The following is a 72,089-nucleotide window of genomic DNA, read 5'->3' as shown; positions in this document are numbered from 1 at the left end:
GAGTAATATTTCTCTCCATGCATACAGCATGAAATAGTCAAATCTAACATGTCTTTTAACTTCCCTCCTCACATTCCCTAGTTCCGTAGTAACTAGTGACACTTTGAAAATTACAGAGAAAGATTTTTAAAAAGTGTACTCTTAAATCACGTTTGTGTCAGAGTACTAACTTTCTGAGAATTGAGTTTACTGAAAAGGGAACTGCACAATGGTCTCAGCTAACCTCAGAAAGATCAGCAGTGGAAGGAATTCTTGCAGCTTCAGTTCCCAAAGCCTTGTGGAGTTTGGCAGATCCCTAGAGAGCTCCTCCCATTCAACAGAGGACCCATGGAAATGTCTGAGCTCTCAGTTCACTGCCATGTGCACTTGCTTTTATGGAAAGGTAGGTTTGAGTTGCCCTCCAAATTTTCTTGAGAAAAGCTGAAAAATGGAAACTTCTTAAGTAATTGATTTAGCTTCCCTGAAGGTCCCGGCTCTTGGCAAGACTGAGTGAGATCAGAAACTGCAATAAGATTCCTTTTTTTTCTGTTGTGTTTTCAACATTTGGTTCTTAATCCATATAAAAGTGCAGTTGCTATGAGGAAATGTTGTTGGGGTCACTCAGAACACAGGAAAAGGAATAGAATTATAACATACAACCACACCCTGTAAAAGGAGAACGGGTCTTAACTGGCTTCTATTTTTCTTCCTAGGAATGCCTTAAAACCGAAGGGAACAGAGCAGGAGCTGTGAGCAGACTTGAGAAGCTGGCAGTGTCCTGGGCTGGGCTAGGTAGGAGTTGAGGATACCCATTTTTCTTTTCCCTTCTGTATGCCTTAGTGGGCTCCCACAGGACTGTGTTGGGATCTCCTGCTGATGCTCCCACTGTGCCTAGCTTTCCCTTATTCTCTTTACCTCACTGAGCCTGAGAGACATCAACTCCCCAAAACAGCATTGGGCTAAAAGCCCACAGGGGGTTGCTATCTGTCAAGGCTTATTCTGTGTTTGAAATTATATGTGAGGAACCAATGATGCACTGAATAGACCAGTGGTTATGTTTTACTCACTATGTGCCTTTCTCTGGTCAATGCAGTTTTCAGAGGGAAAATAGGTTCCACTAATAGTGAGGGATTGCCTTTTCATGTGACTGTCTCTTAAGCCCAGTCTGTACTCCCTTTAAGCTGGGCCTATGTGTAAAAGGAGAAAACATTAATCAAAGGAGGCCAAATCTCTGTCTCCCAGACCCACTTCATAGTTTCCATATGAGCAAACATTTCTTTTTTTTTTTTTTTCCCTTCTGTTTATTATTAGGAATGTGACTCCTTTGTGAGAATAAGATCAAGGTAGGGAAAGAGGAAAGTACACAGTAGTGGTGTGTGTATGTGTGTGTGGGCATGTACATGTGCTGTGAGTGTGTACATACACATGAGTCAGTGTACGCATGTGTTTGGAGTTGAGATGAGAGAATGAGGGGGTTTGGGTGTGTAGGATCAATTTATATCACAAAGATTTCTTGGAAGGTGAGCTCAGAGTGGTGGCTTCAAGAATTCATGTGAGAGGAGGAGGATTTGGGAGGAGTCTCGGGGAAGATGAATCCCTTTCCTGCTTTCCACTGTTGCCTCAGATAAGCCTACCAGGCCTCAAGAATATGAAGAAAGTTGGCCTGTAATCCTCGAGGCAATCTCTACATGTATTTGCCCAGCGTGCTTGCTTTCCCTGCCCCCTCATTTTATTAGCTTTGACGTTATGTCTGGACTCTAAACACCCTTGAACCCTCCACCATTTTCTTCCAATATGACAATATTGTTTTATTTATTTATTTATTTATTTATTTATTTATTTATTTATTTACTTATTTATTATATGTAAGTACACTGTAGCTGTCCTCAGTCACTCCAGAAGAGGAGTTACAGATCTCGTTACAGATGGCTGTGAACCACCATGTGGTTGCTGGGATTTGAACTCAGGACCTTTGGAAGAACAGTCGGTGCTCTTACCCGCTGAGCCATCTCATCAGCCCCGACAATATAGTTTTAGCTCATATTTCTTGTTAACTATATGTATTTTTCAGGAAAGAAGAAATGTTCCATTATTCCCTCTCACTCTCATATTTTGGATTAGAAGAGGTATTTCACTTGGAATTCTGTGTTTTTGTTCTGCAAACTCTTCACTTTCTGCCACTAAGTTGAAGTGAACAGGGAACTACCTTCCCTGACCAGACAGGATCCTCTATGTGTTCAGTATCTCCAACCTATTGATGTGCTGTCTTTCATCTGCTGCTCTTAGCTTCCTGATTTTGAGTATGTAGATATGGAATAAGTTCCCGCCTAGAGCATCTCATTTAACAAAGCATTTGACTGGGACTTGGAATTGCTGAAAAAGTAGGAAGAGGAGACCACATTGGGCTGACTTGAGAGTCAGTTGACCTTACTTATAAAGGAGTGAGTAACATCGTCAGGTGCCTATTAACTACCATTTCCTTAAACTAGAGGAATGTTCTGGTTTCTTTTGGGCTGCTTATAGGCAATTCCAAGTTTAAAGTACTTAATTTACTTTTGGGGCTTGAATAACTTTCACTAATTATATTCTTTAAAATGAAAAAGTCTTTAAGTAGTTATACTAACATCCAAAGATAACATGTGAAAAATCTCATGCTTCCTAATTGTACTTACCACAAAGCTAAGAAAATAGTATGGTACTCAATTAAGGACAGATATGAGGACCAGAATAGGTATGTATTCCACATATGTTATGTGGAATAGAAAATACAGAAATAAACTCTTACATATATGAGTATATGATTTTTAGCAAGGACACAAAGGTCATTTATTGAGGAAAGATTCTGGGAAAACTACATTATCCACATATTAAAAACAGAAAATGAACCATTAACATGTATAATATATAGAATGTAAGTCAAAATATATCAAAGACCTCAGCATAAGAGCTAAATCTGTAAAACTCTTAGAAGAAAACATTGGAGGTGTCTTAGGGATTTATTGCCATGGAGAGACATCATGTCTACTGGAACTCTTATAAAGGAAAACATTTATTTGGGGATGGCTTACAGTTTCAGAGGCTTACTCTATTATCATCATGGCAGAAAACATAGTGGCATGTAGGCAGACATGGTGCTAGAGAAGATGCTGAGAGTTCTACATCTTAATATGCAGGCCAGAGGAGACTGCCATATTAGACTTAGCTTGAGCACATAAAACTCCGAGGCCCACCTCCAGAGTGACACACTTTCTCCAAAAAGGCAACAGCTCCAAATAGTGTCACTCCCTACGGGCCAAGCGTTTAAACACATGATTCCATGGGAGCCATTCTCATTTAAACCACTATTGGAGGAAAGCTGATTGGCATTGGACTCAGCAATGATTTCTTAGTTATAGTATCAAAATCTCAGAAAACTATAGGAAAATTTTTTTAATGGGCTGCATATTAACTGCATTAGAAATAATCTGATTGAATAATAGACCAAGGATCAGTACTGTTTCACCAAAGGGTACGGGCAATCACTACTCAGCATATGAAAACTACTTGACTTTACTGAGATAGGAAGCATCTGCTAAAGGTTCCTATGTTTAGTATTTGGTTTCTAATACAACAATGTTCAGAGATTGAACTATGGAATGTAATTGGATCATAAGATCTCTAACTCCTCTGTGGTTTTACCAACTGAGAAATTGATTTATAATTTGATAAATGATTGGAAAGTAATGAAATTTATGAGATAACTAGTTGAAGGGAAAGGTTCTTTCCCTCTGTCAATGAGGACTACATCTGAAGGCTACAGCTTAGCCTCATTCATGCTCTCACTTTCATTCTTACTTTTATTCTTGCTCTTTAATCTCTCTCTCTCTCTCTCTCTCTCTCTCTCTCTCTCTCTCTCTCTCTCTCTCTCTCCTCTCTCTCCTTCTAGTCTGTCAAGGGATAGATAGCATGGTTATCAGCCACGTTCTCCACTATAATGTTCTGCCTTATAAGACCACAAGGCCTTAAAATGGAGACAAAGAACCATAAACAGAAATCTGTAAAACTGGGAGCCAGAATAAATCCTCCCTCATTTAAGAATGTTCAGCTATTTTGTCATCGCAATGAAGAACAAACTAGCATGGTACCTAAAATCTAGAGAATTATAACCTCAAACCACATTCCATATTACAATGGATACTGTAAAAGAAAAAAGAAAGAAAGAAAGAAAGAAAGAAAGAAAGAAGAAAGAGAGAGAGAGAGAGAGAAAGAAAGAAAGAAAGAAAGAAAGAAAGAAAGAAAGAAAGAAAGAAAAAACAAAGTGTTGGTGACACTATGTTGATGCTAATAATAAAATCATGTGGTGAGACAATACTATCTATACTTTTTAAAAACATCAAAAACCAAAGCAGCATATTGTCCACGCTTCAGAACTCAGATTCAGGAATACTGAAATTAGATATTCAAAAATTTATCCTCATACACATATTTATATCAGCATTATTCATAATAGATATAACATGTAATAAGATGTAGTATCTTTCCATCAGTAGATAAACAAAAATAAAACCCATGATATATGCACAGAATTGGAACAGTATTAGGTGTTTGAACGGTGGGAGATCTCACATATACTACCATGCCAATGACCTTAATTCATGGTGCTATGTGAAATAAGTCAAACAAGGAAAAAGTAGTACTGTACAATTCCACTTATAAGAATTATCTGGATTAGACAAATTCATACAAAGTAAACTGATTTTTAGGGAATGGGTAAAGGAAAATGAGCACTTCATATTCAAATTATACAGAGTTTCTTTTTCAAGATTAAAATGTCCCTGCTCAACAATATGAGGTACACTTTAATGCTTCCTATTGGTCGACTTTATAGTGGTTATTGTTGCCCTTGGGAGATGGCTCAGCCAGTGTAGCACTTGTGTGACCTGAATTTGATGTCTAGATCCAATGTCAAAGCCAGGTATGATTGAATATGCTTATAATCCTATAGTTAAAGAAAAAGAGTCACAAGGATCCCCAGCAGTTTCTGGCCAGCTGACCTGGCCTACTCTATGGACACTGAGAGACCCTGCCTCAAAAATAAGATGGGGCAAATAGTGTTCAGTAGTCCAGAGAAACCACACCACACTCATGCCTGTCCTTTCGCTTCACACCTAAACATGTGTATGGGCATGTATGAACACATATGCACACAAACATATGTGTTTGTTTTTATAAGCATAGTTATGATGGTCTATTATCCTGTGTATTTTATCACAGGAAGATTAAAGTGGTGTTTATATTCTGTTCTTCTCAAACAAACTTATTTTCTAATCCTGCTTTCATCACTAGTGTTAAGTAAATCTCTCTCCTTCGATAAAGGCCACATTTGTTCATTATTCATTAGTTAATGTGTCCCTATTTTTCTATGTGGGGATTAAATTAAAAGAAATGTGATTTTTTATGTACCTTGTACAAAGTTTAGTTCATAAAACACTCAACAAATTTTGGTTTCCTTTATTTAAATATTCATGAACACACAACTGGATTATAACAAATGTGGTCTAGGAGGAGAGTTTCTTGTTTAAAATCAACACTACATGCCTTGTGGTTTCTTCCTTACCATTTAAAGTGTCAGTATGAAGTTGACCTTCAATTCAACTGGCCAGTGATGTTCTGTAGCCATTTATGGTATTGCACTGAGCATCTAATGTGGTTCGAATCTGTGATAGCAAAAATCATCTATTTTTCCTACATAGGTTTTTCTGACAAAATCAATCTATTTTTATTTTCACCAAGGGTAAGAGTTATTTACATGTGCTGCCAATATACTGCCATTTCTTTCTATTGTGCTGTTTGTGAACGCATCTCTAAAGCTTTCACTATGCTCTCTTTTGTTGGAAAATGGATCATTTTTCAGAAAAATCTTGTTTCTTTCTCAGTTCTCACCCAGAATCCTCAAGATGCTCATACTGCAGACCTGGGAGTCGACCCCAAAGTTGGCACACTGTGTGATCTATTACCACGGTGCTATCTCAGCTATGCTTATGCCTACTGTGTTACTATCAGAAACAGCACACAGTGTGGCTGTGTGCTCTTCAGTGAAGGCAAATCGGGGGAGAAAAGAAGAATGGGTGAAAATGAAACTGAATTTCTGTGATAGCTGTGGACCAACTGAGAGGCAGTAGAAGCAACATAAGAATGTTGACTTATTAGCCACAAAATTCTATTTTCCAAAGTCATCTTACCACAATGAAATATATGATTTCGAAATCATCTTCAAGTTCTTCTGAGTATTTCCTTCTTTGTGAATCAGGTGTTACCTCTTATTTACTTCGACTTCTCTGGATTATATGAATTAGTATGCTGTAAATTAGGGTGATGGAAACTTTTCTCTGGATGAGTTTATTAGTTCTGTGTCTGTAATTCCTAGAGGGTCTCAAAAGGAGCAGGCAAAAACTCAGAATCATATGTCAAGTAATACGGCATAGAAAGGCAGTGTGGCCTTGCGCTCAAGCTTCACAGGCCAGCAGCATCATCTAAGGATATGGTGCAGCATCACCTAAGGATACAGTGCTCAGGTCCTCCTGAGACTCACAAACAGAACCACACAGTTGGCCTTAGGACAGATGAGAGCGGAAGCTTGCCCCAATCTGTAATCTGCGCTACTCTCATGCACCCCAATGAGACAACTGTGCTTTCCTACCCCAACCCACGTTCTTCATACTGTGCACTTGGCTAGAGTTCTATTCTTTTAGATTCACTCGTGTGTACTAAGGATAAAATGTGTAGCATTTCATTAGGGCATTTCTGAATATGAATACCATGTCCTCTGGTCACACTGATCCTTTGTCACCCTTCATGAGTCACTCTGCACCCTTTCCTCTTTGACCTTCATTGTATTACATTCTCAGTACTCACATCAATTAGTTTATTCATTTTACATTCCCATTATAGCCCCTCTCCTCACAGCTCCCAGTCCCCCTTCAGATATCACCCCTACCTTCTCTTCCGAAAAGGGACAGCCTTCCGTCTCTCAGTATCACCCCGCCTTGGCATATCAAGTCACTGTGGAGCTAGGCACATCCCTCTTCCACTGAGGCCAGACAAGGCAGCCCCATTAGGGGAACAGGATCCACAGGAAGGCAGCAGAATCAGGATAGGTCCCTGCTCCAATTGTTGAGGGACCTGTATGAACACAAAGCTGCACATCTGCTATATATGTGTAGAGGGGTCTAGGTCCAGCCCATGCATTCTCTTAGGTTGGTGGTTCAGCTTTGGAAACCCTCAAGAGTCCAGGTTAGTTGACTCTGTTGATCTTCTTATGAAGTCTCTATCCCCTCCGGGTCCCTCAACCCTTCACCCAACTCTTCACGTGACTCCCTGAGCTCTGCCTAGTGTTTAGCTCTGTGTCTCTGCTTCTGTTTTGATCAGCTGCTGGGTAGGATTCCTCGGAGGTTCTCATTTCCTATCAGTTGATAACAACTATTTGAGCTTGGTGATATTACTCATAATAATTTGCAAATGATAAATATGAAGATTAGAGAAGTTCCATAAATACATCTAGAGGATTAATAGTGCTTCATTTTCCAGAACTAAGAAGCCTTGATGATTACTTTTCCTACAAGAAGTAGAAGGACAGGAAAACACTGGAATAGTGGCTCAGGATTTCCTTCTAGGACCAAATACACATGGTGAATGACTCCTGAATGTCATACTATTTCTTAATTATGTCATATAGGGTCCCAAAGTATGACAACATAAGCAGTCCATCTGTTTGACCTTTGTTCTTATTGACAGCAGAGGTGATTCAGAAGGAACTCGGTTAGCTGATGGCCATGACCCCCTTGTTATACCCAAGTCCTCAAAGCACATTCCCACTGCTTATAAAGAAGATAGTCTTCTCTCTCCTTCTTTCCAAGTATTGATTTATGCTACTCTCATCATCAAGTTCCTCATAACAAAAGTCTACAAGCACAAACAGGTTTCATCCTGTTGCTGGGGAAACAGTCTAAGAGGGTTGTAGAGCCTTTGCTTCATCACAGAAAAGGGAGAGGCTTGGGTGGTGTAAGACACTCAGATGCCCTGTGGTCACCCTTCCTCCTCTGAAACTTTTTCCATTTACCTCATATTTACTTTATTCGCCCCATCTTTTCCTTACTAATCACTGTGAATTTGTTGAAGATTTCCTTGATGGGAATTTATTGGTTACTTAAATGTGCCAGATGTTTCCTTAATGGCTACAAGGTCAAGAGGTGCAAGAAAACTCAATGACTCTCTTATTGCTTGTTACGAATGCCTTTGGTGGTCACCTGCCCAAGAACAAGTGAGCATCCTCTCTTAAGAACCTCCCCTCTGCCTGCAGGTGGCACTGACCACCTGTACTATGTCCCTGCATCATTACCTCAGATGCATACCTTCGGGCTATGTTATTGTCATTGTTTGCCCCTACTCCCTATTATTTCCTGGCCAGCCACTAAGAAGTTAGTGATGTCTGTCTCCTGTCATCCACTTTAGAGTGGATGTTGAATAGAAGAAAGTTCTGGCCAATGAAAAGCAAGGTTGTCAATATTATCTCCCAGTTCCCCTTTGAAAATCATGAATCTGAAGGTGGTAAAGAGGAGAGATTCTTATTGAAGACTTATTTACTGAACCTTTTTATTTCTATGACTTACCTGACCTTGCAATGGTTTCTACAGGAAAGTCATGGTCTGGGGAAACAGTTTCTGTACAGTTTTTATATGATATGAGTATGGTCCAGTACATAGGCATGGATCATTAGGAAATGGTATTCCTGAAGGTACAAGGCAACGTGTGCTTGTGGAGTCAGGGCTTGGATTTCTTGAGTCAGTTGAGTCTTGGTGATAGCCCTCAGCCTTCTGAATGGGAGAGGGAGCTTTAACATAATAACAGAGAGCCATGGGCCCAGGGAGTGACTCACTTCCTCCTGCTAGCTCCTTGTGTGGTTGGGCTGAGGCAGGATTTGGAATGAGTTTGGAATGACCCCTGATGTGTTCTCACCCCCCACAAAGTAACCTTAAAATATCTTTGTGTCTAACCGGACATGAGTTAAAGTCAAAATGACTCCGTCCTAGCCAACAACATAGGTCACACTGTGTGTAGGGGCAGGGATGCAGCTGGAGAATGATGTTTGTGTTGCCTCACTTACCAAAAGTGCCTCTTGGGGAGAAGAGAAATGTCAACGAGGCCATCCCAGGAAGGACAAGCTTAGCCTTGGACCAGAGTTTCTTAGCACAGCTACTGAATGAAGTCATGCTTTTCCAGTGATTGCTAGAGTGGGACCCGTGGGAAATGTGGAACCACTTGTAGAAGAGGAGCTACACAGACACACGCACACACACACACACACACACACACACACACACACACACACACACCAGGAAAAGAAAGAAAGAGAGTTGGAAGAGGGGCATGTATATGAACATCCCAAGTGTTTGCAAAAGGAAAGGGATTCCTTTGCTGTTACCACGTGACAAGTGTTAAAGCTGCAGATTAGTGAGGTCACCAGGGCTGCAGACACTTCTATGGATGAAGGGGACCGGATGGAGAAGCACCTGCCCCATCATTTCTGTGCTGACAACAAGCCTTGGTGACAGTTCACAGGCTTCATAATCAGTTGCTGAGGGTATCTGCGGAATAAGCACCAGGAGTATCCTAGAGAAAAGGAAGCCAGAGGAAGAGAGAGCCAGCTCTGTTTTGCTAAAAGAGAGATTAAATTTCAACCCCTGGAGGAAAACAAAGAGAGAAAATGAAAAATGGAAACAAAAGTACCAAGCCCAGAGCTCATTTCTGGTGCTTTTCAATACCATTTTCAATGTATACCCGTCCTTCGAACAGTTAAAAAGTGACAGATGGGTGTGTGTTTCAACACCAACCCCCTTGGATGCTGCCAGGGTCAGCTGGGCATCTCCCTGACCTTTCTTTCTGGATAGAGTTGTGATGGGGAAAGGAAAGCATCACCCTCCACCTTCTGCCTGATCCAGCACAGCTGCATTTTCTCATTCCTGAGAACCGGACGGGTTTCCTGAGCCCTGGGTTGATATACCGTACCATCTTCAGTGCAGCTGTAATTTTAACAAGGGGAAAGCTGACTTGAACCTCTCTAATCCTTACTCCAGACACCTTGAGCTCCTAAGACTGAGACTGCTGTATGTATGCATGTGTGTTTAAGAGCTTTTGTTAGCTGTAGTTCTGAGAATGTGAATGTGGCTCAGTACAAAGTTTAAGAAAGAGGGAGGGAGGGAGGGAGGGAGGGANGAGAGAGAGAGAGAGAGAGAGAGAGAGAGAGAGAGAGAGAGAGAAACAGCAGGGAAAACATCTGTCTTATTCCGACCAGGAGATTTGTAACTTTAACATTTAGAAAACAAAATCAATGTTGTTATCCTATGTTTACTTATATACGTCATATTATTCGTTTCCTTTTCTGGGGTCAAATGATGGATGCTATTTCCCCTCTTCTCCATGAACCGTAGAGGAACTAATCCAGAATTAAAAGTATGAGAGGCGTGGGGGTAAAGGCTTGAAAATCAATTGCAGCTAGTCTCAGAATTGCACAACCAACTTGAGGGTTTTTTTTTTTTTTCAAGAGTTATATTTGTGAGGAAACTGTTTTATGAATGGACGTAAGCCTGATACACAGAATGGGTGGGATTGGTCTGAGTGCCTTGTCTGGGTCAACTGTCACATCTGGCACACTGTGACTCATGGATACACAAATAGTAATCCTTGATAGTGACCACTTGTGACTCGACAAACAAAGTCAAATGCCAGAGAACTGCTGTGGCTGCTTGGTTGGGCTAATAGTGCTCTGATGTTAGGTGGGAAGTTATGAAAGATCTTTGCTTTTTATCGGGAAGTGACCAGGCTCCAGGTCTTCACCCGTCTCTTTAGGACCTCAAGTAGATCTCTGGCATTTTCAGCCCTAGAGTCTTCCTGCACTGTCCCCTCAGAATTGCCAGTGGAGGACATGAGGCTATATTGACAGTGAGGCTGCTTTTTAAACCCAGCCTGGTGACATACTCCTTTGAAAAGCTATTTAATGTTTCCATGTATCCATCTCCTCATCTCATGAAAAAGTATAATTTGATGAAATCAAACTACTGAGCATGTATTTAAAACTTCCCAAGAGCTGGGCACTCTCCTAATCATGATATTAGAATAGTTTCTGTTAAAATTTTAACAATGCAACTTGGATAGTCCCTTTGCCTATCAGGAAATTGACACACAGCACATTGGGAGTAAGAGCATGAATCAGAAGTTCTCAGTCCCTTTCTCTAGAACATCAGCTCCCAACCTAGGGCACTATTGTAGCTAAAGAGAAGCTTAGGGATGTCTGGGGACATTGCTTATCACTTAGGTAAGAGAAGGGTGCTACTGGTCTTTCAGAGGTGAAGGCTAAGGTGTTGATTCACACTACAGCATAGACCACCCCACAAATCGTTCTTACCCAGCTCCAGATATCCACAGTGCTGAAGCAGAGAAAAGTCATCTCAGAGACTCTTCTGACTATGTTACTAACTCACCACACACCACCACCAAAGATGAGGGCAGAAAACATACATTTTGGTGATTCATGGATGGGCCAAAGTACAATCCAATGTCAATCTACGAGCCCAGTAAAGTCAGTTTGCTATTGTTCTTATCAGCATCTCCCTTCCATCTCACTTGTCTCTTATAAGTGGTGTTTTAAGGGTTGTATACACCTTTTTGCGGAAAGGCCTCTGAGCATGGTGGGGAAAGGGGGCCTCCTCCCAGCTCGTTGCCCTGTGCGCTATCGATCAGTGCTTGTTTCCCTGTGTGGGTTCTATGACTCAGACCTCCACCGGGGTCTGTCCCTGACCTCCTCCTGAACTACAACCCCGCTGCTTTGTTGGGAGGGTTGGCTTTCTTTTTCTGTGTACCACCTGAAGATGTTTGGGTGGGTGGTGCTTAATTAGCAGCTCTCCCAAGTCCAAAGCCAGAGAACTCATTAACTCACATGAGAATGCTTCGTGCCAGTGGTTCAAAGGTTAGAAAATGGTTAAGGAGTTTCTCCCATCTATTATAGGCCTTATTTTCATGGAACCCTAGAATATCTAAAAATTATCCTCTTCTCTAGCAATTGAATGGGCCAAGAAGTAGTACAAACAGTAAAACGTTGCAGGATTCACAAACAGATAGTAAAAACTAAAAGGAAACTGGGGGTGGGGGTGGGGGACCATAACTTGGTTTTGCTCTCTTCTGTGACTCTTCTCAGTGGTAAGAGCAGCCTTGAGACCTGAATCTATTTGTGATTTCACAGAACTGCCCAGGGGCTGGGTGTGAAGCTGTATTCTGTGGGTAAAGGCAACTGCTAGGCCAGCTTTACTGATTCCAGGTTCCTCGGGGCCACTCCATCATGTGGGAGCACGGGAAGCTGTTACTCATGAAAGCAGTTAGTAACGAGCCAAGCACACGCTCACCGTGCATTTTTTGATAGTTAACGGTGCTTGGCACTGTTCCATCTGCATCACACATATTAATTATCATAATAACTAGTCTGGAGAAATACTATTTTTACTCCCATTTGGGATAAGGGGGAAACACATAGTAGTAGATGTCAGGCCCAGTAAGTGAACTCCGAAGTGTAATCCAGAGGCTGTATCCTTGGCCATTGTGGTTGCTCTACCTCCATGTCTAGAAGGTCACACACAGGTCATGGGAAGGAAAAGTTCTGACGTTCAGCAAATCAAGAACAAGAAATGGTGGCAGTAACTGGAGCATGCACCCAAGGCTCCTGACTTTGTTGTGAACTTCGTTGGTGGCTAGGTTTAAATCGTAGATGAAGGGATTTTACATAGAACTGGCAAGAACTAACAAGCCACTCTTACATTAACTAAGACATGGGGACTTATAATTATCTGAATGATTAATCAATACCAGAGAACCAGGAAAGAATCCTAGCCAGGCATTTGTAGGCAACGCTTTCCATAGACTACCCATTGTAGCATTTCTGTACTATGAGAGGCACAAATTTAGGCACATCAAGACAGAAATAACACAGTTTCTGAAGGAAAAAAAATTATTGCACATCCCTTCAAAGCACAAGTGAGCTCTTCATACAAATGTCTTCGAATGGAGGGTAGCTGTTTAATTTTGTGATTGGTTAAAATTGTTTTACTTATTTAAACAGTTCATGGACTGGACCTTGGCTCAGTAGAAAAATGGAGAGTTTATTCTGTGAAGAATCCATCACACAGAGGTAAGGCCCCAAGGCCCATCTCTGTCACTTCTAATAGAGTTTTTTTATGCTCACTAAACTTTAATTAACACATATGCAGCCACCGACTTGCATCCCTGCCAGATGGAAAGGTTGATCGGCTAAGCGATCAAGGAGGAATAGTGAAGAGAAAACACTCATTCATATCAGACCATTAAATGTAAATGTGCATCCAACTATCCTCGGTGTTTGATAGTCCTTAAAATTCTTCCTTTCACACACTGAAATCGATCCTAAGTTCTTTCATTTTCTTGGGACATACATTTGGTACCAGTGCTTTTTGTCGGACTGGATAAGGCTAGAGACTATGACGTGACTGTGTTCCTCCGCCCGCTTGCTAGAACAGCACACACATTTGTGGGAAATTCAATCTCAGCTGCTGTCCCAATTTTATTCATAATAACTTTATTAGCATTGCAGAACAATAACATAGGAGTCACATTCACACAGCTTCTGCTGGAAACCTTCCAGCAAGTCTCAAGGCTTGCCATTTTTAGTTCACCAGCCACGTCACTGATGTAGTCTCTGGAAAGTCCTCCTACTTTGTCCTTGCTTACCTTTCCAGACACTTGCACTGTCTGCCATGGCTCTGCACTGGATCCTAAGTCCATCTACCTTTGCCACACAACTTTGCTTTTATCTGCTTCTCTGCCTGGTCAACCTACTGTATGCTACCTCCTTCAATCTCAGACTTGTCTACTTATCTAATTGTTGGCTGAACCCAGACACCTGGGATTCCCAGAAAGATCTTACAGTTAATATGTTCCTAACTTAACCCACTGTGTTCCTATGGGGTTGACCAGATACTATGGGGTAAGCTGACAGTGAAAACTCTCTATCTCCTGAAGTCTAGTTTACAACTAAGTCTTACAAAACTACATTTGAAGATGTCTAGACCCTGTTATCTTTCCCACCATTGTCTCATGTAGGTTACTGTCTCTCACCCCTGCCTGACTGCAGTCCTTCTCTTTGCTGCCTCATCTTGTCACTGTCCTCTGTCCTCTTTGACGCTTCTTAGTCTCATATGAAATATATATATATATATATATAATGTTATTTTATAAATATAATAGCCTTTTGGCACAGTATGTAATCTGAACGACTTAGTGTAGATGCCTTTGTGATTTTGTGTGTTGTTCTGTAAGCATGCATGTAAGGCAGACACACATGACTCACTTCAACTTTATGGGATTTATGGTGTTGATTTGCAAGTTTTTGAAAGCATATATTTGGGGGTGGGGAGTATACTCTACAGTAGAAATTGAGGAAATCAGACAGGCAGTTACATGGAAATTAAATTAAAATTAAATTACATTAAATTAAAATGTAAGCTCCTTTAAGTCAGCTGCTCACAGTCTCTTTTTATGCCTCACGACACTGCAGAAAAGACCTTGTTTCATTCATGTGATTGAGTTCAGACCCAGGAAAGAGGGGAGCTTGCATTAATCAAAAGCAGATGGCAGTGACGGAGGCTCTACAGGTTGACCTCTATGCCAATCTTTGAGGAGAAACGGAGTGGATTTCAGAAGCAAAATATTTGTGTGTGATGAGTTGGAGTTTGGGAAGGTTTTTATTTTTGAATGGAAAAAAAGCTCCAAAGAGCCAAGAAGACATTAATGGATAAAATGTTTTGCACATATGGGGTGGAAAATTGTGCTCTCTTAAGTCAAAACGCAGCTTCTGGAGATCACGGTGGCTTCGACTCACAGGTGCATGACCCTCAGGCCACAGCACTGCCCCATGTGTTTGGCCCTGGTCCTGTCTTCCAGCCGGCCATGGGAGAAGATCAGGTTCAGTAAGGCAGAAACTTCTAGAACAGCTTCAAAATGCTACTTATGCCAAAGCAGATCCCCTTCTTTCCTTCTCACCCTTTTATCCACACACAGGAGCATTAAAGAACTAACTAAGCTCTCTTCCCAGCTTCCTCCTGGCTCAGTCTTTTGGCTCCCGCTCCTCAGAGCAGCAGCTGGTTTTCAGCTGACATTAGGTTTGCACACTCCACGTTAAATCACTCAGATTCTTCATAAAGAAAAGATGTTCTTTTATTTGTTTGTTTTTTATTGCTTTTAGATGTTGTTCCTACAGGGCTGCCTTGCTTTTTTTACACACTTAACTTTTCCAGAACACACCATTTATACATGATCCCTGCGTGCAGAGAGAATCAGGTTTGGAATGCACCTGGGAGGAAGAATATATGAGGAAAAATAATTTTTAAAAGTTATTTTTTTGTTTCTATCGTGATGGAATCTTATGGTAATACCAGTGATCGCTTCTCATCATTCTTTCTCCCAAAGGTTCTACTTCTTCACTAGCTTAGGAAATTTTGATTGACAGACATAGAAGAGTCTCAACATGGGGCTCATACTAGGTCCCAGGCAGCAGCTTCTACCAAGTAGTAGCCCTCGAATTGTGGGTCTCATCTGCTTTATGTAGTACTATCACCTATATATCGTTAAACAAAAGTGTTAAAACTGGTATGTTCAAATAAACACCATGGCTGGTAAGTCATCATGTTGGGACAACCTAGAACATTCTGCGTATGTGCTCCAGATGCTGAGCCGTTGTTTGACAATGGCACTGGGATAACCTGGGAAACTTGTGTTCACAGCATGACTAGTTTGTGGATAGCCATGGCCCTGTGGCAAGCTTGGAGCTTTATTAGCAGAGAACTTTCCCTTTAGCATCTTCAGGTCTCAGTTGGTCATCCTAATTTCACAGTGGTACCCTGTTTCCTCTGCTTCTTGTCTCAGTCTTTCCTCGTCTTTAGTAGCACTGGCAATTACATTTCAACAATGTCATTATAAGCCACTCAGGGTTCTCACTGCTTTGAAGATCCTAGCTCACTTTACCTGGAATACTCCAAAGACCAAGTGTCTGGTCCCTCAGGTTCATTTGACAGAAAAAGGAAACTCAGCACTAGGAGGTGCTGGCCACACAGTGGCAGAACTGGATTTGGAGGCTTAACCTTCATTCACATCATGCAGTGTAGACTGAGGGAAGAAATAATGTCTGACTTTTTGCATGACCTTGCTTTATGAAGTATTTAGGCATCTATAGATATTCTTTCAACAGTAGCTGCTCACATTTATATTGTACTTAGTGGATATGAATGATGTTTTACGCTATCCTTCTAGTCCTCCTTACAATACTTTTAACTAACCCCATTTATGAGGATAGGTCATACAAGGTCATGAACTCTCTAGTTGGTTAGAAGGAGTTTGATCACAAACGTCTGCACCATGGTGCACATAATCATGCTAAACAGATTTTTTTTAAAAAAAAGGAATTGATTCTTTATTAAAGCAGTTTCAGAATAATGAGACAAAGAAGAGATATTTGAGAACAGGGTTAAAAGTTAGTGAGATTTTACTATATGAATCAAAGTCATTTTACCGGATCTACTCCCAAACCCAGCTCACACATAAGCATACACAGACCAGAACATATATAAGTTTATGTACATAGACTATAAGAATGCTGCTTAAGTGCTCCACTATGTTCACCCTTATTTATAATAGCCAGAAGCTGGAAAGAACCCAGATATCCCTCAACAGAGGAATGGATACAGAAAATGTGGCACATTTACACAATGGAGTACTACTCAGCTATTAAAAACAATGACTTCATGAAATTCTTAGGCAAATGGATGGATCTGGAGGATATCATCCTGAATGAGGTAAGCCAATCACAAAAGAACACACATGATATGCACTCACNGATAAGNNGATATTAGCCCAGAAACTTAGAATANCCAAGATACAATTTGCAAAACACATGAAACTCAAGAAGAAGGAAGACCAAAGTGTGGATACTTCTCCCCTTCTTAGAATGAGGAACAAAATACCCATGGAAGGAGTTACAGAGACAAAGTTCAGAGCTGAGACAGAAGGAAGGACCATCCAGAGACTGCCCCACCTGGGGATCCATCCCATATACAACCATCAAACCCAGACACTATTGCATATGCCAGAATGATTTTGCTGACAGGACCCTGATATCTCTCTCTCTTGTGAGGCTATGCCAGTGCCTGGCAAATACAGAAGTGGATGTTCACAGTAATCTATTGGATGGAACACAGGGCTCCTAATGAAGGAGCTAGAAAAAGTACCCAAGGAGTTAAAGGGTTCTGTAACCCTATAGGAGGAACAACAATATGAACTAACCAGTACCCCCCCCCCACACACACACACCCTAGAGCTGTGTCTCTAGTTGCATATGTAGCAGAGGATGGCCTACCTAGTCAGCTATCAATGGGAGGAGAGGTCCTTGGTCTTGTAAAGATCATATGCCCCAGTACAGGAGAATGCCAGGTCCAGGAAGCAGGAGTGGGTGGTTTGGCGAGCAGGGTGGGGATGGTATAGGGGGGCTTTGGGATAGCATTTAAATGTAAATGAAGAAAATATCTAATTAAAAAAAAGAATGCTGCTTAAGGAGCTGGGAGAGTGTTGAGTGGAGAGAAGAAGGAACTCCATAGGAAGACCAATAGAGTGAGTCAAATAACCTAGACCCTTGGGGGCTCTCAGAGACTGAGCTACCAAACAGAGAGCATACACAGGGTGAACAGGCCTGCTGCACGTATGTAGCAGATATGTAGCTCAGTCTTTATGTGGGTCCTGAACAACTGGAGCAGGGGCTATACCTAAAGCTGTTGCCTGTATGTGGGATACATTCTTTTAGCTGGGCTGCCATGTCTGGCCTCAGTGGGAGAAGGGGAGGTGCCTAGCCTCACAGAGACTTGATGCACCAGGATGGGAGATACCCAGAGGGACCCTCCACTCTCTCAGAGAAAAGGCGGATGGGTGATAGGGGAGGAAATTGGTAGGGGGGACAGAGGGAACAGCAATTGGGATGTAAAATGAAGAAAGAGAGAGAGAAAGAAAGAAAAAAGAAAGAAAGAAAGAAAGAAAGAAAGAAAGAAAGAAAGAAAGAAAGAAAGGAAGGAAGGAAGGAAGGAAGGAAGGAAGGAGAGAGGCAGAGACAGAGAGGAAGGAAGGAAGGAAGGAAGGAAGGAAGGAAGGAAGGAAGGAAGGAAGGAAGGAAGGGAGGGGAGGGGAGGGGAGGAAGAAAGAAAGAAAGGAAGAAAGGAAGAAAGGAAGAAAGAGAAAAAGAATGCTGCTACAGAAAACAAGATGTATTTTCAATTAAATGCAGTAACCTAATAGTGAAAGTTAAAGACAACTGAACAAGTTCTACAATTCCCCCTGCCCCAAATAAAAGTTCTTTAAAACACCTCCACACAGATGTATTTTGCTAACTTTGCTATTAGGAAACCATTCAAATCAACCCCCTACGGTCTGTTCCTAGAACTTTCTGTATGGATTTATCTCTTACAGACTTTCCAAGGCTTTTCATGCTTTGTAAGAACACATTTCCAATTTTTCAGTTGTTCACTGAGGTCGTTCCAGATTGTCGCATGTGCCATCTTTTTCTCGAAGTCCCCCTTTGCTCACATCAGGCACTCAGCACTCTCCATGTTGACTCAGATGAAGGGGGGAAAATACTTGGCTCCTCTACCCTGTATTCTGACTGCTCCTTTGGCTTCCATCATCTCTGGGGATATTAAGCTCCTGTTCTTTTGGCCAGAGCTTGGCTTGTAAGTGCAGAACTATGAGGACTCCCCCATGCTTCATTTAGACTATCGTGTGCAGACCCTTTAGTGTGGAGAGCAGTAAGAGCAGAGTACTTCACATCGTCTGTTGCATAGCTTTCTCTATTCATTTTTGACTTATTAACTTTCTTAGTTAAAGTTCCTGTCGCTGTGATGAACACCACAGAAAGCAACCTAGGGAAGAAAGGGTTTGTTTGGCTTACAACTCTTAGCTCACTCCATTCCTGAGGTAAATCTGGGCAGGAACATGGAGGCAGGAACTGAAGCAGAAGCCATGGAGGAATGCAACTTCTTGGCTGACACTTTATGGTTTTCTCGGCCTGCTTTCCTATATGACTCAGGTCTACTTGCCCAAGGGTAGAATTCCCTGCTTCCCCCCCCCCCCAAAAAAAAAAAAAAAAAAAAAAAAAACCTGCATTCTCACTTGCAGGCAACATGAGGAAGGCCTTTTTCCCAATTGAGGTCTGCCTTTCCAAATAATTGTAGCTTTTGTCAAGTTGACAAAACAGTGGCCAAAGCATCAATGTTTTCAGTTCTTTCAATAACCCTATCTTTACTTTTCAGATAAAGAAGCTGACACAGGCAACAAACACAGCAGGTTCAAGACCATGAACTTGGTAAATGGCAGAACCCAAACTGCAGGAATGCCAAGTCAGTCCCTCCCACCCCCTTCTTTTCCGAAATTCCCACTCCATTGGCTGCTTAGTTGAGGAGATCTTGCAGTGTTCCATATTGCCTTGTAATGCCTCATAACTTGACTTGCTCTGTATTTGTGACTCAAGAAAGCTCAACTAATGTTTAGTAGAGGTTTACTAAATAATTGAAGAAAATTTTTATAGTAAGAAAGATCATTCCAGTTTCTCCTGCCCTGGTCGGCAAAACAAAACAGAACAAAACTGGAGAAAAACATGTTTTTCATAAGACTTTCCGTATGACATTTACCTTGAATTGAATAGAAGAATTATTAGGCATATGAAAATCTATATTAAAATGTTTCTAAGAGTTATTGTGGTCACACTGGGGCTGATGCTAATCATATTAATCTATCTCTCCCTCTCCCTCTCCCCCCCCTCCTCCCTCTCCCCCCCCCCCCTCTCCCCCTCCCTCTCTCCCTCTCCCTCTCTCTCTCTCTCTCTCTCTCTCTCTCTCTCTCTCTCTCTCTCTCTCCCTCTCTCTCTCCCTCTCTCTCTCCCTCTCTCTCCCTCTCTCTCTCTCCTTCTCCCCTTCCCCCTCCACCCCACCCTCAGTCTCTCTTCTCTGCTATCTTTGAGGCAAAGTTCAGCTATGTTAAACAGGCTTCCTTCAAACTTCCTTTCTAGCCTAGGTTGGCCTGGAATTACAATCCTCTATAACAAACATATCAAGTGCTAGGGTAGCTGCTGTGTGTTCCCATACAAGCTCAGTCCTTGCTCTTTAATTTCAGTGTTGACTTCTCGAAGCTCCATAGGACCCAAGTGTGCTGTTAATTTTCTCACACTCACGATGATGCTCATCTTTGCATTTATAGCTGGCCTGAGTCACAGTCCAGGCTGTAGGAGTCACCTGAGCTTTCTTGGGAGGTTTGAACTAAACTGGGCTGCATAGGGCACAGTGTGTAGGACTGAGGTGATAGTGGGAAAAGAGGAGAACTCATTAGACTTCATTTCACTGCATAGGCATAATCAAGTCAGAATATTAATGAGGTAATTGCTTTCCCCTTTGTGTTTACAGAGAGAGAGAAACAGCTGGGGAGGTTGACATCTGAAACAGGAGCCGCTGATCGATCGTTACTTGCACAGCAGATGGGCTTGGGTTATGAATAAGCAGCAAATGTGAAAAAGAGATTCATGGGGTTGAGCCAGGCTTGCTTCATGCAAAAACATTTAACCCTTCCTGCTTGCCACTGGCCCAAGGTTCAGATGGCTAGATTGCTTTCATTGTGGTCAGAGACCCACAGTGAATGAATGTGGTAAGGAACAGAACAAGAGTATAAGGAGAATGTACACAAGCAGGGCTGATTCTTAGAGCAAAACACAATCCTGATTTATTATGAGGCAATCACAGTGGAGTGCCTCTACCTGTATTCGTACTCTTAGCAGGTGCGGAAATCAATGTCTCAGAAGAGTAATTCCTTAAGAGGAGAAACCATACAAGGGGATCCTGCACATGATGCCAGTTGAGAGCAATTCATCAAACAAAAGCAAACAAACAAAAACCATGCATCCCCAGTATCTCTGGAACATACTCCCCATTATTGCTTACAGTCGTGTATTTAGGGGTGCTTCTCTTCATTTTATATAACTGATGGAAGCTCATTAAAATGCAGTGTCCTAGAGAGGAGTGACCTGTTGCCTGTTGAAATATTACTTTGCAAGATTCTTTCTAAACTTCTGTTTCCAAGCCATCAGAGAACAAAAACAACTCTCAGAGATTTTGGCCAAATGATAGGAGAGAGTTTAAGGTGTGGAAAGAAGTGGGTGAGCTTAGACCACAGGCTCTGGCTTTCCTTGGCTCTGTTCTATATGGTCTTGAGAATCTTGTAGCGTACAATCTCTCCTGGATGGTAGAATCTCACTTATTTGCAAAAAAAAGCCAAAGCAATATCAGGTATAATGACTAGGTCATAGACAGATATGCTGATTCAACACCACAAAGGTTATGGAGGCATTTTAACAATTTTGAGACAATCACAAGCACAAGGTAGCAGTGGTGCATGAAGGCAGGTGGAGAACTGGAAAATTGAAGTAGTTCTCTGATTGCAGTGGGAGGCATGTAACTTTTCAAAAGTTACACCGAGTACTGAGGGGATGGAAGTAGGACAGATGGGAGTCTCTGTGTAGGTAAGTAATTCAGAGCTTCACTAGAGAAAGCATAGACCAAACAACTCTGCCTTGTTGTAGAGGGGAGGTCTACCAATGTTACAAAGGAAAGTCCAGCAAGTTTGTAGCTCTGTAATATCCTGGAGTATTTTTACTTCATCCCGGGACCAGACTTTGCTTCCTGCCATGACTACTGCAGGGAGAGAGTATTCAAAAGCCTGACAGAGTTCGCATGGGACAAAACACAACATGGGAAAGCCCACATAGAAAACGCAAATGGAAAGGTGTGCCAAGTCCCGGAATAGACAGCATTTCTAGGTGGGCCGAGGAAGAGCAAACCTCTTCAAAACTCACATTGGAATTTGATCGTCATTATGATAACCCTTTGCCGGAGGGCTTTAAGAGGTGACTGTGCTATTCATTTAGGAAGGCTCATGTGGTTGAGGGGTGTATTCTCCCCTTTCATGTGAAGTAGATTGCTTATAAATCAAAGTTGTTGCTCATAATAGTCTTCTACAGCTCCTTACTTGCTTTTCTGCTTCCTGCTGTGAGGGAAAGCAACGTGAGGATTCTCTCTCAAAAAGTGAAGAATTATGGAAACCATGGTTGTAGCCTCCTAGCATCCCAAGTCATGGTCCAGCCAAAACCTTTATACGTCATCGGTCATAGTCTCGTGTATTCTATTAACACCAATAGGAATGGTACTAAGACAAGGTTTTATGCTCCTTACTTAATGGCACCTCAGAATTAACTTCTGGTTTCTAAAAATTTCAAGACTGGATTTTTTTCTTTTATTTATTTTTCCTTCTTTCCTTCTTTACTTTTGGCATTCTCTTTTTATCACAGTACATATCTGTGTTTCTTCTTGTGCTTGCCAATGTACTGCCAAAGACCACCCCAATCAAGCCTTTACATTATCTCAGGGTGTTCATGTAGCCTATAGCCACCTCTTACTAGCCTCCAGTCACCTAGTATCATTCCTTTCCTGTTTTGGACACTCTAGTGTCACTTCTGTGATTGCCCATGATATGTCACCAGAGCCAATTTTACTTCTAAGGTACTGGAAGCTTTGGAGTTCTGGATATGTAGCAAGTTTTATCAAAGAATTAGATATCTGGAAGGGGTTAAAAATAGTCTCCTCATCTTGTTTTCTAACTACACTAAGATGAGAGAGGCCAAAGGCACACATTTGGTGATTTAACTTACTTAAATTACTTAGCAAAGCCCACGTTGAAAAGTGCCTCTTCAGGACTGGACAAATGTTTCCTGGAATGTCAGCTCTATAGTTCCCAAATGAAGCCATGATACACAGAAGTCACTCACTCATGAAAAAAAGGGTCAAACCACATGGTTATCCTCGCAGCCCAAGGATGTTTTTGGGATCAAAGACAGTTCTCTTGGTGGTCAGCCAGCAGGGAGATTGAAGCTAATATTTGATTAACAGAATAACCTTTATTAGATAGTAACTAACAGACATCACGTTTCTCTTTGAAAGGTTTCAATTGAGATACTTAATGCCAGGCTCCAGAAATACAGAGGAGACATAATATCACAATAGTAAAGTGCACAGTACACTCCTGCCGTTCCCCCAAATGGGAAGAATCAGGTGGTGCAGGCCAGGATGTTCTATACAGTGATTCTGTCTCTACAAACACACAAACAAATCAAGGAGCTAGACCTTCGAGCAGAGACAACCCAATCCTTGACTTGGGGAATGTCAAGTCTAAGTTGCCAAGCTCTGGGTTTTCACATATACAGTGATGGTTCAACTCTGGTATAATGTTGTCTTTACTTTGTATAGTTAAAGCAACCACACCACACAAGGCCTGTAAGGTACCACCTGGGTCTTGTCATTTGAAAAAGCCTAAGACTTTTACTTAGGTTCCAGTATTAGTGGAAGAGAGTGTCTCACCTTTGCCTTCCTGAGTGAATAGCAGGGTTAGCAAGTTGGCAAATAGGTTGTACTGGAAAAGAGTCCCCTGTTTCCTTTTTGATATTTGGGAATAAGGTTCACAGAGGAAAGTAACTGCTTCTGGTAGACTGAATGCAAAGTAAGAGCTAGCTAAATGCTCCCCTACGTCCAGAATGCAGGAAAAACTCACACCAGTGCCAGGGAACCAGTGACTTTGTGCTTAAGGTTTGGCTGAAGAATTGCTTCTTAGCTGAGGCTGCCTTAGTCTTTGCATATCTACCCAGGTGAAGTGAACAGTAGCCCCAGGGTTACCTAAGATACAAACTGAACCATCTTGTGTTGGGAATGACTTGACAAGCAGCCAGAAAGCATCCCTTCTGTGCCCCTTCTCATCCCCACAAAGGACAAAGTGCAGGCTGTTGCTTCAGGTGAGTACTGTTCTGGGAAAACAAGGAAAGCAAACAAATACTGCTGTGTGGTTGACTGGTTCCCAGGCTCCATTTCAAAGGCAGTCCCCTATGGCATTGTTTGCTCCTGTTTTTCCCAGCATAGGTGTTTGGTATCATGCAGACCTATTCTGAGATCTCCAAGGAAAGAAAGCATTTAGCTTACAATGTGAAGCAAAGAATGTCCATGTTTTTTTTATTTGTTTGTTTTGTTTTGTTTTGTTATCTATCAGTCACATGTAAGAGTCCCCAGTTGTGCTAGTATCAAGACACTGAGGGTACATGAGAAAATTCCACATGGGTGTGCCTTTAAAAAGAATATACTTCAATGGCTTTCCTGAGATATCTTAGGGGCAATATTTGTCCTTGATTCAAGCATAGCGTCCTCTTTCCAAGCTTAGGATATGGAAGGAAAAGGCCAGGTCAGTAGGGAATTGCAAATAAATATCCCATTATTATATTGTCTGGCATCATTAACAGGCATGCTGGAATTCTGAAAACTTCCCCCACCTCCATGTTTTCTCAATCATGAACATGGTCAGTTGGTCAGAACGGCCTCTCTTTATTCCAGCCTGGGTGACTAACGAAGTGGCCTTGCTCCATTGTGAAGGAAAGAAGAAACCCTGCCTTTAACTGTGAGATAGACAGTTGAACGTAGAAAATTTGTACATGGGTAAAAAGCACATGAAGAAATGAAATTCAAAGAATGCCTTCCAAAATGGGGAAGAGGATAGAAAGAACCATGTTCTGAGCTTTGGGTCCAGAACTGAGTACCAGGATTGGGTCTCATAAGCTCAGCCTTGGTGTTCATGAAGGAGAACCTCTCCTGCCTTCTGCCTCTGTCATTGTAATTACTCCCTCACATCAGGAGGGTCTAAGCATGGCTCAGAAGTCAGACATAGCCAGCTAGGTAGGAACATGATACAGAGCACAATACAGAGCAAGCACTGGCTCAGTCTGAGGTCTTAATCAGGTCCTATAGGAAAAAAATCAACTCCATAGGCATCGGTGCTTACCTGATGATTAGCTAACCATAGATGTGCAACCCAGGAATTCTGCAATGGCATCACTAGAAAAAAGTTCCTATTTAAAAAATATAATCCATGTAAATATAGTAAAATTCTTTCTTCTGTTTAGTAGTTTCCTCTCTTAACCTACCCAACAGCACATGCTGGCCAAGACCCAAGCAATAGTACTCAGGTTAATCTCAAAAATATGTCAGCAGCTTAGCACAGCAGAACAGTTTTTGAGATGTGACTAGTAACAGCCGCTAGGACATGGCTTCTCTTGACATGTACAGGATTTGCATTTTACCTGTGTATTCAGCATAGGAATTCTTCACCTTCTTTTGCTATCAAATAAGTGATTCACAAACACAAAGGAATATGTTGCTAATTTTATAGCTGGCTTGTATGGAAGCCTCTGACCTGGGTGTCTTCTGATCACTTTTTCCTGGAGTGACATGCAACCTGGGAAGAGGAAGGTAACCATCTGTACCATGGGTACAGTCACAGAGATTGTGACATGTGTCTCCTATACCTGTGTCCCATAGGGATACTAGTCCTTGTTTTTCACATATACATACACATATACATCCATTTAATATATTTATATGTATTCAATGTACTGTTTAAAGATTTCAAAAGCCTTGGCAATTTTAGCTGTCCTATTGATAACCAAAGGTTCAAATGGCTAGCTACAAACTTGCTTTCCACTTTCTTTTTGGCTCTTCCTTAAAACACAACACACACACACACACACACACACACACACACACACACACAGAGAGAGAGAGAGAGAGAGAGAGAGAGAGAGAGAGAGAGAGCAAGATTAATTCCTATAAATAGCAAATAGTTCTATTGCCTGTTTTTAATAATTTATCAGTTAAAATTTATAAGTTCAAATTTTGTCAGAAAATAATTCTGTGATTTTTAAAATAAAAACTGATTTATAATTATTTATCCATATATATGAAGACTTTGACTGCCTAGAGGTATGCGTACCACATGAGTACTATGTCTGCAGAACCCAGAAAAGGGAGCTGAAATTTTTGGAGATGCAGTTACAAATAGCTGTTTTGTGGGTGCAGAAAACCAAACAAGGACCTTTGCAAGAACAGCAAATGTTCTGAACCATAGAGTTATCTCTCTAGTCCCTCACTCATTAATTCTTATGCCAGTGTTAAGTCATTTGTATTTTTGCTAGGTTAAATATACATTAAGAACTTTGCTGTTTGCATGTTCATTTTTTCCCATAAACTTTAGAGCTATTGTCCCAAATTCTAATAACAAAAGAAAAGCAGCCATGTCAGGAACTTGAGCATGTGTCAAAATATCAAATCTATAAAGTGCGTACTCCACTGCTTATTGAGTTTGGGGGCTCGTTCTAATTAGAATTCCTGTAGTGTTCTATCGCCAAGTACACCCTCTGACATAGATGCTCCAGACTGTGATAAGGAAGCAGCCATCCATTTTTGCTTAGGTCTCTGGTGTTGGAGTCTGTCCAGTGCTTTTTCCAACATCCATTGAGATGATTGTCTGGTTTTCTCATTACTGTCTTATGTGGACTCTCACTCCAGTTAAATTAAACTGTTTGCTCATTTCAGAAATTTATGCTTTGTATAAATCACTCGCTTTTACTGGATAGAGTTCTGCGTCAGGCAAGATTTCTCTGGGAAAATGAAAGAAATACCAAAGTGCAACATCTGAAACAGAAGAGGAAACACCAAAGGCCATTTCATTGAGAAATCCAGGAGCATTGATCCAGTGGGTATCACAGGACACAGTTCTGCTCCCCTTTTCTTTCTGAAAACTTGGCATTTGTCCCCATAGAAGACATTCTCCCTTATCATCTCTGACATCCTGCTGGCTAGCAGGTATGCTCTCTGCATCTCACCCTATTAGAGTCCCTCTTATAGACAATGGCATGTGTTTCCCAAACGATCAGGGTTCAACTGCTGATCCTAGCATGCACCTGAGGATCAGGTGAAAGTTACACTGCTTCTAGGTTTTGTGATGTCATTGCCAGTGTGGCTCATGACTATCTATAGAGCACTGATTTTCTAATATAAATAATTGGGGGCAGCCCTCCTTTTCTTTCCGATCTGTGACAAACCCCAGGAAACTCCTTTCTTCTGCCACTATTTCTCCACCTCCATCATTTCTCATGGTGGTCCCACTTCTTAAACTCCAAACAGGCAGTAGAGAGTGAAGACGCTTACAGCTCAAACTAATACTGTGCATTAATAGGATTCTCTGTCTGGAGACATTCTCTTTAAAGTGTAACCATCCTGGAAGGAATGACAATGTTGTAAGAAGACACCGTGCTTCCCCTTGACTATTGGACTATTGAATCAACAGTCTCTATGAAAGTAAAGTTTCCTCAGGAACCCCACCATGGCCCCACCCAGAGCAGGAATTTGTCTCCCATTTCACAGAGTTTTACTTGTCAAAATAAACTGAAGACAAAAAAAAAAAAAANAGAAGGAAGGAAGGAAGGAAGGAAGGAAGGAAGGAAGGAAGGAAGGAAGGAAGGAAGGAAGAAAGGAAGGAAGGAAGGAAGGAAGGAAAGGATAAAAACAAAAAGGTTAGACCATTTTAGGTTGAGAAGCTCTTTGTAGCAAATTCAACCCTGTCGAACCATTTGGGTATTCATCATGTGTCAGAAAAGACTGTAATGTGTTGGTCTTTTAGAAGTCTGTAGAAGTTGCCAGGGATCTATGGGACCTTGGGTTGTTGATATCACTATTGTGATTGTGTAGTCATTAAAATATTAAGTCTGTCTATAATGGTGCCCTCTAGGGGGAACTATACTAAGGAGTCTTTTTGTAAACTTACATTCCTCAAAGCTAGTACAAGCCTCTGGCCACTTCTTCATTTTATTGTGCTTTTGAACTTGTTGTACTTTGACACTACTGTTATTGGCATGAGGAGCTGACAGTGTGTGTGAATATGTGAATGTATCTGGGGGGGGGGTAACTTTTAGAGTCCATTAATATACAAGAGCTGTTGTTTCTGTGTCTTTTTTCTCTGAAGAAAAAAAGCAGTTAAAAGAAAATATAGGAATGTTATGGTTAATAGTAACACAGTTGAGACTGAAAAAACAAACAAACAAACAAACAAACAAAACACAGTTATGCAGGCTTCCCTTCAGGTAGACCTAAGAGCTGAGCTTCCATTCGGGTGGAATGCTTTGGTCCTGGAACTTACAAATATTAATTCTGTAAATTGAGGCTTAAAAAAGGAAAAGGGAAGAAAGAAAGTAAAACAGCAAAAGTCTCTTGTCAAATGATTTAGGAGAGATTCTTGACCATCTAAATAAAGATTTTTAAAGGACAATAAGCATCTTAGAGGCTGTCCTGCAAGTACAGTTTGTTTATGTGAGGCAACACTCATCCCAGACATAAGACAGCAGTTTTTCTAAATTATAATGTTTGGGATTTCCTGTAAGTTTTGATAATTTTTAATCAAAAGGGGTTTTAGAAAAAGATTTAAATTGTATTTATCATTAATAGTTAACTATAACAGAAAATGAAGAACCAAATGTGATTTTGTTAATGCTCAAAAATTTTTAAACTGGCTCAGTGAGTATGGATGTTGCCAAGGCCAGACTCTGAGTTCAATCCCAAGGGCCCACATGATGTAAATGTTAGACAACCTTAACCCTGCACTCCAAGCAATGTCTCTGACTTCTAAAACACGCTGGAAATTTCTCACCTAAACAGTATATCGATAAATAAATACTTAATTCTCTATTTTCTTTTAATTATTTGCTAGGACCCCAAAGATGGACTTTTTAAGGTAACGTGGCTTCTTCATTCTTCTTTCTGACATTCTGGATTTAAGCAGTGCCCTTTCTCTTCTTCTTTCTACCATTGCCTTTCTCCTTAATTGGCTTGTGGAGGATAAGAACCTGAACCCAGTTTTTTAATCCTGCTGTGGCCCAGGCTCATTCCCTAGTACAACAGATAACAAAAGGACCTCTTTTGTGTTGAGTCATTCCCTTTAGGGCATCTCTGAGGATTGTAAAAGAAACCCACCCAAGGGTGAATGGGGCACCACTTTCAGTCCCGTGTAGACATAAGGAAAACAAATCAGTGGTGAAGATGTTAGAGCAGAAGCTTTGTAAAAATTAAGGGCTAGGGTACATCCAGCCAGTAACATTTTTTCTTTTTTAGGTAACTAAGCAAAACAATTCAACAGACCAAGGGAAGAAGTCCATGTATAGTGAAGAAACCACCCTCTGACAGTAATGAGTTTGTCATGGGCAGCTGTGACTCCCCAGGAAGGGCTTGCCAGTGAAATGTAGATGGTGAGAAAGTTGGAGTTTTGTGGTTTTAGGCAGGGCTGAGGCTAGCCATTGATGCCTAGAGGCTGTGAGTAAGGAACAGGGGCAGGGCAGAGAGAGTTACCCAGGTAAGTTTGTCATGGTTCCCAGCAGGGTTTGGCTGCTCAGGCTAAAACTGCCTCAGTCTGGTGGTTTTCAAACCTGCTCTCAAGAAGAACCAGAAGAACAGTTCGTTCCTTCCTTGTTTGTCTTGCACTGAAATCAGGAGAAGGATTTGGTGGCTTCCACCATTCAGGGAAACCAGCAAACATTCTGAACTCACTTGGTTCTCCTCTTCATCTTTTGCCTGCCTTCCTTTTCCTGCATACTAGTTACACCTTCAGAGATTGCCTCACCCAGCATCGAGGGCCAATTGTACTTACCAGCAAATTGGTCCTTTGTCTTCCCAACAGATAAAAATACAGAGTGAAGGACACTGGGCATCCTCTCCACCATGCTTTGTCACTTTAAAATGCGAACTAGTACTAATCCCCTACTGTTTTGAAACGGTTTTGTCTTTCTGTTTTAAAACTATACATAATCCTTGCCTGCCGAAGAGAATACAATGTAATTTTTCTTCCTAAGTAAAAAAAATAAGTGATCTTTTAAACTAGAACAACATGCATTTTAAAAAGACAATTCTATATGTTCTTAACTACTTGACGGATTAATTTTCTTCCCTAACATTTGTTAATGAACAAATACCATAATTGTTACTTAATTCTTTGGGTAGGAGGTAGTAGAAGACTATCTAAGCCATCTTACATCTTAATTATGAGTCACCCTCCTCCCTAGTGGCAAACTGCTATCCCTGTTTACAAATAATTATGAACTGAGTGTGTGCAGATGCTTAAATCTCATACGATGTATCATTGTTCATAACCCCTCTCTCCCTCATTCTCTCCCTCCCTCTTGTGTAACATGATCATAATATCTGAGGTGTGTTTGGTCATTAGATTCTCATAGGTACTTTTAGGTATCAGGGGCCACTGGTACAAAACTTTTCAGATATGAAAATGGACAGTGGATTTCCTCTTCTTAGTAAGGCTCCACGATACAGTATTTAAAAACACGTATTGCATGGAAAGGTAGTGTTTGATTAACAATATATAGAAAGTGGCCCATTTTTCAAATCAATGAACTTATGTTCTGTCTTCATGGAGGCGAGTATATTAGTACAATTCCAAGTGTAGGACACTAGGATTCATAGCACTCAGAGCATAGCTACCAGGGATTACATAAATAAATCTCAGATGTGGAGAGATTGATGTTTTTTAAATCTTACTTAGCAATACAGTATTGCTATATATGTGCAAAAATGGCATTTTAACAATGCAAACTCAGTACATTTAGGTGAAGTTATCCTATGGATCAGTGGTACCCAGAAGGCACAGGGATTCCCAACCTGTTACCCAGCAGGCCTCATGGTTATTGGGTATAAATTTAAAAATATACAGAAAGAAGCAGAGAGACTCTATCCAGACTTTTAAAGTATGGAACTAAGTAGCAGGCTGTATTTCCTTCTTAGAGTTGTTAATTTTTCTGGAGCTGGCAGCAAGAAAGACTGTGTGTTATGATGTTTTACTGTTAAGAGACATGTATTGAAGGTTTGTGCATCTGTGTGTGCCCTGAACAGTTTGCAAGAGGTTTGTTTTGCTATGACAGCATTACAGAGTAAATTACTGCTAAAGGATTATTTATAGGCAGCGGTTGGACCTGAGGGTTTCTCTTCCTTGTCTAGGTGATAGACTCTTGGATATCAAATTTCCTGTCTGTACTGTTGCCCCACGAAACTGCTTGATTCTAGCAAATGCAGAGCTTGGCAGTCCTTGACGAAGTATATTTATGAGTTAAGTCCAAATGAATCCCAAACATATGGATAAAATTTCCCTCGGAATATCTAAATTAAAGGTGGAAAGCACTTCAAAAAAAATGTCCCGGGGACTTGCTGCTCCTCAGGCCATCATTAAAGTTCAAGTGGTTTTCTCCAAATCACAACTCCAAACTTGCCTGTGCTGTATCGTACTTGCAGGTCACCATTTTGGCTTTCATGATTCCTATACCTTTAGGAAGGTCACCTTGGATCTTAGAAGTGGATACACTTGACCTCAGGGAGCCACAGATCAAGTTGAAAGCACTTTATGCGTAACACCCTCATTGTCTCCTCCAAGTCCCTGCCTTATCCAAACCTCAAGCACAATTAGTGCCAAATGCACAGGGATGAATGAGACCTAGGAAGCCGTCCAAAGAGAAGCCTTTCTCAGGCAGAACAAGCATGACATTGGCTTTCACTCCCACAGTGCAGAGCCATAATGGATTTATTGACATAATTTCTAAACGGGAAAACAAACATGGAAAACTATCTGTCACCACAGTGTCTTCATTTTACAGATAAACAAATCCGTAACGACTATATGATCTTGACATTATTTTTGTACTTACTATGTTGACATTCTCAGAGAAATAATTTCAAAGTGACTCCTGAAGCTGTACACTCTTTATTTCTGTCCTCTTCTTTCTTCAGGTGAGGTATATATCCTTTATAGCCTCTAAAACAAATATGTATATGAATAAGATTACTTTTTAAACCACCACACGTTTTCTGCCTTGGCTAGAAAGAAAATCTTTCCTTATACTCTCAGTGATTGTAATAGCATGCCTCCCCACTCCCCCCGAAAATTACAACAATTTTCCTTTAACTTTGACCTTAGTATTTAAATGAACCTCAGGCCTCTGTACCAAGGAGTTGAAATTTGGGGACTGGTGTCTGGTAACACACTGTGTATGTCACCAAAGAGACTAGTTGTGTCACCACCAGTAAGAGGGGTTTCTTCAGCCCAGTGCTTCCTGCATTCAGTCCACCGTGTTGTCATAAGCTAATATTGTTGGGGTCTGATCATGAATATGCTTAGGAGAATTCAAACCTGCTCCAATGTCACTGGAGTCAAAATGTTCTTCCTTGTTAGTGCTTTAAGGACTGCACATGGTACAGGATGAGCCAGTGTTGTTGGGATATTCCTGATGCTATTAATTGTTCTCTCTCACTTAAAGGAGCTGGGAACACTTTCATTTACTGGAGTTTTCAACACAGTCACAAAAGACATTGACTTTCATTCTTTTATGATCAGCATGTATCACACAGAAATATATTCATCCAGAAAAATTTTCAACAAGCTTTGTGGGTTGTCACACAGCTATAATTCTAGCACTGATGGTAGAGGCAGCAAAACTGAGTTCGAGGCCAATCTCAGCTCATAGTGAGATTTTATTTCAGAAACAAAAACAAACAAAGTCCCAGCTTCAGAGACTGAAAGAACTCCAGCCAAATCAAACCCAGTTGTCCAGCATTACGAGCTGGCATTCTTTACTGTTTTGTCGTTGGTTTAGTTTTTTAATCTCTAATCTTGACACTTTAAAGCCTTTGTAATTCTACAAACATGAGTTTGGATAAGCATGTTTTCAATAGATTGCAATTATATATAAAAAAAAAAAATTTAAAAATCGAGATCAAACAGCATCTCATTGTGTCCCCGTTACTTCTGTCTAGATTTTATCCTGGCCAACCCTGCATGGAGGGAGCTAGGAACATTGGAACAGATGATGTCTGTGTGGTGTGTTCTCAACAATCCTCAAGTAACAGTTCAGTCTTCAGTCTGGAACAAAGCAATACCTCTCCCAAGTCAGTGAGATTCCCCAGAGACTGAGAGAGCAGGAAGAAGTCCATTTAACTAGAGATGCTAAATGAATGGTGCCTGTTTCAAGTATATCTGTTCTGTGTAGCTATCTACGCCCTCTCTCTCCAGACTCCCCGTGTCTTGGATCCCTGTCTCACTCCCCTAGGCCTTAAATCTGGTCTGATCATGCTCTCTGACTGGAAGGAGCAGTGCAAATAAGCACTGTGTATTAAATGTGCAAGCTCAGGTTGCTCAGCCATGTCTGCTCATTAGTCAGGGGACGCCAACTGTTAGTGGCAACCTGTTCTCAACAGGTGTTTCTGCTTCTCCCACAGTGTTGCCCCTTGAAAGGAAGCAAAATAAAAGTAAGTTTTCTTAACATAGCATTATTTTCCTATTTTTTTTTTTACATTAAATGGTACTACAGTACCATTGAAGTATGAATTATACTCCATTTTTCCAAGAACATGGTATGTGTGTATGTCTATATAGAACATAGAATAGTTTGAATAGTCCCAAATGTCCTTAATTTTCTCAACATGTGAATGATTATTAATCACATTTTTGTGTTTATTCATGATTATTAATTCCATTTTCTGTGCTGTCACACAAAGTATGCTAAATATCAAAGTCAGTGTCTTCCATAATTTTTCACCACCTTACCTGAAGAGATAGGGTCTCTCATGAACCTAGAACTCACCAACTGGCCTAGACAAGCTTGTCAGTGATCTCCAGGGATCTTCCTCTTTCTATATGCTCACAGCTGTGGCTCCAGCTGTATGCCACTGCCTTTGGCTTGTACACATGTCCTGGGGATTCAAGCTCAGGTCCTCATGATTGTACTCAAGACCCTGATCTGCTGTTATCATCTCCCTAGCATCTAATTCATTTTATTTATAGAAGTAAGTTTCATGAACACAGTCAGATACATCAGATTCAGATCTTGCTGTCATGTGTCCCACTATAATAGCATGAACTCACCCTTTGAGACTGTTAGAGACAATAAACTCTTCTATAAGTTGCCATGGTCATGGTCTTATTGCAGCAATAAAAATGTAAGTAAGAACATTTATCACCTCATGCTTTCCAAGGTTTTAGAGTCTCTCTTGAGGGGCTTGATGTTATTCTGGTATGTTGGTCTTGAAAAGTGACCAACTTGGTTCTTTTACAGTTTCCATCTCCTCTATGATACAGCTATACTGCTTCGTGACACATGCCCAAAGGACTCAATATCCTCCTCCACAGATACTTGCTCAGCCATATTCATTGTTGCCCTATATACGATAGCCATGAAATGAAAGCAACCTAAATGCCCTTCAACAGATTCATGACTAATGAATATGTGATTTCTATAGAAAATGGAATACTACTCATCTATAGACAAAGATGAAAATATGAAATTTGCAAGAAAATGGATAGACCAAGAAAATATATTGAGTGAGGAACCCAGACTGAGAAAGAGAAGTACTGCATTTTCTCTATAAACTTTGTTTTTCTTTTTTTTCTTGGATATTTTATTTATTTACATTTCAAATGTTATCCCTTTTCCTGGTTTCCTTTCTGGGAACCCCCTATTAAATCCCCCTTTTCCTGCTTCTATGAGGGTGCTCCCCAATCCACCCACCCACTCCTACCTCCCTGTCCTGGCATTCCCCTACACTGGGATACTGAGTCTTCATGGGACCAAGGGCCTCTCTTCCCATTGATGATATTCAAGGCCATCTTCTGCTACATATGTGACTGGAGCCATGGCACCCTCCATGTGTACTCTTTGGTTGGTGCTTTACTCCCTGGGAGCTCTGGGGGGGGGGTTGTCTGGTTGTTTGATATTTTTGTTATTCCTATCAGATTGCAAAACCCTTCAGCTCCTTCAGTCCTTTCTCTAACTCCTCCATTAGGGACCTCATGCTCAGTTCAATGGTTGGCTGCGAGCATACTCCTCTGTATTTGTCAAGCTCTGGCAGAGCCTCTCAGGAGACAGCTATATCAGGTTCCTGTCAGCAAGCACTCCTTGGCATCTACAACAGTGTCTAGGTTTGGTGTCTATATGTGGGATGGATCCCCAGGTGGGACAGTCTCTGTATGGCCTTTTCTTCAGTCTCTGCTCCACACTTTGTCTCCATATTTCCTCCCTTGAGTATTTTGTTCCCCCTTCTAAGAAGGACTGAAGCATCCACACTTTGCTCTTCCTTCCTCTTGAGCTTCATGTGGTCTGTGAATTGTATCTTGGGTATTCAGAGCTTTTGGGCTAATATCCACTTATCAGTGAGTGCATACCACATGGTTCTTTTATGACTGGGTTACCTCACTAAGAATATTTTCTAGTTCCATCCATTTGCCTAAGAATTTCATGAAGTTATTGTTTTTAATAGCTGAGTACTCCATGGTAAATGTACCACATTTTCTGTATACATTCCTCTGTTGAAGGACATCTGGGTTCTTTCCAGCTTCTGGCTATTATAAATAAGGCTGCTATGAACATAGTGGAGCATGGGTCCTTGTTATATGTTGGAGCATTTTTTGGGTATATGCCCAGGAATGGTAGAGCTGGGTCCTTAGGTAGTACTATGTCCAATTTTCTGAGGAACTGCCGGACTGTTTTCCAGACTGGTTGTACCAACTTGCAATCCCACAAACAATGGAGGAGTGTTCCTCTTTCTCTACATCCTTGCCTATATCTACTGTCCCCTGAGTTTTTGATCTTAGCCATTCTGATTGGTGTGAGGTGGAATCTCAGGACTGTTTTGGTTTGCATTTCCCTGATGACTAAGGATGATGAACAATTTTTTAGGTGCTTCTTGCCCATTTGATATTCCTCAGTTGAGATTTTTTTTTTTTGTTTAGCTCTGCAACCCATTTTTAATAGGGTTATTTGGTTCTCTGGAGTCTAACTCCTTGGGTTCTTTGTATATATTGGATATTAGCCCTCTAACAGATGTAGGATTGGTAAAGATATTTTCCCAATCTGTTGGTTGTTGTTTTGTCCTATTGACAATGTTGTTTGCCTTACAGAAGCTTTGCAATTTTATGAGTTCCATTTGTTGATTCTTGATTTTAGAGATTAAGCCATTGTTGTTCTGTTCAGGAAAATTTCCCCTCTGTCTATGTGTTCAAGGATCTTCCCTACTTTCTCTTCTTTAAATTTCATTGCACCTGGTTTTATATGGAGTTCCTTGATCCACTTGGACTTGAGCTTTGTACAAGGCAAAAAGGATGTATGGATTTATTTCCTAGCTTCAAATGCTCAGATGTGAGTATACAAGATGGTATGTCCCAGAAGCCTGAAATGTATAAAGGAATCAAGGGTGGATGGGGCATTGGAGTGAAATAGCGAAATAGGATAAGAAGTGAAATAGTGAAATAGTGAAATAGGATAAGAAGTAGGAATTAGAATACTGGGGAGAGGGCTTCTATTAGATAAGAATGTGGGTAGTCAATACATAAGGGGGAGGTAGGAAAAGGGACAAATCACATCAAGATTGTTTAATAAACACCAAAATAACTTTACTTTATATTCATTGAGGTTATAAATATACACAATACATAAAAATGTATGTGTGCATTTCTTTTTGTTGTTGTTGTTTTTTTCTGAGACAGGGTTTCCCTGTATAACCCTGGCTGTCCTGGAATTCACTTTGTAGGCCAGGCTGGCCTTGAACTCAGAAATCTGCCTGCCTCTGCCTCCCGAGTGCTGGGATTAAAGGTGTGTGCCACCATGCCCACAAATGTACATGTGATCTTAAAGAGAGTTAAGCCACTTGGACTGAGGAACCATAGACTAACAAAATTCTAGTACTGTGTATGAAAATTTTCCATTTGAATGGTTGGTCATGGTATTCCAAGTGACTACAAAAACCATATAAATTATTGGTTTAACATTTAGTGGTCTCTAGGGAGTTAAGGAGGGGACCCTATTGCTAAAGATAGTGTATACTTTGGAAGTAAGACTCAATGACTAAAGATGATTTTAACCTGAATGCCTCCTCCTTGTTAGTTTCCATGGTACCAGAAAATACTATGCAAGCTGCCAAGGGAGGAAAGCTATTAAACAAGCCTTTACAGGTAAAATACCAATGAAGCATGAGAATTACCAGCATTGCAAGATATGCATAAAAGTGCACTCACATGTTGATGGCAACCAACAGCTATCTAATTAGACACATTCGACAGAAGGAAAATCATGCCTGGAATGGGAAAACTAGACAGATTCCCAGGCTGGTAAGGTCATGAAATCACTAATGCCACTTTACTAGATCAGCATAATTCAAGTCTAGATTTTAAATTGTATCCCTATACCCAGAGTCAAGTGTAGCTATGACCTCCTCATCAAAGAAACCCCTCAATACAGCAAGCAAACAAAAGAAAGCAAAACAAAACAAAACAAAACGAGTGACAAAAAGTAGAGATCAACAGATAGCCTCCACAGATGTATCTACATCACAGTTCCTGCAGCCTAGGGAACATTGTAGAAGAGGGGGCAAAAGATTCTAAGACTCAGAATATCAGGAAGTCTCCTGTGAGGCATTCTTCACTACAAATGGTTGTATATATGAGAATGGTGTTATTGAATCAATAGATAGTAGCATTGTTAAAATAAATACCCCTTTTTATGTTCAATAAATTTCCACTTAAAAATGAGTCTGAAGAATCACTTTCCTTTACAACAGAAAAGTAAGATTATATATTATAAATCACTTGTATGTGAAGGACTTGAAGAAAAATTACATTGTAAAACCACATTATATTTTAGACCGAAAATATCATTTTGTAAAAGTTCTTGTACTAGGAAATCCTAGTCTTGCTTATCTGTGAACATTAACTCTTAAGTCAAAGATAAGCAAGCAATCCATCTAAACACAGAGGTTATTTATAGATGAAGAGAATAGGGGAGAGATGGGTAGGAAGGGGAAATAGAATAGATGGAGTTATGGATGGATGTGGGCAAGGACAAGAACTAGAGGTTCAAGCAAGGAAGGGGAAAGAAAAGGAAACAACTCAGGAAATATGTGGAGGGACATCTTAAACCAAGGCCATTTGAGGGACTGTATATCAGCCTAATACAGTAGAAACTTCGGTGTGTGTGTGTGTGTGTGTGTGTGTGTGTGTGTGTGTGTGTGTGTATGTGTGTGTATATACAGAAGGGTCCCTATCAAATTGCTCTCCAGTATCAGAACTCTAGCCAATTGAGGGTGAAGGCTCTAGGTGGGCACAAGATCAACTTCTTTACCTTCAGTGGGTTGTATAGATTATTATATGTAAAAGTTAATTTAAATGAAGTTGTCAAATAACAAAGGAAACCTATCCCCAACTGGACATCTGTCATCACCAAATGAAACTCTCGGTTCCAGAAATGGTCACATCCAGTCGAGTTGTTGGCCATAGGGATCCGTAGGAATTCCAAATCAACCAGGCTATAGCTAAGGTTACGGGCTACTTTCCACAAACTGACTTTAATCCTTGTTCCTGAAGACAGCACCTATTCAACTCATTGAACCTGAAGAAGTTGAGCTGGTGCCTACCTAAAGCCTTCACCCCTACTGACTAGAGTTCATGGCACCGAAAGGTACTCTGCATACCATCAAAAAAGAAAGGTAAATATTAACTCAGCTTCAAACCCTTCTATGTACAGTGGTGTCTAGCCTGTAAATACTCTGGTACCACAGTGACACAAAGCTCGTGAATGCAACTAATAGTATTCAATTTGAGTTAAGGCCCCTTACCTGAGATGGGACCCATACCCAAAGCTGCTTGTGTGACCAAGAACCAGAGACTAGATAGGTCACAAACTGACAAGAAATCTAAATACTACCAATTTCTAGCAATAAAATTAATCTTGATGGTGTTTTCTATACTCAGATTGTGCCTTGTTCAGCCATCATTAGAGTAGCTTTCCCCTGCAGCAGATGGGAACAAATACTGAGACCCGCAGCCTGACTGCAGACATCTATACATCTCACTGGACATAGAAAAGTCAATCTGATATTTTCCTAGCGGCTTGAGCCCCACAGACTAGATTAGTGGTACAGAAAGGTACTTTGCATACCACCATATAAACGCCAACCCAGTTGCAAACTATCAAGTCTCTCTGCTCACAGATCAGGAAAGTCTGTGGAAGAGTAAAGAGAAAGATGGTAGGAGCCAGAGAGGATGGATGACTAGGAAGCAAGGCCTAATTACAGCAAGAGAGGTACACATGTGAACTTATAGAGATGGTGGCAGCATGCAACAGGGCCTGCATGGGGCTGTGGCAGATGGTCCCAGAGCTGAGAGAAATGAAGAGACTTTCCCATCTCTAACCCGGAAGCTATCATCAACTGATAACCATTTGCAAATAAAAAAAAAATACTTGTCTCAAATTGGGTCCCACTGGACATACAAACCAGTCTCGGGAGGCCCTGTACCAAGTAGATGGCTAACACAAAAAGAAATAAATGACATATTTAGAGGTCCTTTGTCTCATAACATTTGCCAAGGCATTGTTTAAGCTTCCCAGATCATCCATTCGTGTGTGTGTGTGTGTGTGTGTGTGTATGTGTGTGTGTATGTGTGTATAACTTCCAGTTTTGTGGGAGTTTTATGTCATTTATTTCTATGTGTGTCTCTATACATTTTTCTTATGCTTTTTCTTTGGCTCTTTCTCTTCTGGTTTTGTTGTTTGTTTGTTTTTATTTTATCTTTATTTTATTATCATTTAGATGTCTGCTTGTTTTCTAAAAGAGTCAGAAAGGGTTTGGAATTAATTGGGATGGGAGGTGGCGAATTCTCAGAGAATGTGGGGGAGGAAAAACTGTAATCAAATATATTTTTTGAAAAATGTCTATTTCCAATAAAAGAAAAATTGGGGGAAAAAAGAATTTCTAGGTTTATCCGACTGGGCAGACGGAAGAGAGATTAGATCCTACACAGAGTAAATAACACATTACACTGTGATGATGCTCAGTGCCATGGAGAGCTTAACAACAGGAAAGGGATCTGCAGAGTGTCTGCTTGAAGAGAATTGTGCTGTATTAAGCAGCAAGGCTTGGATGCTGGCAAGCTCGCTAACAAGGGGCATTTGAAACTGTGAGTGAGCACTCAAGTCATGTGTCTAACAGCAGAAAACTGTTTCTAGATGGGGAAGAGAAAGTACAATGTTCTCAAAGTAGAAGAAGGGATGGCTATCCAAATTGCCCATCAGGCCACATAATTGAAATATAAAAAAGAAAGTCAATATGTAGAAGATCACAGGCACAGTCAGGGCTGGCCCATGCAATGGCCCTTGGCTCTCTGACCCATGCAATTGACCTTGGTCATCATAGGTCCAAAACTTTCAGTTGAGTGAGATGTAGTGGGGAACTGGAGATACACACTGACTATGTTCTCACAATTTAATCATTTCAATACTCAAAACATGGAATTTGATTTATTTATATTACAGTTTCAAGTATGTTTTTTTCTGCTTTGAAAATTAGGAAAATTATGGCAGATTTCATCTAGTAATATTCAGCCATCAAAATCAGTTTTTAAAGTAAAGAAGTAGGATCAGTCAAATTAGACATCATTCACATCTGAGTTATTAACTAGTGCATTCTGATATTGGAATATACATATAGAGATGTATATCTGATGATTTTTGCTATTCTAAATCAAGTTTGAAAAGATAAACCACTCAGTAAATATTATTGCAAACTAGCTGTTTGATAGATAACTAGAATAGTTTAAAATAGGTTTGAAGTCTTAAAATAAAATATTTTTCTGATCTTTAAAAATATCTATACATAAAAATAAATTTCCCAAAGAAATAAAAATCAATAAGGAGAAAATGCATGTTTGCATGTGTGTTTGTGTGATAACTTGGTAGCTTAAGTGTCCAAAACCTAATGTGTAAAGACTTGGTATTCAGTATGATCAGGAAGAAATGAGAGAAACTTTCAGAGGTGGAGTGTAGATCATTGTGGGCATGTCCTTGAAAGGACCCAGCTTGATTTCCTTCTTTCACTCTTGGTATGGCCATATCTGTAAGAAGGCTGGTTTTCTCTGTTATGCTTTCCCTTCATGATTCATTGCCACAGGTACAAATCCATGTGGCTAATCAACCACAGACTGAAACCTATAAACCTGTATGTCAAAATAACTGTTGCTGCTTATGTTGACTTTTCATATGATGAAATACCAACAGGAGCATAGTGTGTCTATTTACTATAGTGCAAAACTTTATGAAAACATACATCCTGGTCATGACTCTTTCAAGGGAAATAGTAAACACTGAATCAAATAAATATATTGTACAAATATAAGAAGAGCAATTAAAGGTAAATTTTGAAATAAGTCTTACAATAAATAGGATTAGTAGTTAGAAGTTAACTTCTTTGAAAGAAAACTATTGTTAAAATTATGAAATGCTATCTGATAAAAACCAGAATCTAAAGGAAATCTAAATGTGCATATGCATAATTATATGGATGAATCAAAAATATATGAACGAAAGACAGTAATAATTGCTTTTCCAAATAACAGAAAAATAATTGAAAATATCCAAAGCTGGGAGGTTAAGGGAGTAAAAGAGTTATTTATTATTCTAGCATTTCTATGGCATGCATTTCTCAGACACTTCCACAAAGAGTTTAAAATCTCTTTTTACTTGGTGCATTTGAGAGATAATCCAACTAGTATGCAGGAATAACAGTCATTGGAATAGAAAATAAACTAGAAATAGACTCAGAGCTCACTATGTTGAAACTAGTCTTTTAATCCAATGAATTGAATATATGTCATTCAATTAATAATGTTTGCAAAATGTCAAAAAGTACAGCCTTAGTTCACAACATATCAAAGTTAAATTCTAAATAGATTTGTTTACAATAATTATGAATAATTTTAAAAATATTATCTTTGATCCTGTGGTGGATAGCAGCTTATCACTTGAGTATATTAGCCAGAAATTTTCAAGCAGTATCTAAATAGGTAAAAAACTAGAAACTTCAAATGCTAGTCGTTATGAGTTAAGTTGAAATTTTGAGTGTTTATCCATAAAATAAAATTCACATGACTATTAAAGAAAATGAGGCAGATCTGGAGCTCCATGGGAAGACTCTGCAACCATTTTAACCTACCAGAAGTGAAAGGGAAAGTTAAAATTAATGGGGTATGTTGTGCATGTTTGTTGTTTTCAAAAGGAAGCATATAAAAATAATAATTACATTAATTATAGTAATTACAAAAATCATTATTTGTTACTATGATTCAGGTAGTATTTTGTGTGCCTTACCTCTCTCAACAACTTCAGCATGTTCACAACCTCTGGGACCCCCCTGTTAGGAGGTCTCAATTGCTTGTAATACTAGTAAATGGAGGAGCTGTATTCAAATCAGACAGTCTGACCTCATATTCTGTACCAATGACTTCTGCAGGCTGTGGATCCCCACAACCTATGCTCTTGAATATTTTCTGGCTACAAAACAAAATAAAAAAATTTGTAGTTACCGGTAGTAGATGAGCAATAATTATATCTTGAAAAATACGAACCATATTGTCATTTTATATCAAACTTAGAAAGTTTTTTGAATTTACTTTGTTGATATGCATGATAAATCAAATAATAAAAAAAATAAAAATGAAGGGATCCTAGGTGGCATACGAGAAAACAGACCCCAACTGGTCTAAGTATCTCTTTATGGCACAGATCAACAGAAAGTTAACGTTGCTGAACCTGAGAGCAAACAGCAGGCCATTTGACTGAGCTCCTTTCCTGAGTCAATGGATGGGATTAACCTGTTGGGCAGAACCTGGGCGCCAATCTCTTCTCTATCAGCAGAGATCAGAGTGGGCTACTGTCCTTCTTATCATCTCTTCTATCTATTGATCATGTCCTCTCCTTTTCTGTGTGTCTGACACCATGATACCCAGGAGCTCAGAGTGCCGCTGGACTCAGAACAGACAACAATGCTGGGGGCTGCTCATTTACCCTCCCCTGGGAAAGGAGGTCTGGGAGTCAGTCCTGGTTAGCTCGGTCCCTGGCAGAGGGGCTTGGTTTCTTTGGCAAGGAAGAAGTCACCATATGTCTCCAGATAGTGGCAAGTTTGCCACCTTCAAAGGAAAGTTAGCTATGCCCTTCGCGGGAGGACTCAGGTGTCAAGCACACTGGCAATCCCCTGGATGTCACCTGAGACCTCTAGAATGCTACATTGTCCTTCCCAGGCTTCTGAGAGTGAAAGAGATCTCACCATTATTCTGTGGATGCAGAGCTAGAATCAGTCTTTTTTTGTGATCTATAGTTGGTGGGAACTGATAAAGTTCCTGGCAGGAGGGGGTGGGGGGCGGGGAGTCAGACTTGACAAGTTTCCAAAGCATCTTGCCCATGCCCAGCTGGGGAGAGATTTCTTAGTGTTTTGTCTCAATTTCTCTAGATAGTGTAAGGAATGGGTACAAAACCAGATTATCAGTTCATGTGATACTCGAATTCTCATCATCAGGAAAAAGCTACAACGAGAAAATTTTCAACAATGTTTATAAATTGTGTTAATATCAAGAAGTGCTTCTATTATCTTCTGACAGTGAGTTATCAGGGTGAAAATGTTTATTTACAAGACCAGGGTATGAGAATAAAGTTCAAAGACAGATGACATTAATTTAAGACATATTTTGGAAAAAGAAATAGACATAGCATTTGTATGCCATTTCTCTGGTTGCTTCATGAGTTGTGTTTCTCTTTTAGAAATCAAGGTTAATCTTTTGATGTGTCTTTTACAAGGAAGTACTGACATTTGTCTAGGACATCGGTACTAAACTGTTTGGTCTCAGAACTACTTTGCATGATTAAAAATTACTGAAGACCTTGAAGGGTCTTTACTTATATGAGTTTGTCTGTCTAAACGTAATCACAACCAAAATATAGTTTAAACATAGAATTAATTAAAACACACTAGTAACACTATCACACTCACTTAAATACTACCAATACTTACTTCAACATAACTGACAGCCAGATACCTTTATGCACAATCTCACAATTAAGAGAAGGTAGGCAATGTCATGGGCATCCTTCCTATGCATGACAGAAAGAAAGAAGGGTACAATCATTTGCAGGTGTGTTCTATGGTGCTATGCAGCTGAAGGAAAATCCACTATACATTCTTAAGAAAATAAAATAATAGTGCCTTCTTTTTATTAATCTGTACATGGATTTGACTGTAAGGACCTGCCCCACCCCCACCTCCCAAGGGCTTCAGGTACCCACAGATATCGTCAGGTCACACGTTGAGCACTGCCAGTCTGATATCTAAGCAAACCAGCCAATAAATGAGATGAGATTAGGAAAAATCCACTGGGTTACTTGATCAAATATGATGACAACAGCATATTATTTACACGAAAAAGCTACTCATTGGAAGATGAGTAGTGCTTTGCTTTATATGAGGTAAATTATGATTCTGAGATTCAAACCATGTGAAGGTCTGTTTTGAGAAAGTCAGGTGGGGAAAACACACACACACATACACACACACACACACACACACACACACACACACACACACTTCAATATCATTGACAGCCAGATGCCTTCACGCACAAGCTCACAGTTAATGTTGAAGCAATCTGGGAACTTCTGGTGAATTAGATAATTGAGAGTTTATGAACTGTTCGAAATTAGAAGTCTAATGACATTTTTCTTAAAATACGTGCTGTATTTGGAGCAATTGTGTCAAGGTTATTTGCATAAACAACACTCCATTTTTAATTCATCTACAGGTTGGAGAGGACAGATCAAGTCTTTGGAGCAAATGGCTATTTTTATCTCTCAAGGATTTATGAGAAAATGACAAGAAAATAGATGTAAAGGGCCACTGTGAAACTAGTGCAATTAAACGCAAGATTTATTTGCTTATTTCTGGTTCATTTTTGGAAGTATCTTTGTGGGATAGCTGTAATGTTAATGTCCAAGATCTGACCTTCAGGGGATATATGGACCACACAGGGATCCAACCTTCAGGGAATATATGTACCACACAGAGAGTTGAAAATAGGAATAAGTAGTAAGAGTTTTAATACATTAATATCCAACAGTTTCTCACAAGGCCATGCATCTGAAACACAAATTGGCTTATAGCAAATGAACCCAAGTAAACTTTATAAAATATTAGATTATTTGTAATAGCAAATTTCCCCCTGGTAACTAAAGAGCAGTGACTTAGCTGGACAATCATCTCAAATAATAAGAACACACACATGCAGACAGATGTATACATACATCTATGGATTCTTACCCACTCATGCAAATGCACATATTCAGGTACACATATTTACATATCCATACATAATTTCATACACATGCAAATGAATGTACATGTACAAATATACTTACTTGCATCTACAAACTAAAAAGAGTGTTGTAGAGAAGAGAGCAGTGAGTTTTCAGCACAATACAATCCCAAATAATAAAATACACACATATACATGCTCATATGGGCATTCATACAGCATAACAATCTCAAACAATAACACTCACATAAGTACATAAATATTAAAACAGAAACATATATCTGTATACATGTCTACATATACAAACACATAAACATTCACATATACCCATACATACATACATACAAATACACATATATACATATTCCTACACATGTACACACATACACACACAGACACACACACACATACACACACACAGACACACACACACACATACACACTAACCTAAACCTTACATGTAGTTCTAAAAGGAGTGTTTGTCCAATACTAGATTTATTAAAGCCTATAAATACTAAAAAGTCTTCATGTTGATGTAATGCCATAAATATTTCTGATCTTTACTAATAAATACATTCTCATTAGTTATAAAACTTTTGACAAGTTTTAACCCAAAAGAATAAATCATAAATAAATATAATGATATATTTCTTGTGGAGTTTGGAGAGTTTAGTGTGACCGCACGTGCTAAGATTCAAGCTCATTGCTTGATGCTTAGAAATACTCCAGGAATCCACTCCATCCTCAACCTCCCCATCTGCTCCAAGGAACACAACAATCTTTAGTCCTGAGGACCTGAGGATTCTGACTCTTGACTCCATCAAAACAAGAAGATGATACTGACAAGAATTCTCTGACATGTGGGATTTGGGTTTGCAAGGTAGAAGAGGAGATATGTTGTTAGGATTGCAAGTGGAAAAGCTACAAGAGAAATCACTCAGAAATACAGAACTGTTGTTCAGCTGAGGATGCCAAGGGGCTGTAAATGGACATAACTGTACTGTTTTCTTTGCTACGAAAGTATTCAGGTGAGAGGGGAGGCCCAGACTGTTCTAGCAAGCCAGACTAGATTTGTTGACTTCAGGTGTGTTTCAAGTGAAGTTTTCAAGATAATAATTTAATAGAGATAAATGATGCTTCACACACACACACACACACACACACACACACACACACACACACACATACACACACACACACACACACACACAAATTCCTAAATATTTCTCATTACTGTAAGAAGAGACTTTGAAGATGGACAACACTGTTTCATAAAAGGTGTTGGCCCAGGCAATCTGGACTTGCAGTAACTTTCTGCCACTGGGATAACCACTACAGAGAACTGCCCAGAACACCGAGGAAGCCGAGGACAGAAATGTGAATTGTCTTGCAGTTGCCTCTGGGAAGCAAGCATACAGAACACTCCCTCCAAATCACAATGAGCTTCAGCAGTGTACATAGATTATCTGATTTCTCAATGTCTTGAGAGCTGCTTGGGGAACTAGGACTTGTATCTCTGACTTCTGTGTCTCTATACTTCCTCTAATAAATTTTTATAATCTTAATTAAAACATGCTTAGAATCTGGTGAATGAGATTAATGCTTATTCGAGTAGGCATACAACATTTTCTAGTTTTTAAAATACTGTGGGCTATTAATCATTCTCAAAGGAAGGAAGTTAACAAGCCTGTTTCTGCGTCAGGAGCTCTGTAGCTCTTGTCTATGTTCCCATTTCAACTCAAGGTCTGCTTTGACTCTCCAGGTTGTGCAACAGGGACCCATTATCTTAAAACCACAAGAATGAAAAACAAGGGCTGAGAGAATGTTTCTGTGCTACACATAAGCCTCTTGTTTTATATAAGACACACCATTATCTGGAGTTTTGCTGAGTCTATTTGAATGCAATGAGAAAAGTTCACAGTATTTTGTGCATCTCAGCTCTGGTTAAAATAGCTGTTACAATTCAAACTACTCAGTTCATCAAAATTCTGCATTTCTGGGCCTTACCATACAAAAAGGATTCAGTTAGAAAACACAAGAACATAATTATCTCAAGTGAATCAAGTTTTGGGGTTATCAAAACTTCTAGGTTAAAAAAAACATATAGCTCTTATTTCCTAAAATGTAGCAGGGTAGAATTATGGGGTCAGGCTGTCGAGGACGGTGCAGGCTAGGCAGTCTCTAAGGTCTGTCAACAAACTGTGTTCCAGAGGCTCAACACTATGCCTAGGATTGACAATGAAGAATTCTAGGTCCTTTAACTGCTAGGTCAGAAATGAACATTGCATTCCTGGATATACAAAGAAATAGATTGCATATCATAAAGGAATAGATTGTACATCATCCATTAGCAAAGTTTTTTTTTTTTTTTTTTTTTTTTTTCTGGATGAGCTTAGTTAAACCACATTAAAGGCTTACCTTTCATTAGCTGCAGCAGGATTTATTATTTTCACTTTTGATTTTTTTAATGATTTTTGCTTTTGTTTTTCCCCAAGGCAGGGAGAAAAAAACAGCTATTTAAAGAAAACAAAGTTCCTTGAATGTTGGATAGGGAACCTGTAGATGAAGAACCAAAAATAATCTCTAGACATGGTTCGTTCTTCCTATTAGTAGTAAGGAAGAGTTCATGAGAGCTAAAATGTTGTTTATGTGGTTTGATACCCGTCACAGGAGAGCTATGGGTTAAGGAATAGAGCAAATTGACAGTTGTGTTTCTCCACACAGGTTACTAGGTATTCTATTTAGCTGTGATTGTCTGCTTTCTGCTGCTATGATAAATACCATGTCCAAAAGCAATAGCTGAGGAAAGAGTTTGTTTCAGCTTACAGGTTATAATCCATCATTAATGGAAGCCAATAAGAGCTTGAAGCAGAAACCACAGAGGCAGGCTGCTTGCTTTCTGCCTTTTGTAACATGCACTCTCTCTGTATTCTGCATGGAGACACACAGTAGGTGTTTGCTGATCAGCTCAACATACTCAATGAAGATGTTCAGTCTGATTGTATAAACATGGATAAATGCATGACAGTACAGGGTTTTATTCTATTCCCTTTCCTCTAGGAGTAGAGAAGATAAAACTTCATGAATATTCCCCAGCAGTGCCTATGTTAATATGTTCTGGTGTGCTGGAGACTGTAACCACTAGTGAGTCATCCTAGGAAAAGTGGCCACACAAATTCAGACCACACAAGACTTCAACCTGGGCTCTGAGTAGGTCAAAGAATCACCGTGCATTTAAATTTCCTCAGGAATAAATTGATTGTTGAATTAGACTTTAGAATTGTAATTGAACAATTGATAAAGCTCGTTTTATAGTATTTTTCCATCATGTGATCCAGCTAGTAGAGACACACGATTAAATGATGGCTAATACTTGCAGCTCAGTTGTTTTAAAAGCAATTTTTGACTTTTTCTTTTTCTTAAAAGTTTAGTACTAAAGTTTAAACTTTATGTTTGTTGTGTTTGATATTTTCATTAAAATTATTTCAAGCCTGAATATCCTATGAGAAAGCTGAACAATGAAACATATACCGTGTTATAGCATTAACAGCTTTCTTAAATGAGGAACTGAGCTGCTAAGATCTCAAGGATTATGTGCCAAGAAACGTAAGGGCTAGTCCTACAATTGAGAGTGCATTTGCCCTATCTAGAAGACACTGTTTACGAAATGGTATACTAAAAATATTGAGATTAATTTACGTCCTAATTAAGGGTTTATGAATAAGATAAGTGATTGCAATAAATCATACTGCTTGACTCTACTTGTCCTTTTTGTTCACGGCCTGTTATTGCTGTTCACTGCTGTTTTCCCATGCTGCCCTTTTCCACAAACTGTGCTTCAAATTTCACAATGTACACTGTCTGGGTACAAGAAGTTATAAGTAGCACTTCTCCTGATGCTGTAAATCATACACATCTTCATCAGATAAGCACGACTATTTAAGAAATTACAGATTAACAGGGTAGACACAGAATTGACATGTATCGTCTGTCTGCTCTCAGTCTTCTTGGTCAACAGTGTCCCATCCCAGAATGGCACAATCTATCATGAGTCTGACCAAGATATTGCTATCACCGAGGGAACATACATCATATCAGAATTCTATCTTAGTGCTGTACGTCCTATGAATTTTAATAACTGCATAGAGATACAATTTCTTCATTGTAGTAGTCTATAGAGTTGTTCCATTCCTTCGGAAGTCTCATGTAGTCTGTTTGTTCATTCTGCTCTCCATTTTCAATCTCTAGGATCCTCTAGAATTGCCTAATCTTTTCACTGCATTGATAGTGTCGTGGTTTGAATGAAAATGGCCCCTTTAGGCACACATATTTGCATGTTAATTCCCAATTCATGAGTAAGGATGCTTGAGAGGATTAGGAGGCGTGGCCTTGTTGGAGTAGCTGTGTAATTGTTGGAGGAGGAGAGTTTCTGGAGGTAGAGTTTGAGGTTTCAAAACCCCAGGCCAGGCTCTCTGCTTGCTACCTATGGATCAGGTGAAAAATTCCCAAGTAGTTCTCTAGTGCCTGTCAGTTTCCCACCTTGATAAAGGACAATCCCTTTGACATTGTAAGCATGTCCCCAGTTAAATGCTTTTCTGTTAAAGGTTGCCTTGCTCACAATGACTCCTTACAGCAATAGAGCAGCAATTAAAACACTGAGTTTTTTATATGTCTTCCACAAAGTTATAAAATTTCAGTGAGAAACTTGTTAGCCTTTTTAGATTGACCTCTTTCATTTAACAATGAACACTTAAGGTTTATCTATAGATTTCATGGTTTGCAAGTTAATTTCTCTTTAATGCTGGCAGATATTCCATTGTCTGGATGTACCACAATGGATCAATTTATTCTTCTAACTAAAGATTACTTGGTTTCGTTTTAATTTTTCTAAAGTAATTATGAGGGAACTATTTTCGATATTATGTCTTCTACTTCCTCAGTAGCTAAGTAAAGTGCTAGCTATAAGATCTATGTGCTAGCTATAAGATCTATGGACAAAACTAACTTTATGGGATATTTTTTTGTTTGTGATTCTTGTTTTTTCTTTTTTTCCTTTTTTTTTTTCATTTTGTCTTATCATTTTTTATTGATTGTTTTAATTTTCATTTTTTTTGTTTGTTTTGGGGGTGGTTTGTGTGAGCAAGAAAGAAAAAAGCGAGAAAGAGAGATATAAGAGATTGTATATAGATAATAGGTAGACAGATTAGACGGTCAGTGCATGAGGTTGGGAAGTAGAAATGATATGGGAGGAGTCAGGAGAAGGAAAGAAAATAATTGAAACATATTGTATAAAAAACAAACAATTTAAAAAAGATTTGTGTGTGTGTGGAGAGGTAGATTTCTTCATAAAACTCATGGCATTAACAAATACTTCTAGTTTGCTGAAAGTTTTTGATATGAATAGGTACTATATTTTGCAATTGTATGTTCTGTTTCATTTGAGGTGATGTGTGGTATGGCTTCTCTTTAACCAGTTGGATATGATAATTAGAGAGATAACCTTTAAGAGCATGACATACTACATTGGTATGTTTTTAATCAATCCTAATTTAAGTTTTATAATGTTTACGTTAATTTTCAGTCTCCCTTTTAAACTTCTTATCAATGTATAATAATTATATTAATAATAGGCTTCACTGTGACTTTTTCATGCATTTGCATAACATATTTTGCTCATATTCACCACCTGTTACCAGCTCTTGTCTGTCTTTCCACTTCAGTTAAATTTCTTCTTCATAACTAACCACCTGTTTCCTTCATGTCTTTTGTGCATGTATGTGACCTAATGAATTTCCTGGTTTAGACAATCTATGCTAGTCAGTGTTCTTAGGAAGACAAGAACTAATTAAATGAACAGAATGAATATGTGTAATAAAGGAGATTTATTAAAGCACTTACAGGCTGTGGTAGAACTAGCCCAACAATGGCTGTCTCCTAACGGATAGTTAAAAAAAAGAGTATGGCAAATGCTTGGTCCATGAAACTGCATGTTTCAGCTGGTCTTTAGTCTACATTAGGATCATGAACCTAATTCAATGAATAGCAGAAGAGATGACCTTGTCACAAGAGCTAGGGCTTGTACACAAAGTGCAAAATCTTCCCTTTTTCACGTCCTTTTTTTCTGGGCCATTGCATGAGGAACAGCATACTGATAGGATGATGTTTACTTTTCCAGTGGCTACATCATTGTATAAAATCCTTCTCCTTCCCCCATCAAATTTTATCTGTATATAAATCCTCAGAGATGGGTAAGGTTTTAGAAGACTCTACTACCTCCACAACAGGCTCAATTTTGTGAAGCTCTTGTACAAGAATCATAAATGCTATGGATTCAATGGTGCATCAGCTGTACTATGTGTGGAAGTTAGTGTTTGACTTACAACCCTTTCTCTGGCTCTTACATTCTCCCTGTTCCTTCTTTTCTTTCTTTTTTCTTTTTTTTAAAACTTATTTTATTAGATATTTTCTCCATTTACATTTCAAATGCTATCCCGAATGTCCCCTATACCCTCCCCCCACCCTGCTCCCCTGCCCACCTACTCCCATTTCTTGGCCCCGGTGTTCCCCTGTATGGGGCATATAAAGTTTGCAAGACCAAGGGGCATCTCTTCCCAACAATGGCTGACTAGGCCATCTTCTGCTATATATGCAGCTAGAGACACAAACTCTGGGGGTACTGATTAGTTCATATTGTTGTTTCACCTATAGGGTTGCAGACCCCTATAGTTCCTTGGGTAATTTCTCTAGCTCCTCCATTGGGGTCTCTGTGTTCTATCCTATAGATGACTGTGGTCATCCACCTCTATATTTGCCAGGCATTGGCATAGCCTCACAGAGATAGCTATATCAGTGTCCTTTCAGCAAGATCTTGCAGGCATATGCAACAGTGTCTGCATTTGGTGGCTGATTATGGGATGGACCTCCGGGTGTTCCTTCTTTTTTTGCTTAAGCCTTGGAAGGAGTATTTGTTATCAATGGCTAATTTATGGACAAACCCACCCCACTATGTACATTTAGTATGCCCAAAATGACAGCTTCCAATTTTGACCTGATTTACAGCATAAAATATGAATTGTCCCCAAAGATGTCTTCATCAAATCCAAGCAGAAAATGGTTGGTTACCCCAGTAACCAAGTTATCATTCATTATTGCATCAATGGGCTCATCTTTCCAGACCAATTCAGATGTTTGCACACAGAATCCATAGCTGAGCAAGGTTAGTGATGACAGCTATTGCTCAGCAATATGCACACCACCTTTGGCACTATGAGGACTGGGTTAGCGAGAAGCTAGGCAGTTTCCAGTCTAATTCTAGATTGACCTTCTGATAACCTGCTGGGACCTCAGAGACCTCCCTAGCCAGCAGATAGACTGATAGTTTATTCTTGGCACTGGTGCTTTTATTTAATAGTGTGTTTTTCTGTAATATTTTTGTCACTGTCTTTTAGCTACTATGGTTTCTGGAAAGACCATATATAATTTATACCTTTATAAATAGGCAAGGTAGCTTTTTATATGCTGGACCCTTTCAAGCATTTATACCAATTCTCCATGATGTCTTCTATTAGAGTTTATATTTTCATACTTTAGCACTGATTCATATGGAAAATGGTGTTCATAGATGTCTCCTGTGGTAATTTGAGAGTTTCAGTATCTTCATACGTCTCTCTTCAGTTTCAGAGTTTTTTTTCTCCATGAAATCTGACACTGGGGAGATCTAAGAACTGATGTGCTAGAAGTTTCCTCAGTTTCTTTGCCAAATGGCTTGATAGCTTCCAATTCTTTGGGATGGGACAGAGACCAGAAGCCTTGTGCATTTGAAACTACATCTCAATAGGGAAGATGTTTACTTTAATCTATAATGTTTGCTTCAATCTATATAAGAAGTATGTACATTTAATTGAAATGATGACAGGGTCTGGAAATTAGACTAGTTTGACACTTATAGACTAATAATGTTGAGTTTGTTTCTTTTACCTCTCTGAGATTTGTTCTTTATCATTCCCTATTGTGGTGTCCCATGCTATGGACTGTATCAGTTCTTGGACTGTTGGTAAAATTTGGGAAATGAAACACTCTAGTGAGGCATCAAAAGATGAAGAGAGAGTTTATATGAGAGAAAAATCTCTTGCGTTTGTGCGGGATATTTCTCTTCAACCCTTTCTCTGCTTTGATGCTTGAATTTTATGTTTAGCTGGCCCTGATTCCACATGCTGGCCCAAAGCTAATGGGAGGTAATGGCTTTCTTTTAGTGGCAGTCCATGGATAACTCAACATTCTCGCTTCCTTTACTTATCCTGAAAACAGTTTCTTCACGAACTTCTATTTAATAATGGAATGGACATCAAATTACTTACAAGTCAAAATTATCTATGTGTAGCATGTCTGTTCTCTAGAGCTTCAATGTGTACTAAATAGCTGTTATTTTGTTTTATTGAAGTAGATCACACATGGTGTTACACATCTGCATATTCAAATATTAATTTTAAAGATATTCACTTAAAGATAGTATTTGAAGTTATCATGTCAGATGAAATTACTAAGAGAGATTCTGTCAATAGAAAATAAGGGGACTGGAGAGAGGACTCAAAAGTTAGGAGTACTTGCTGCTCTGATAAAGGACCATGTTAAGTTCTGAGCATCTACACCAGGTAGCAGCTAGTGTCCTATAACTTCAGCTCTAGAGAATTTAACACTGTTTTCCAACCTCTGCAGGCATGCGAGCGCATGCACTTGCATGCACACAGGTACACACACACGGGTACACACACACACACACACACACACACACACACACACACAAGAAAAAAATGTAAATATAATAATGGTAAGGTCTAAACCTCAAAGTCCATCATTGAAATCATGTGGAGAAAAGTATTCAACAAAGAAATTAAGGAGGAAAATCCAGGAGAAGACAGCAAATCTCAAGGGGTGTGCTGTTAAGAAAGCCACAGTTAGTATAGCTAAGGGAAACACTGCCAGGAGGTGGGTGAGAGAGGACAAAGAGAGGAAGTGTCAGAGCTTTACCCACTCCAATCACTACATTTACTTTTCGTACAAAGTTAAGGCCACTAGAGAAGTATATTATTGAAAAGACAATCATCATAAAACATGTGTGGGAAGAGACATTGGTGTTGATGAACTTTATGAAAATGGCATTTACAGGCCATCCTTTGAATTGTGCCTGAAGTTTGTAGGCACAATTAAGCAGGAATCTGTACATTGCCACTGAGTATACATGGTGTGGTCTCCTGCCTTTGGAGACAGTTATATTTTTGTTGAGTTGTTCTAAATATAGAGAAAAAAGATGGAGGATGATTGCTGGGAAGAAAAGAAGCATTTAAAACTAGATTCTTTCTGAATACTTTTACCCAATAAAGGACATTTGTAGGAAGGTGATGAAAGTACAGAATTAATTCTCCACATAAAAGACAAGTGATGAAATTTAGGATGCTATGGAAGTACAAATGGAAATGTACCCTGTTCACTAGTTAATTAAATTCCATGTGAAGAAATGTCAAATAATGAGGATGGGGTTAAACTTCTAGAAGAAGAAACTATATAAACTGTATATAACTAGCTACATTATGACTTGAAAAATAAATCCCCTAGTCTCCAGCACAGATTGAGAATAAACAGTTTAAAGAAAAGATGAAGTATCAGAAAAAGTCTGAATGAACATAAATGAAAGGAAATTACTGCAGGTGTTTATAAGAAATCAATGAGGTACATAAATTGGGGTCTATGTTTCTTGTCACAATTTGATAAAAAAAAAAAAAAAAAAAATGTGTGGAGATGACAAAGAGTGAAAACATGGGCCTGAGGTCTGCGAACCATTCAGTCAGGTCAGAAAGAGTGCAGCATCCCTTTGCCATGGATGCTGCCAAAGAATGATGTCATCCACAGCACACAGCACATGGAGGTGGGAAGGGGGTCAGAAGACCATGTAATTACAATGCCTGAGGTGAAAGGCTGAGGTGATTTTTTTTAATTGGCATTGCCTGATCTTTTTAGAACTTCTGTGGCATTTTGTTTTATGCTCCCCTGTCACCTCCCATCCCCATCTGGGGGCTAGAGTTTAATATCTGGGGTTTTTTCCTGTGATCATCCATGCTGTATTTACCCTGTTCACTATCTAGTTCCATGAGCATACAAAGTCTGTATTAATCATCTTAATGTCTACCACGTCATTCCCCAGGCTCTTAAATGTGGAAGAAAATCAGTAGACACTCAAGGGTAATCCTTCACCAAAATACAAGTAGCTTTTCACCCAAACAGGGTTTTGGACTGCCTGGAAAAAGCCACTTGAGGTTTGGAATGTGCTGAATCTACATTCTTTGGACACCAAAAAGGTGCAAGATCAGACTATTTTGGTCACTGCTCAACATCTAGTCATTATTCTAAGACATCCATTTATAAAGATACTTTCTAAATTTTCATTTTGACTATCTGCTTTAGAGGTGTATGTCATTGTGGCTAACCAGTATTCCTATGACTGATGACTACTGCTATTCCATGTGTGTGTGTTTGTGTGACGGTGGAGGCCAGCCCACAGACCGCCTCTTGGGTGCATTTAAAAAGTAATGCCTCTGAAGGCAAGAAAGAACTTGTTCAAAATTGCAATGAAATTATATCCTAATGCAAACACACGTCTTGTGTTTTAAAGCTCTTTAAAAAATACCCACAAAGAAATCATTTATTGTACTCTCTACACACAGTTACCAGAGTGGCTGACATATAACACTCCAAAGAATCTTGAGTTGTTCTCAAACAACATGAAAACTACTAAATTCATAGAAGTTAAGTCTTTTGGTATAAAATTAAAAGTTAAATAAAGGAGAGCTGGCATCCAAAGCCACCAAGTTTTATGATTTTAAATTATCTACTGTATTCATCCATTTATAACAATGTTTATAATAAGTATTTGATAAAGTATCATTGAAACAAATTTAGTAATCCAAATGAAAATCAATCTGTTAAAATTATGTCCAAAAATAAAACAAAACACAAAATGTAGATAAAACCCTCTTTGTTTTGTCTCCTTCCTCTTCAGAATATGTAGTGTTAGTAGACTGATTTTCTGATTATCAGCACTTCACTACTCAATCTTATATCACAGATAAGCAGCTCTAAGAACAAGTTAAAATGGAAACCTGTCAATGATAAAGTAGTATGTCCAAAAGCAGACAATATATATACTTTAAAATTTCATTTCAAGGGTAGATTACTCCATTCCTTCCTAGTCGAGGCCTATTTTGGGAAGGCACCCACCATCTGGGAAGAGGTATGTTTAGCTACTCTCCTTCTCCCCAAGATTTTATTTCACTAGTGTGCTATAGCCAGCTGGCCCGTTCCCACTTACTGTTCTCAGATGGTCTTTTCCATGTCCAGTTTCTTCTGATGGATTCCCTTTCTCCTGAGTACCCTCTTTCTTGAGGTAGACTAAAATAGCTCTAGATTTTTTTCTTTTACATAATCCATGGAAAAAGACCCCCCCCACACACACACCCCATGCTTTGTCGTGGATGAAAGAATAACTACTTCTTAAGGCAGTACTCTAGTGTCTGTCCTGCCACAGACCACATCAAACTTTCTGAGACATGAATAAGCCTCGGATTCAAGCTAAGCCCACATTCCATGAGCAAACTTGAGCTGTCCATATGGCTCCATACTTGAAAAGAGAGTAGACAGCAGCAACCCACTCTGTCCTGCCACCCAACATATCCTCTAAAGCTTGGGAGTGACTCACTGACATGTCAGAGACCTGGAATTCTTTTCAAAGACCATAACTCCTTCTTGCATATTGTGATCTGATTGTGACTTTTATTTGAAGAAGGTGTGAAGATACTGATCTTTTGCTAATTTCTTTGTGAATTCTGTGCACATTTTGATAAATGTATCAGATGTTATTGATTGGAGATGGGATAAAATGTTGTCACTTTCTTCCCACTGATACGCTTGAGTTTATGTCTCCAGTTATTTTTCTCGGGAGGTAGTATATTGATCTTTCTGAAGGATCATTTTATGTTCTAGGAAACAAGACCAAATATAAAAGTAGTTGTGAGGCTTATTTTTGATGAAGCTTGTTAATTGGAAATTTCCTAGTTAGGAATATATTGCTATAGTAAGATTGTATTTATGCCATCAACAGTTATTCCGCTCAGAAACTCATGGTAAGAAAATGACTGGTTTTCTCATATGAGTAAGATGAACGGGAAATCCCCAAAATCTGTAAGTATTTTCCCAAACTTCTTGTATCTTCACGCAAGCAATATCTGCCACATGTCAAGGAAGAAAATAGGGTCAGAGTCTATCCCTGCCTACATGTCCACTTTCCCTCCTTTAATATAGTATAGAAGTCGTTTACTGAGGAAGGCCGAGTGAAAGTTACTGATTGGGGTGAGTGATATTCAGCAGTGACTGGTAGAGATATCAAAAGCCAAATTCAGAAAATTCAAGAATCCAGGGAACAGCATGACTTTGTTTAATTTGAAGGGTTAGTAACTTAGTGGTATTTGGCTACTTAAAGGAGCAAAATTCTTGATCTCCTAATAGGTCCAAAGATCTCCTTAAATGTACTACTCAATGGCAAAAAGAGAGAGAGAGAGAGAGAGAGAGAGAGAGAGAGAGAGAGAGAGAGAGAGAGAGAGAGAGTAATTATTAAAGTAACAAGACAAAGATGAAAACACTGTGAAGTTTATATTGGCAGGTTAAAGAGATTGGTTTAGGAAAGGTGAAGATGAAGAACAAATAAAAATGGTTGGCAGTATATAAAACCCATGTAACTTTAATATTGGAATAGTGATTAGTTTACATGGGGAATTATATTACCTTGGATATGTAGCAATGGACACTTTAAATTGGGATATGATGAAAGACAGGAAATACAGAGATGAAAATTAAATCCTGAAAAATTAGAAGGAAGTATACATTTGAAAGTGCCAGTTCAAAAGTAAGACTTGAAGCCATTGCTTGGGTTATTGATAAAATATAGATTAAGAAACTAAAGGAAGATCCCAGAAACTAAGGGGATGATGAAAAGAAGGGAACTGAAAGAAGAGGGGAACTAAGAAGACAACAGCTGACACCTTCCAGGAATACAAAGCACAGTATTGATCTTTGTGTCTGAATAACAATAATTTTACACTTCTACACAACCAAATTTTCATCAGTACTAGGGTTTTGGACAACTATAATTGAGTTTATAAGTACCATTCAGTTAAATTGGTTTCCAGAACAAGATGACTTACTGACAATAATTCGTGTTTGTATCATTTCATTAAGAGTTATGGCTATGGTATGACCCACAATTGATTTATTCAGATGTCTGCACACAGAATCCATAGCTGAGTAAGATTAGTGATTACTGGTATTGTTCAGCAGTATACACACCACTTTTGGCACTATGAGAACTGGGTTAGCAAGAAGCTAGGCAGTTTCCTGTCTAATTCTAGCTTGATCTCCTGATAACCTGCTGGGACCTCAGAGACCTCCCTAGAGAGCATATAGACTGATAATTTACTCTTGGGACTTGTGCTTTTATTTAATAGCCTATGTTTTCTATGATATTTTTGTTGCTGTCTCTTTGCTACTGTGGTTTCTGAAGAGAACATATATAATTTATATCTTTGTACATAGGCAAGGAGGCTTTTTTATGCTGGAAATTTTCAAGCATTTACACTGATTCTCCATCACATCTTGAACTAGAGTTTATATTTTTATATTCTAGCACTGATTCATGCAGAGAATAGTGCCCATAGATGTGAGAGTCTCAGTATCTTCATAATTTTCTCTTCAGTTTTGATGGTTTTGCTATATACATATTAGTGATAAACATACTGAGAAAGGACTAAAAATCTCATTCATGATAGCTTCAAAAATAAAATACTTTGAAATTAACATACACAAAGGAGAAAACAAACAAATATCTACACTAAAAAATTCAAAACAGAACAGTAAAATTTAAGACACTAGACAGTGAAAACAACTCTATGCTCTTTGAGCAGTAAAGATATTACTGTGAAGATAGCCATTCACAAAATTCAATCTACAGATTCATTACAATTGCAATAAAAATTTTAGTGCATATTCTTCATAGTGGATAAAGGGAAAGTTTACAAGACCCTACATAAAGAAAACAATCCTGAACACAGGGGCTGCTACTGAAATTATCACCATTCCTACTTTCATAGGGCAGAAGTCTTCAATAAATGATGCTGGCAAGACCAGATAGCTACATGTAGAACACTGAAACTGGATATTCCTCTCCTATTCTGCACAAAAATCCACTCCAGGTTCTCAACTTAAGACCTGAAACACTGAAACTGCTAGATAGAATAGTAAGGGATTTATTTCAAAATACAGGCAACAATAAAGACTTTCTGAATAAGACCTTGGTCAAGTGTGAAATAGTCCAAGAATTGAAATCATGGGACCTAATTAAATTAAAAGTGCTTTGTTTAGCAAAGAAAACCATTAAGTAAATAAAGGTATAGAGTATAGAATAGTAAACAATCTTTTTCAGCTATAATCTGAAAGAGGATTAAATATTTAAAATAGAATCTACACATCAAGAACACAAAACTGATCAATAAAAATGTATGGAGTTGAACAAATCCAAATCCATAATGAATGCTTCAAAAAGGTGTGTTTTCTCAGGCAGTAGAGAAATACAAATTAAGGCTACTTTATAATTCTATTTAACCTCAGTCAAAATAGCTCATACCAAGAAAATGACAGTAAATTCTGGTTAGGTAGTGGGAAGGGAAATATTTATTCATCCTATTGGTGGAAGTATAAATTGGCAGAACCACTTGGCAATCACTGTGGAGGCTTCACCAAAAGCTAAAAATGAATCTGCCATATGACTCAGCTATACCACTCCTGTATATTCCCAAAGGTCTCTATAGCCTACTCCAAGACGCAAGCACAGTCAAGTCCACAGCTACTTTGTTTACAATAGGCAGGAAATGTAACCAGCTTAGATGTTCATCAAATGACGAATGAATAATGAAATTGTACATGTACACAAAGGAATTTTATTCATTTATTTTAAAAGACATTATAAAATTTACAGGAAAATGGGTGAAACTAGAAAAATTTGACTGTAAGGAAACCCAGACATAGGTAGATGGTGCTGCACGTTCATTATCGTATATAGATTATAGCTATGATTTATTAAACTGGATTTGGAACTCGCAGTGCCTACAGGACATGGAGTTAGAAAGGGAGGAGTAGATGGGAAGGGAAAATGAAGCCTGTTGGAGAAAGAAGAACACTTGCACTATGAGCAAAGAGTGTTGAAAATACTGCAATAAAAAATATTTAAGACAGAATGGGGATGGATGATGGAGAGGAAAAAGGGAGGATTATCTAAATATAAAGACTATTAAAGAAACCTTTAGAGGTGTCTAGTGTGTAAGTCTATTAAAATACCACTATTACCACCATGACTACCACCACCAATTCTACCACCTTCAACATCTTAAAGTGGTTAAAGGTATGATGCATGGTGAATGCTGCCATTCCCAGAAGCCATAGTCTGTGAAAGAAAGATTCCCATACTACATGTGGAATAGCTTTCAACTGAGGCCCCTAAAGATGCAAAGTAACACTTACCTTTGCCAGAGCTCTTGGCTACCCACCAGAAAGAGACATTAAGACTTCCATGCTGAAGACATCAAAGACAGAGATAAAATTTCATGTAAGAATCTTGGATTACCCCCCTGCTTGGTAGCTTTCACAGTGCCAAGAAGCTCTGTGGGAGGTGCTGGGAGACAAAAGCCATCAAGATCCTGCTCAGCTGTGAACTTCCCAGTTTATAACAATGACTTGGCTGCCAAGATATGCCCACTTGCCCAAGAGTGCCATGACTACTATCAAAGCAACCAACAACCTTTCATTCTTTAAAAAATATGTATTTATTTTAATAAATAGTATATAAATTTTTGGGAAATCCATGAAGTATATTTTATTCACACCTTAATTCATCAAGTTAATAATTCTGTAATTAAAGATGCATTTATATATATATATAAAGTTTTCTTTGTAAAATGTGTATGAGCATCAGAATTAATCATGTGATTAAATGTTGATAATATAATAACTTCAGAGTCAGTGAACCTTGAAGTCAATGTGAGTCTCTTCACACTCCAAGAACATATTCAGTGTCTTAGATTTTTCTTTTGTTTTATTGTAAATAAAACCACAGAAAATGACTGACAACACTTAACATATATAGCAGAAATAAGCACAAGTTGGAAGAAACAAATTACTGAAGATGAAAACTTAATGCATATATACATATACATATATATACATATACATATATGTTTATGTGTGTTTTATACATGTGCACATACACATAGAACATATTCAATGGCTCTATACAGAAACCTCAAGTCTATATACAGTTGATTCTTATCGTTTTCCATTATTCATGTCCTATAATTCTACTCTGATGTTTAATTAGAGAACACCAACTCGCTGCTTCAAGGAGAAAACACAGGGTTTGTTTCTTATGACACTCTGATGACATTTTAATCAGCTTATTGATATACAGTCCTTAAAACCCATCCTCAAGACTCTGGCAACCAAGCCACAAATAGATCACCAAAATGACACTCTACTATTATAAGCTCTAAAACTAGAAGGCACACATTATTTTGATTGAGTTTCACAATAGATGTCTGAAGAAGATGATACAAACTTGTGATCATTCAACACAATGCTATGAATGATTATGAGGTTCCAGTGGAGAATCAATGGAAAAGAAAGATTAACTGCACACACACACACACACACACACACACACACACACACACACACAGTACAAAGAGAAAGAAGTAGGGTTTTTTATTTTTAAATGTTTTTAAAATATTGTTTACTCTCAAGATGATAAAATCGATTGCAATAAGAAGAAAGTATTCATGACAAAACACTATGATATGTGAGCATTTTTTTTTTTTTTGAAATCTGGACATCTACCCCCCTTTACCTCCCCCAAAGGAAAAACCAGTTTTCTGAAGTTTAAATACTATACATAACAAGAAAGGAAATTTCAGTTTTGAGAGAAAATGAAACAAAATAACTCTGTTAGAAAAAAAAGTAAGAAGAGATGGAAAATGAGATAAAAACGATTAAATAGAATAAAGAAGAACCAGAAGGCCCTATAGCTGAATTAATTTTATCTCCATTGCATCCACACAAATTCTCTCTACAAGTAAATATATAAACAAATAAATATACATTAATCCATAAATACATATATATTTATGCATATTAACATATGTACATTTCTGATATTTTAATATCCGGATGAAATCCAAATTTTCAAGATCAGACTGAAATCAGGATGTCAATTGATCAATGTCTTTTTTTTTTGAGCAAAAAATTTCTGTAATGCAATTCCATATCTAGCAAGGATAAAAATGAGAATAGTTTCAAACATGCAATATCTCAACTATTGTGCCTCTCCTACACATCTGGGGAAGACATTAGCTGACTTTTAACAAACAGAATAGATTCCAGTTTACAAAATGGAAGAACAGAGGATTAAGAAGAAGTGCATCACATATGAAATGAACAATGGTGAACAAGGGGATTTCCAGGATGATTTAACACCACAGGCAAAGGCATTCTAGACGCAAACCTTTTCATTCATACAAAAGAAAAAGGCCAGGCATGTTGAGGTATGCTATTACCATATTTTTATTCAATGGCATACAATGACATATTTTTAACTTTCATAATGAGTAAATGAGTCAGTGATTCAAAACAAGGTAGGACATTATTAAGGAAAAAGTCATAACTCAGGGGGAATCCAAACAAGGAGTACTCAAAGGGAATTCTAAGGATGATGAACTAAGGAAAATCCCAAGATTACAGTTATAGAACAAGTCTAGAGAGCTACCAAAACCAAACCAAACCAAACCAAACCAAACCAAACCAAACCAAACCAAACCAAACCAAACCAAACCAAACCAAACCAAAAATCACCATGGAATTGAAGTATCATTGATTTATCTTCTGAAAATTAACCCAATAAAAAACTGTTGGAAGAAACCTGAATATGTAAGAATAACTAAACATGAAATAATCAAAACATGAGATTATTAACATAAGTAAAATGTAAGAAACTCAGGAAACAGAATCATAGTATGCATAATCTGAAGTTCTGAATAATACTTCAATTGACGAAATAACGCTAACCATAAACATTGATTAAGCTTCAAGACACTACACTATGTGAGTACAGGAAAGAACACATGGATAAAAATTACTATTGGAGAGCCAAAACATAGTCTACCAATGCAGGAAGTAATCAGATAATGGTCTGTAATGTGAGAAATATGAAAATGTACAAATTCTCAAAGCAAACAACATTAAGAGTCCAAAGAGGTTGCAAGGGCCTCCACCAGGGCATAACTTTCTGGATCCATTCTGCAGCAATCCAGACCTCCAAGGATTCTGGCTAAGAACACCCTTCATTTAACAAGAATTATGATTTGCAAAAAATCTCTATGCTAGTCATACATCTTTTAGTGTAATTTACCTTTAAAAGTTTGCGATAGTTATTATTAAGTGAAACAATTAACAGTGAACTTGAAAATATTGACCAGTACACACTCTTCCAGAAAAGACATCATTTCTGACTCCTAGGCAAGCAACCATGTAGGTCTGTGTCAGTGTGCTCATCTGGTCCATTGGTTCCAATCGTGGGGATTGCTTACTTTCCAGGTACTGCAGTTATGCCTCCACCAGGGTATTACAAAGCAAGCTTTCTGGAACTGGACTGCAGCTACCCAGACCTCCCAGGATTCTGGCTAAGAATATCCTCCATTTAACAAAGAATTATGACTAGGATTGTATTGCAATAAGTTAACCTTTCATTTAATTTAATTCTCAATGTTGGATTGGTACTGAAATCTATTTATGGACTTTTTCCTTCTTCTCCTCTTCCAGGAACATTATCTGGCATTCTAAACTTGGGGGAAAGTCTGTATAAGGAACCTCTAAATCTTGGCAGAAAGTATAAATTTTTAGAGATCTCATGAGTAAGACCAAACTGTGGGATGTCTCAGAATTGACCTTCATGATCATCTTTTCCAACCCCCTCATTTTACATGCTACAGGAAAATGCAGCCAAAACGGCTGAGTGATTTATCCAAGGCTGTACAGCTTACTAATGGCATAGAAAGGATGAGAATTCAATTGTCCTGAATTCTAGCTCAATAGTCTTCTTTTTTCTGCATTACATGAGACTGCATTGAGGCAAAATGAGTGCAACATGGAGCATAGCAGACACTTTCCTTATTCCCCCATGCTGTGTTATCCAAAAGCACCCCATAACCTATTCTATACTACACTAAACTTAACTGTCCCTCATCAGATATACTGCACACGGCTCTGTATTACAGTATTCTTCACTGTGCCATACCATACTACCAGATACCACTTCATTCTAGACTGCATGATATAAATACCATACTACCAAATAAATAAACTGAAAGGAATTTTGGGTTCTATTGTGCCTAATCATCAAGATTCCACTAATCTCTTCCCTGTAGGCCTAGCTTGAACCCCTAAACAGGAGTTGTTTCTGGCCTTGCCCACAGTCCCTAAGATTTCTGCAGCCTCTTGGCTGTCTTGAGATTCAATCACCTTGCACGTATTACGGAGCCAGGTTTTTCTGAATTTCAAGACTGAGGAGAATAATAATCCAGCATCCCTGACCAAGGTCTGACTGTGTGACCCTCCATTGTTATCTCCCAATTTGTAAGTTGCTTTGCTTTGAAGTCAGAATTCCATGGATTGTTCTGCACTTGACTTTGACTGGGTTCTGGTCTACAGGAATGATCAATTTCAGTGCCCTTTCTAACACAGGAAGGAGACCCTCAGCTGGGCCTTATAACCGAGAAGACCTTAATCTTTCTCTCATCTAGCACTGTCTTTTAATAATCGAGGCTGTCATTAATAATCAGGGTTTAAGATCATTCTCATCCCTTTCTAACAATAGCAACTGCTGCCTCAGCATCCTCAAACATGGCAGTATGACTATTTAGGGAATGTTTGGAGTTCTCAAAGTAATTAGCATATAGCTACAAAGTAGTCCCATAAAGTCAGATCTGGATTTTTCATCACCAGCTGGTGGCCTGAGAGTCAATTTCCCCATATATGAAATGCAGATAGAAAGATGAAATCTATCCTACTGGATTAAAAAGTGTTGTTTAGCATACAGTGAGTCCCGAAAGTGCTAGAGATTATTCTTATTTCAAGCCTTCCTTTAAAAAGTCGTAATCACATCTGTTTGAATAACTTGACCACAGTCTCACAGTTAAACCGAGTCAGCATCAGACCAGAAGCCAATGTCCTTAGCATTTGTATAATCTGCCTTTTAGATAAGCAAGTCCCTAGACAGACTGATTTTCTGAGCAAGTCTCTGCCCACCTGTTGGGTGGATCCAGCTTGGATTCCCCTAGTGCCAGGCGGCTGCCTGAATCGTGACGAGAACATGTTGATCACTGTTGGACCTGTGCCTAGCCCACCCAGCAGAAACTTCCCCGCCAGCCTCTGCAACAAGGACAGCTCTCTGCTCAGTTCCAACCTATAGAGCAAGGCTGGTGTCAGCATTATTCCCTGGGCCAGGCCTGTCTGGCTTCAGGTAGGATGTTGTGACTCAGGAGAGAATTCATAGTTCCCATAATTTTTTATCTAATGTCTGTTGCAGGGTCAACATTATACTCTCACAAAGAAGGGGATAAGGGAATAAAGAAAGGCGGAAAGGAAAGCTTGTGTTTTACCATCAGCGTTATGAAGCCAACAGGAAATGGCTCAGGGTATATTAACTACCATCCTACCCTGAGTAAGAGGGAGTGATGACCTCCTTGAGTGACTAAAGAGTTAATCATGCCCCAGGTAAGAGTTTATTGACGAGTTTCATACTGTGTTTTGAAGAATTCCCTTTGTTTCACAGCAGCAAACCACTTCTGTGCTTATGTCTATTTTTAATATCCTGGAATGCAGGGCTTTACCCATTATTCTCTTTAACTGTGGGTTTTTCCGACCCTCGGGTAGATTTATACTTCTAGCTGAATGATTACTCAGTGAGTCTTTACTGAGGGATATTCTGTTCCAAGAATGACACATTTCTTTGGGGATGACTTTCAACCTAACGGAGGTGGGTGGGAGGTCAGGGGAAGCCCCTACCCAGGAGAAAATAGCTTCTTTGTGTGCTTGAAGAAAAAAACAGTCGGATGATGAACAGCCTGATTTGGGGGCTGTGTGTGGGTGAGCCACTCCAGTGAAGTTGTCCTCAACGCTCCCTCATAAGAAGAGATGATGAATTTAATGAGCCGAATTCTGACAAGCCTTAAAGCCAAAGACAATTAGAAAAAGAATAACTTGAATTCTTACTAGTTATGAAATCAATTTCATTTGAAGGAAATTATACATATATATATATATATATATACCTTTGCAGTGTTTGTATTTAGATGATGATCACATATAAAATCACACTGCAATTTGTGTACACAAGCCTTTCCTCAGAGATGCTGCCTGAAGGCAGCAGGCCATGGGCATACCCTGCTGTAAATATTCTCTTCTAGAGTACTACCATGGTTGTTCACAAAGGATACTGGAGTCCTTATGACTCTAAGAAATCCTACAATAAGGATGTTTTCAGCTTCATTGATCTCAGTAGTCCAAATGCAAACATAACTTCCCTCTTCCCACCTGAACACTTAGAGAAATCCCCAGGATTCAGTGCTCCATTGATCATTGGAGAGATGCTCTAATGTAAGCATGATACCGATACCTAAGTGCTTTGTTATTATTTAAGGTACTCTGTGGTGTTCCTTATAGCAGCCTAAACGACACTTAAACTTGGCTTTCAAAGGAGGTTATTTAAGAAGTGTCTTCACTAAAACCCATGTCTATTGAATGTGGCAAATGACAGGTCACATCAAGTCATTACTGAGTCAATAGCAAAATAGCCTTGGATGTCTGGGGAAAAAAATGAATTTTAAAGATGTTTCTAACTAGAGTGTGATATCAAGCTCTGGTTGCACCCTCCCCCACCCCCACCCCCCAGCGCTACACTTTCTGTGCTGCATTCTACACTGCTGTGACCCACCTTTTTAATTTCCACAATAAAGGGTCTCCAGCCTTCTAACCTCATTTTCTTCTACTTCCTAACACACTGCTTTTACCGTTACACAAGTTTCTTAGGCCTTTCTGGTCCCATGGCAACTGCTGGAAATATTCAACTTTCTCCCTGATACTAATGCATAATATACCAAGACCCTAAATACTTTTCTACACTTACAGAAATTAATGAAGATACACATCATCAGTAAGAAGAAAATATTGTAAGGATTTTAAGTCCTGTCAGTGATCTATTTTTTAAACCTACAAACTGTTTATTCTTTAGAAATTCGCAAAATATCCTGAATTATATACAGTACTCTCAGATACCATTTCATGTCTCACAATTTAACAATAATATTTTCCCGCTCAATTTGATGGGACAATTGCTTTGTATCAACAACTCTCAATAAGATTTCAACTTCCATCCGAGACAGGTAGGCAGTTTTTCTCCTTCCGACTCCCTCATCCATAGAACACAAGCAGGTCCCTTACATTTTTTTCTATAATGAAAATGAATAAAAGCTGAATTGCAACTCGTTTCTAATAATGTATTAGTTGTATAAGATTTTGGAATGACACTGGGTATGATAGAATTAAGCAGTTTCTGCTTCGATTGTTTTTCATGTTTTTCCACTCCAATATTCTATCATGAAATGAATCTCTGCCTCCATTTGTAAGTGCCATCCATTAGGAAGGCACAAAGAACATCTTAGGTAATGTAGATCCACTAAACGGTACTTTCCAGAATGATGATAAACCAGATGATCTAAAGACACAGGAATGTATATCTCAAACCCCTGTGAGTTCCCATGTCTGCCAAAGCATTCTATTCATTCACCATACTTTTCTGAAGGTGTGAACTATGAGTCCTTTCTGGAAAAAAAAATACCATTACGTGATGTGTGATTGAGCCTCTGATAAAGAGTGCAGATGTGATATTATCCATACTCTTCAGGGCGGGATGTCAAATGACTATATTGCACCAGAAAGTAAAACACTATGGGTCATGAAATGACAGTTCTGGACTCACTTTTCTCTATATTAATCACCATTAACTAGATAGTTAATTAGTAATAATTTTATAAAGCCTGTGGGGGGGCTGATTTGTTATCATTATCGCCTTACACATGTAGAACCTTTCAAAGTAGGAATATATTTATCTAATATAGTTCTTCATTAGTCCCCCAATTTCCATTGAGGATGGGAAAAGATACACAATGTGATTGACTTCGTTGAGTCAAAAGAAATTCAGGTGTTCATATCTTATAAAAAGTCTGCATAATACATGTTAAGAACAGAGAAAAACATTTTAAAAATGTAATATTTAAAGTAATAATATTTTTTGTTATTGTAAATTGTTAGGGTGTCTACAATAACCAAGCAAGTTCTAGTGACCTATAAAACATGTGGTAAATGATCTTTACACTGTCTGCTCAGTCTTCACTCTGTATTGAGAAACATAGACAGAGGGTTGGAAGTGATGTAGGTGGAGAACTACCACTGTACTAATCCTTAGCCACCTCCAAGGTCTGAAGGCCAGAAAGCAAAAGCCCTGATGTTTGCCTCTAATTAGGAGTAAAGAGATCATAGCTTGCTGGTCTCCCAAGAGCCTCACCAAACTAGTTCATCCATTATTAGGCCAACTTATGTGGAAAACACTACAAAAGGGAAAATGATACCTAATATTTCTTTTTTCTTTTTCGAAACAGGGCTTCTCTGTATAGCCCTGGCTGTCCTGGAACTCACTTTGTAGACCAGGCTGGCCTCGAACTCAGAAATCTGTCTTCTTCTGCCTCTCGAGTGCTAAAGTTGTGCGCCACCACGCCCGGTGATACCTAATATATTTTTTAGACAGAGACTTGAGTATACTTTGGGTCACTAACTACCTTATCCTCCAAATGAGTCTGACTTTATGAGAGTGTGCTGCTCATGTGTAATGCGAAAGGGAATAAAGACACCATTTAAGTTGTAATTTGTTTAAGAGTAGCTGATAAAGATATTCTTAGGACTCCTAAAAGAAAGCTTGGGATACAGGAAGGTTTGTAAAAATAAAATGAAGAATATATCCTTAGAAGGATTTATCAGTATCACATATTAAAAATTACCACCTTCCCTTGAACTCCAGCCAGGCTTGAGAAAGATAGCCCAGCGAGAAATCTTCCGTGTACACATGACTGAAGCAGCCTGGATCTTTTCACACATGTGTTACTGGGGAAGCCTGACTTTGCCTCCACCAGGCCTTTCCTCTCCTCCCCAACTATGATTAGTCACTCGCTGTTTAAAACTGAAACGTTCATTTTAAATACTACAAAAATGTGGCACGGAGCACAGGCAAGGCATCTGTTCCAGCAAAATGTTATGTTTTGATCATTTTCAAAAATGATTTTTCTGTTTTTAAAGAAAGTGTGTGGACATGGGGATGAGTCAGTCAGTGTGAGGGGTACTGTATGCTGGGTTATTTTGAAAGCTGCAAAATTTAAAAATACATGGAAAAAAATAATTTTCCTTAAATATTATTTCAAATTTATTCTTTGACTTAGTATTTTTTCTTTTTTAATCTATCCATAGCATCAGACTCATTGCCAGAGTAAAAATGTAGCCTCCTTGAAGGCTTCTGTAGACTCTTCATCATATGGAACCCACGATATGGGCCTCCAATAGTATTTGTGGGCTTAAGTAGTCTGTAAGAGAAAGAACTGTATAAGAAGTTAGTTTATTCAGTTAAATATTTGCATTTCTTCTTAAAACAGTACCAGGTTATTTGATATTTCCAAAAAGCAATCTGTTTCTTCAGTAGTGCTTCCACCGATTATAAGTACATCTTTTACTTAAGTGAAATTTTACAAAAAGAAAGAAAATAAAAGGAAGAAAAATGAAAGAAAAAACAAAAAATATTATCAGAATGTCGATGTTTCATATCCTGCTTTATATGTCCTTTCACTTTCTAAAATAAGGTGCAGTTGGTTTCTTAACATTGGTTGACATCCTTCCCAATATGTGTTTCTTTTTTTTTTTTTTTTTCTGCAGCATTAGAATACTTGTAAGCTTGCTGTCATGCATGGTAAGGCTAGATTTTGGTAGCATTTCTCTTAGTTTCTCTTCTGTTTTTATTTAATCTACCTCTCCTTTAGTCTTGCAGTATTCTCTTTGTGTGAATTCTCAAAAGTAAACTGTAGTAGCTGCTCTCTGTGAATATGCATGTGTCACTTTGTTCTTACTTGGTCATTTTGATATACTACTTAGCAAGGAACCCCAAATTCCTGTAGAAAATAAACACGAACTGAACTTGCTGGGCTTTCCAAAGCAAATCACTTGGATTGGGTGTCTGTCTTTATCTTAAAAGAGAAGAATGAAAACCATCTACCCTCTCATGGTTTACTGAATTCCGTGATGTCAGAAATTATCTGCATTTGCACAGCATGTATGAGTTAGAGTTTATAATACCACCATATTGATCAAGCGCGATCAGAACAGTCACTCCACCAACTATTTTTATGTTGATCTGTTCGTTTTGGCCATCCAAAGCAGCACAATCAATTGGACTAACCATTCGAGATACAATTTGGCTAGTAAGAAAGCCAAAACACCAGATTGGCTTCTTTTTTTAATTGGTGTTTTTCACGATATGAAAATATTGGGTGAAAATGGAAAAACTGAGTCAAAGATCCAGATGTTTGATCTGCCTGTTGCCAAATAGCCACACATTTTGTAGCATTCACATTTGCAACTGAGTTTCTCAGTTTTCACCAGAAAGGCTGTCATCATATAGATATAGTCTAAGAGGAACTGTAAACATGTAACGGATATGGTCCCAAGAAAAGGATCTCTTTTACCCAAGATGACAGTTGCTTGTGCATCTGCTGTTTTCTTCTCACTAGACAGTTTTCTGGACAGAAAGGGGACAGCGTCCATTGTTCAAAATCCTATACCATTTTCTTTATCTAGACTCAATTCTACCTTGAAAGAAGTTGAATTATAGTCATGACAAGAACCATTTCTTTCCTGAACTGGCCCACTATGTAACTCAGATAAAGATTCAAAAGTTGTGCCTCCAAAAATGACAAGGTAGGACCCAGAACCATTTCTTCTGCATTAGCTGTTTCATTGTACTCTGACCAGGGCTTCTTCTAAGCATTGGAATAGCATGTGTAATGCTCTTCTGTATATCCTAAACCCAGCTGTTAATAGAGTACATTTCAAATGAGCTTTTCAAAAATAGAGTTTTGCCTTTGGGGTAGATCCTGAGAGTAAGATCTTTAAATTAGAAATGCTGCTATATTCCTACTTTTTGATGACTAACATTTGTTTACTTAGCTTCTTCTACATCTAGGCACACATTAATTCAAAGCCACAACCATAGAGTGTATTGGCTGTGATTTTTTTCTTTTCTTCTGCTTGGATTCACTCCTCTTGAAATATCACATTTTAATTATGTGCATAGCAATGACTTCATTGCTTCTTAACTCAGCAGCCAACTCATTTTCCCCCAACGGGATGATGACCTGTCCTGTGGGAGAAACCCATCTGCTTATGTTCTTTAAGCCTCATCTACACAAGGAACAGGTTTTATGTTTTGAAACCATCTTTCCTCATTTCATTGCTTGCTGCTTGCCTAGAAAGGCAAAATGAGGGAAGCAGAAAGAAATCTCTTCATTCAATAGGCATTTATATCAAAACCAACAAGCAAATGCCCTAGTACAAATAGCATTGCCTAATATTTGCCAGAGGTC

The sequence above is a fragment of the Mus pahari genome, chromosome 16, assembly GCF_900095145.1.
Source record: "Mus pahari chromosome 16, PAHARI_EIJ_v1.1, whole genome shotgun sequence".
NCBI classification, from domain to species: Eukaryota; Metazoa; Chordata; class Mammalia; order Rodentia; family Muridae; genus Mus; species Mus pahari.
This window is presented reverse-complemented; position numbering follows the sequence as displayed.